The sequence below is a fragment of the Vicia villosa genome, linkage group LG7, assembly GCF_029867415.1.
Source record: "Vicia villosa cultivar HV-30 ecotype Madison, WI linkage group LG7, Vvil1.0, whole genome shotgun sequence".
Classification (NCBI taxonomy): Eukaryota; Viridiplantae; Streptophyta; class Magnoliopsida; order Fabales; family Fabaceae; genus Vicia; species Vicia villosa.
The window spans coordinates 132,976,103-133,048,191 of record NC_081186.1 but is presented as its reverse complement, the minus strand read 5'-3'; the positions used below and the strand labels follow the sequence as shown (position 1 = coordinate 133,048,191).

The window sequence follows — 72,089 nt, the reverse complement described above, 5'->3', positions numbered from 1 at the left end:
TTCGTCCATAGTTCTACTAGCATAGTAAATGACGTGAAGTTTCTTATCCTTTCGTTGACCCAGAACAGCGCCTACGGCGTAATCACTTGCGTCACACATTATTTCGAATGGTTCAGTCCAATCGGGGGTTGCATAATGGGTGCGGAGATTAATGCTTCCTTAAGGGTTTTAAAGGCTTCTAGGCACTTGTCAACAAAGATAAAATTGGCATCTTTCATTAATAATTCAATTAAAGGTTTAGTTATCTTTGAGAAATCCTTGATAAAGCATCGGTAAAAACCAGCGTGTCCTAAGAAACTTTGCATCTCTCTTACGGTCTTGGAGGTTGAAGATTTTCAATGACTTCTATTTTAGCTCTATCTACTTCAATTCCTCTGTTTGACACGATATGTCCCAGCACAATCCCTTCTTGTACCACAAAGTGACATTTTTCCCAATTTAAAACTAAGTTAACTTTCACACAACGTTCTAGAACTTTTTCTAAATTCGCAAGACATCCTTCAAAACTTTGTCCACATACGGAGAAGTCGTCCATAAAGACTTCCATAATATTATCAAGGAAATCGGCTAATATTGCCATCATACATCTTTGAAATGTCGCAAGTGCGTTACATAATCCGAATGGCATTCGTCGGTAGGCAAAGGTTCCAAATGGGCAGTTGTCTTCTCTTGGTCATCAGGGTGGATTGGGATTTGGAAGAAACCGGAATAACCGTCTAAGTAGCAGAAGTGAGAATGTCTAGCTAAGCATTCTAACATTTGATCTATAAATGGAAGGGGAAAATGGTCTTTACGAGTGGCTTTATTTAATTTTCTATAATCTATGCACATTTGCCAACCAGATTCAACTCTTTTGGTTATAGTTTCACCTTTCTAATTTTTTATCACCGTGACTCCTCCTTTTTTTAGGTACTACATGAACTGGGCTAACTCATTTACTATCAGATATGGGGTATATTATTCCAGCTTCTAAAAGTTTTAAAACTTCTCTCCTAACCACTTTGCTCATGATCGGGTTAAGTCTCCTCTGGTGTTCTCTAGAGGTTTTCGAGTCTTCCTCGATCATAATTCGATGCATACAAACAGAGGGGCTTATTCCTTTGAGATCAGATATCTTATAGCCTAAAGCTGTTGGATATTTCCTTAGGACTTCTAACAATTTTTCGGTTTCGATCGGTCCTAGGTCAGCATTGACTATTACAGGTCGTTCGAGTTCGGTGTCTAGGAATTCATACCTTAGATTTTTAGGAAGCGTCTTGAGTTCGTCAGTCAGTTTATTAGGAGAAGGTGTAGGATCAGGTGTTAATGTTAAACATTCGTTTAAGCTTAAGTTTTGGCTTTCTTCTTGCGTGTTATCGTCGGGTGTTTCGGTTATAGGGATTTCTAGGATTTCAGGGTTTTTCGAGTGGTTCAGTTTTTGCTTCTTTGACGCATTCGTCAGTGATATCCATGAAACAACAGGTGTCATCAATTGTGGGTGCTTTTAAGAAGTGAGATAGAATAAATTCAATATTTTCTACTCCTACTTCGAAGGTTAGTTTCCCACGTTTAACATCTATGATTGCACCAGCAGTTGCTAAGAATGGTCTTCCTAGTATGATTGGGATGTTAGAATCTTCTTGAATATCCATGATAATAAAATCAGTTGGGATGTAGAATTGACCTACTCGCACAGGGATATTTTCTAACATTCCTACAGGATATTTAACTGAACGGTCAACTAGTTGAAGAGACATCCTTGTTGATTTAAGCTCACCTAAAGTTAGTTTCTTACAGGTTGAAAGAGGCATCAAGCTAACACTGGCTCCTAAATCGCATAAGGCTTTATCTATAATAGTTTTTCCTATTACGCAAGGTATGGAGAAACTACCAGGATCTTTTAGTTAGGGAGGCATGTTATTTTGAATGATGGCACTACATTTTGCGGTAAGCGTTACGGTTTCGTTATCCTCGAGTTTCTTTTTGTTTGAAAGAATTTCTTTGAGAAATTTAGCATATGAAGGCATTTGAGTTATAGCTTCTGTGAAAGGTATGGTTATGTTTAACTGTTTCAGAAGTTCTACAAACTTTTTAAATTGCGCTTCAGTTTTAGATTTAGCTAACCTCTGAGGGTAAGGAATATGTGGCTTATATAGTGGTGGTGGTGGTACATAAGGTTTCTCTTTTTTAGACTCCACTTCGGTGTTGTTTTCATTTATCTTAACGGGTTGGTCATCAGTTGATGTCTTTTTAGTTTCCTTTGGCTCTTGTTATGACATGGGTGCGTTTTGAGTTCTAGGATCGATAGGTCCATCGTAGTTTGTTCCACTTCGCAGTGTAATCGCATGAGCATGTCCTTTAGGATTAGGTTGTGGTTGAGCAGGAAACGTGCCATGAGGGGAAGCAGTAGGTGCCTGTTGTTGAGCTACTTGGGAAATTTGCGTTTCTAGCATTTTGTTATGTGTAGCTAAAGCGTCTACTTTGTTTGCTAATTGTTTTAGTTGCTCACTATTGTGAATGTATTGATTCAGGAAGTCCTTGTTAGTTTATTGTTGGGAAGCTATAAAGTTTTCCATCATGATTTCTAGATTCGACTTCCTATGGGGCATTTAGAGCAGCTACGGGTGCCTTTTGATAGCCAGGTGGGACAGCAGGTGCTTGTCCAGGTGCGTACAACGCATTGTTGTTCTTATACGAAAAGTTTGGATGATTCTTCCATCCAGGGTTTACGTGTTTGAGAAAGGGTTTCCCTGAGCGTAGTTTACTTGATCAGGTGGAATTCCTGTTAGAAGTTGACATTCAGCAATGACATATCCAGCTAATCCATATATCTCACAGTTAGGAGCTACAGCAGCCGCGGTGGCTGCAGGAGTGATGGTTAAGTTCTCAATCTTTTGAGTCAAAGCGTCTACTTTGGCGTTAGCGCGGTCTATACCACTTACTTCGTACATTCCTCCTTTGGTTTGAGATTTCTCTACAGCGGTCCGTTCTCCTCCCCATTGGTAATGGTTCTGTGCCATGTTTTCTATGAGGTTATACGCTTCATCATGAGGTTTGTCCATCAGAGCTCCGCCAGCAGCGACATCTGTGGTCATTTTAGTGTTATAAAGTAGACCACCATAAAAAGTATGGATGATCAACCATGGTTCAAGTCCATGATGAGTGTCTTAGCATGTCTTTTATATTTCTCCTAAGCTTCGAAGAGTGATTCGTTATCTTTTTGGGTAAATCCGTTGATTTGACCTCTTAGCATAGCAGTTTTGCTAGGTGGGAAATATCTCGCTAAGAAAACTCTTTTCAATTCGTCCGAGGTTCTTATGGAGTTAGAGGGTAAGTATTGAAGCCATACTCTAGCTCTATCTCTCAAGGAGAAGGGAAAAAGACGTAATCGAATAACTTCGGGACTGACATTGTTAGCTTTGACAGTGTCGGCATATTGCACGAACACAGATAAATGGGGATTAGGATCGTCTGCAGGGCTTCCAGAGAATTGGTTCTGTTGGACAGCTTGCACCAGCGAAGGTTTCAGTTCGAAATTGTTTGCCTCAATCGCAGGTGGTGCGATACTTGAGTGCGGTTCACCTCGTGAAGGAGCGGCATAGTCTCTAAGAGGACGAAGAGCAGCCATCTCTAACTTCGTGGTTGGTTGATCAGCAAAGATCAATTCCTGAAAAACTGGAATTGGTTCTACTTCGGGAAGATGATGAATTCGACGTCTTACGTTAATAAAACGTTCGATTTTGTTAATTCGTTGTATTAATTCCCCTCCCTGTAAACGAGTATTTGGCATACAATCGCTTAAAGAAAAGGGACAGAGTTTCCCTAGTCTCTACGGTGTAACAGTGAGTTACGATATCGACTTAAATAGTCCCCAGCAGCGGCGCCAAAAACTTGATCGCGATTTTACGTGTCTATAAATCTGATAACTGCCAGTGCACAGTCGTGTTGTGTAGTTTTAAAAGATATCGAATCCATAGGGACTATGAATCAATCTACCGTTATCTAAGGTTACTATGTAAAGCTAAGGCTGCTAATACTTTGGTTGTTAATAACGGGAAAATTAAAATATTAATTCTAAAGATATAATAATAAACGGATATCAGTATGTATTTCGTCTAACTTAGGTGATCCGAGTGTCCATTGGCAATGGTTCTTATTTAATTAAAAATCTCTATTAACCATGTCGTTTAAAAGCCCTCCTCTCAAACTCTCGCTCTGTTGATTTAGACTACTATCCTAACTCGTAATGTACGCTCTCGTCATCCCATTAGATTTAGAAAAGATTTTTGAAAACATCATATTCAATAAAATGCTCGCTTCATGAAGACGTTACCTACTTGTCATACCTCAATTTTTGACCCTGAGATCATACATCATTTGCCTTTTCAATCATCAATCAAGATCACAATCTTGAGGTATCATTTTGTCTCTGAGGGGAATCATCAAGCACTTTTAGCTTTTTTATTTGTTTTATATTAACCAAAATCCAAAAATATGTATTTTGTCTCTTTTGTTTATATTTTACAGGTAAAAGATCAGGCAAAAATCAAAATAGTGCAAGAAAACAATTTTTGGAAATTTGAAGGTGGAAATCGATTTCCTACAGAGGTAAATCGATTTCCTGGGGCGAAAATTCAAAAAATTAAGGAGGGAAGCATGACATCATTTTTGGCACCAAACACATTTTCTTTGATCATTTTTGTCATTTTACCAATTTTCCACCTCACCAAAATTAATTCCCTTCATTAAACCCATTTAAATACCATCTTACCATTTAAATACCATTTTACCATTTAAATACCATTTAAATATCAATTTAAACACAAGTTAATTAACCAAAAGCAAAAAGACCAAATTGCCACTACTCTTGCTACCATCCTATAAATAGAGGTCTCTACTCCCTCATTTCTCAAGCTTGGAGAGCCAAAAAATTGCTTGCAAATTCATTTCTCATCATTTCCAAAACCCTCACCCAAAGTTTATTTTCATAGAATTAGTGAGATTCACATTGAATCTTACTAGTTTTGAACTAAACCTCCTACATTTCACTCTTTTCTTTGTTTGTTCATCTCCAATTTTGAAGGATCTACACACTTTGTGCTTGTTCTTGAAGCTACTTCAACATTTGATTCAAGAATTGGTAAATTTCTAAACTCTAAGATGTAGATCTTTGTGGCTTGTGTTCAATGCATCTTTGATGCTATATTGGTCCTATTTGATGGTGATTTGATGGAAAATTCGTGCTCCAATGGATATGTGATCATAAGGTGTTTGTATGTTTGCTTAAATCAAGTTTTATGCTTCCTAATGCTGATTTTTTGAAAGCTGTGTGCAGGAAATCGATTTCCCTCTGTAGGAAATCGATTTCCACCTTGTTTTTATGCCAAATTTGAACTCTGCACTCAGGAAATCGATTTCCTACAGAGGTAAATCGATTTCCAGTGAGGCAGAATGCTTTTTTTGCCTTTTTTATGCTTGTTTTGCCTTCTTTCTTCCTCTACTTCATTAATATCATTGGATCTAGGATGTTGATAGGTTTGAAATGACCAAATCCATAGTATTAGATGAATAATATTAATGATAGTGTGAGTTGATTATCTTTATGCATTTTTATCTTCTTCTTCTCTTTTTTTCTTTTGATCGATGAAAGTCTTAACACCTTGAGAATTCTTATTGATTCTTGGTAAAGACTAGATCGCTACCTATTTTCTTTTCATGCGGTATTGCTTTCGGAGAGTGATCTACATATCGCTTCTCTCGCATGCATTAGCACATAAAGTTTTGACCGGCCTCGTTGTAGGGTGATTTCTACATAAGTCACTTGGCGATCTGCTTAACATAGCGCAATATTTCGTGTCCCGAAAAAAAAAAAGATCAAACATGGAAGAGAATTGTATGCGGTTGATTTAAGACTTATGGAGGTTTATCTTGTAGTCGCTATGATTTTATCAAGTTTCTGATAAATTTCCATTGAATTTAAATCCGAGAACATCCTTCACTCACCATCGATCTTCCTTACTAACTTTGATAACATACTTGACAAGTTTCAAGATGGTTATCTTTAAAATCTAACAATTAACTTTAATTTCCGCACTTTATTATATTGCTCTTTATATTTCTCGCTTTATCGCTTTATTTTATCATTTCATCATATTTACATTCCGCTATTTTCTCTTTGTTCATTTGGACGTTTATATTCCGCTATTTTTTCTTTGTCCATTTGGACGTATTGTTTATGTTTCCGCTATTTTCTTTTTGTCCACTTGGACCATACTTTACTTTTATGCTAAAACACTAATAAACAACAAAAATCTAAAAAATGTTTAAGGCTCTTTCTTGGACTATTGGTTACTATCCCGAGCATTATGGAGATTTGGACTTATGGACTTAGTACGTCTGGACCCTTATTCCGTTATTACTCTGCTATTATTCTGTCTGTCTGGCATTGGATTGTTGTCTGTTTGTACATGCAGGTATTTCCTTGAAAGTCCTTGATGGCTAATTCCAAGGCATTGATATAAGGATTTTACCCGAAAACAGCCGTCACTCTGCCCGATTTCTGTCAGAATTTTAATGTGCTAAATGCAAAGTGGTGCTAAATATGATAAGTTCATCTGGATCCCCAAGTGATAATGTGTTGGTTTAGTGTCGATATTCCAAAGGATGGTAAATCTACCTTGACTCATAATGTCAAGTGTTGGCTTCTTCTTCGGTTAGATCGTTCTTTTCATTAGCTTTTATTTTACGCAATAGGATAGCCTCTTCATCTCCTCCCCTTCTTTAATTTTCAAAATCTTCTCTCTTTTTACAAAACCTTCTTATGTTTGCAACCTTTTCAAAACCTTTCTTTAAAACTATCTTTTGCCCTTAGTGGCTTGTCTTAAAAAGTTTAGACACTTTTAATTATCGAAACAAGTGGCGATACCCCATGATTTTGAAATTGATTGATATAATGAGATCTTTTCCGCGTGAGAGAGCTAGTGGCATACTCGTCGATTTCTATCCGAGTTGGAGTCCTTCTTTCATTTGCGATGCAAAGAACTCGTTTGTTCTCATGCTCAAGATCAATGGTTGAGTATTTCTCTCCGACGATGATAAAGTGTTTATTCGATTTTAAAACGTTTTTCCCTTTTAAGCGGAACTATATTAGCTCGGACTTCTCCATTGCACCGAGGAGGTATGTAGGCACAAGGCTTAACGTCTTGCCGAGCTTATTTTAAAATAAACAAACTCTTTTTTTTAGCACACACGATACATATTTTCAAAAAGGTTCCTGTGGAGTACCACATATATGAGGGGTGCTTAAAACCTTCCCCTTGTATAATCAACACCCATACCTAAGATCTCTTCTTTTTGTTTTTCAAACAAACTTTGGGTTTTCTTCGTTCTTTTCCCTTTTCCTTTGGAAATAATAAAGCGCTGTGGCGACTTTCACTGAAATATTGAGTCAAGTCAATCCTATGGCTTCAATCTCAGATTTTCCCCGCTACAGAAAAAATGGCGACTTCACTGGGGATCCAGTTTTAAGTGTGTTAAGCCTATTTTTGTTTATCTGTGTGTTTTATTTGTATATATTATTGTGTGTTTTATTTGTTTATTTTCTTTTTCCTTTTTGGTGCTCGATGGTTCCTCTGTGATGAGATAAAGTTCTAACCCAGACTTTGGTGAGTAACTTGAGATAGGAGGTGGTAAGACCAATAGTTGCATGTCAGGAGCAATCCTTAACATGAGCATCATATGGTGGAACCCCAATCAGTGGAGGCCTCATGGAAGGTAGTAGATGTTGTTACGAACCATCATAAGAACGCTATTACTTTCAATAGTGAGTGTCCATAGAAGCTGAATGACCTAGAACCCTTTTAACCCATCTAAGCCTTTTTAGGATGTAGCGCAGAAACATGTTCGAGTACCAATTTGAGCTTGTTGTCATGCGATGCTACGCTCAGACGAGGTCTTTTTAGGCATATTATTGGCGCCCATGAGCAATTGTGCGTGCCGGTAGTATCCGATAGAAGATTGAAAACTCTGGGAACCTTTGTAGAACCCGTTCGGCAGGTACAAAATTCCCTAGTACATACCTTTGTGGGTGGTTCTTAACTTTGACTCCATGCTCGTGACGTCGAACCTTTAAACCCTGTTTGTGCGACCATGTGTGGTCTTGATTGTGATTGATGCATAAACCATACATCCATGCATTCATTTGATTTCCAAGGAACTCATAGGTCTTTCTTTGTAAACATCATAAGTTTCATCAAACTCAATGGATCTTGGGTGTTGATGGGATGAAAACTCTAATCCACCAAAATGGATGATTGATCTTGATGATAACTTGATCAAAGCTTTGATCCAATTTAGGATTTACTTCCTTTTTGTTTTGATGTTTACAAATTAATAACTTGAATTCCTTGAAAATCAAATAAATAAAAAACAAAAAAACAGCAATTGCATCATTTGCATACATACATCCAGGTTGTCCAGAAAACTTATCCTTGTCTGTCTCCATCTTTAGAGTTTGTCTGTCTACCGTCAAGCTGATTCCTCCACACAAGTACGGAACTAGAGCCAACGTCAGATTGAGAATGGAATACCAAGAGCAACACAATGCAGAGGTCAGAATGGAAATTGATGAGTTGAAGTCAGGCATGACCAAGCTAACTGAAATGCTGCAAGTTTTGATTGCTAGAGGAGAACCGCCTCAAAAGACCGTCATTGTTGAAGTCTCAAGTGCTGATGTTGACCCTCAACCTACTCAACAACCACCTTCTACATGGCCTGAGTTTGGTTTGCCACCTGGTTACACTCCTCCCTATGAGAAGACTCCTGGTATTGGTCAGTCTTCACAACTTGTGATCGGTCAAGCTTCAAATCCAGTGTTTCATGCTCCTGTCTTCACTGAATCTCAACCTATTATGCACACTGTTGCTCAGCCTACTTATGTGAATCCTCTGTTTGAATATCAAGCTGCCCGTTCCCATAATGGAAGCCAAGGAGATGCTGGAGATATTGAAGATGTCAAAGAGCAGTATCATACTTTAGAAAAGCGCCTGAGAGCCATGGAAGGAAATGATTACTTTGGGGTTGCTGCTGAGAATATGTGTTTGGTTTCCGACTTTGTCATGCCTGCAAAATTCAAGACTCATGAGTTTGAGAAATATAAAGGGAACACGTGTCCAAGAAGCCATTTGACCATGTACTACCGCAAGATGGCCGCTTATACCAAGAACGACAAACTTCTCATTCATTGCTTTCAAGATAGTTTGAGTGGAGCTTCGCTGAAATGGTATATGGGACTTGAGAGTAATCACATTCATTGCTTCCAAGATCTGACTGATGCTTTCATGAAACAATATAAGTATAATCTGGACATGGCACCTGATCGCCGACAACTGCAAAACATGTCTCAAAAAGAGAAAGAATCTTTCAAGGAGTACGCTCAACGCTGGAGAGAGCTAGCTTCTCAAGTGGAGCCACCTTTAGCTGAAAAGGAACTGACTGGCATGTTTATGGACACTCTCTCACCTTTCTTTTGGGAGAAGATGATTGGCAGTGTATCTTCCAACTTCACAGACCTGGTAACCATTGGTCAGAGACTTGAAGAGGGAATCAAGAATGGGAAAGTTACTCATGTTGCTGAATCTTCTGGTGGATCGAAGAAACCTTATGGAAACTTCCACAAGAAGAAAGAGAATGAGACTAATGCTGTGTTAGATGACAGAAGGGGATCTCTTTGTAGACCTCAGAATGATGATCAACCTTATGTAGCTGTTGTTGCTCCTGTGCAAGTTCAAAATGCTAATCAGAATCAGAATCGCGATAGGACTCACTTTGAACCTATTCCTATGTCTTACACTGAATTGTATCCTGCATTGGTTCATAAAGGGTTGATTACAACAAGAGCTATGCCTCCTCCTCGAAATCCTCCCTCAAAAGGATTCCGACCTGATCTTTAGTGTGAATTCCATCAGGGTGGTGCTGGCCATGATTTGGAAAACTGTTATGCTTTGAAGGCTAGAGTTCAAGAGTTGATTAGATCAAAGATGCTATCTTTCAAGTGTCATACCCCAAATTTGTCCTACCCTTTAATTTCTAACTGGCTTTAGACTCGCATTTCATCTGCATACCTCCACTAGGTCATTTAACACATCATGCATCATTAATCAATAAACATGGAAAGGGATCGAGGTTGTATATGGAGCTAAGGTTTCACGTTGTTTGAAATTCATACCTTGTACAAGCTTGTTTCTATTGAGGTTTTCAATTGGTCATGGATTGAGGTTCATTTCACTATGCTTGTGTCAATTGGTGGATTTTCAGGGTTGTTCCTATGATCATCTTATTGTCAGGGTTTCATTTGGTTCATCCTCAAATTCAAAGTTTGGTTCATCGGATTATTCGGAATACAAGCTATTCATAAGAGGCTTCGTTAAAAGGGTGTGAATTCGTTCATATGAAGGTCGTATTGGGCCACTTTCAATTTTTGAAAGCATTTGATGAAACTTTAACTTTGTGACCGAAGTCCATAAGGGATTATCTTATACTTTTATCTTACGATGCTTGGTCAAGTTGCAAATTGAAGAGGGTTAGAAATTCGGAAAAAATAGCAAAAGGAGAAAAAAGTTGAAATTCACAAGTTGGAGGGAATTCTTTTTAGACACGAAATCATTGGATTACATGGATGGTGTCATTGGAATTCAAGAAAAGTCATTAGAAAAAAGAAGGAGATACATTACAAAACCTTACACCATTGAAAAACTACATGGTTGACCAAAGTCAAACTGATCATAAACCTGTTGCCTACCTATTCTCCAAAACAGCCTCATTCTTGTACACTACCACCTTTCCAAGGGATGCTTCATATTGATAGATGTAAATTTCAAATGCCAAAATTGATGAGGAAATCTTATTTCATTCAAATTTGGTCCAAGTTTATGATACAAGCCAAGGAAAATTACAAATATATGCAGATCCATATTCTGGTACAATCATACACTCATTCAAATTTCAGCTATTATTGCCATGTACATAAAAAAGGGCCATGTTGCATTCGGTACAAAATTATACAGTGCAGAATACACATTAAATTTTCTTCATATTCCTTTACCAAGTCTCCTTCGGTTTCACTTTGCTCGCCTGTCTTCGAGTCTCGCCTTCCATGGTCCAACCTCTGAGCCATGCTTCAAAACATAGGAAAACTCACCAAGCTCGGTATCTAAACTAACTGCATATACCGAACAGCCCTGCATCATTAAGAAAAAAAAACTAGTTCAGATCCTCAAGCTAATTCAAATTGTGCATGTTTCAAAGGTAAATCGAACCGGTTCAACTACACAATGTTATCATCCAGAACAGTCCCATATTGCATCAATAGATCCCTGCATATACACACTAAAATCATAACAGAATCCTACAATAATCCAGCAACATCGATATCACCATTCAAAACCTGCACAAATCCATAACCTACTAAAAGCAACCAAAAAATCAACAGCCATACATACAGAATAAAAACAATATCCACACCAATTAAGTCATAACCATTTCCCATCCATTCAAACCCACTGTCACACCAATTAACCACCACAAAAATCTATAACCTACATCCATAAACCAAAACAAATTGTCAGACTCTCTACATTTCCAGCAATTAAAACCGAGTCGACTTCGAAATGTATAAAAACCCACAGCAGCCTGCATCAAATAAACAAACCGATCATTCCAATTAAAACCGGTTCAGGCCTGCACCAAACAAAGACCACGATAACCTTACATTCACTGCAGCTAACAATTACAACAAAACCAAAACAGAATTTCACAACTTCTCTTAACCGATTCTCAACAGAAAAAATAACTAACATATAACAGAAAATAGAAAATTCCCTAACTGCCCTATAACAACCATAACAGATTTGTAACTAACTTCAACATTCATTCTCCTAACCTAACAACACTATCACAGAACCAAAAACAGAGTGTAACCACTACTTAACAGATTTCTAACAGCTCTAACTACCTCTCAATCCACCCTTCAATCCATAACAACTTCTCAAGATCCAACGACCACTCTTCAATCTCCTCAACCTATATATTCAAACCTCACTCTCCAATTCTCCTCTACACGCCATTTCCTCCACCATGTTCTGTCTCCACCTTCTTCAACCTTCACTCTCGGCATTCTTCACCATTCACAAAAATACAGAACCTTCACTCTCATTTTCTCCTTCACATTTAACTCTACTCTCTCATCTCAATTCATCTTCCTCACCCTCACTCTAAAGCTCACCACCAAGGTTGCTCAGAGCCTGCCTCGAGCTCTGAACCAGCCTGAGCTCAGCCACCAACCTCCACCGTTACTCTCTCAATTTGCTCGCACACTCACGAAGCTCACAACAACTCACGCCGCAACAATAATACAAGCACAAAAACAAAGAAAATTTCAAAAAAAAAGAAGAAGTAGGAGAAGGAGGATAAACAAAAAAATACGAGCATCAGAATCAGAAGTTGGTACCTGAACAAATCCTCCGCTATTCCTTCTGTTCTTCTACGATCGGTCTTCGATTCAGGTTCCTCTTGATCGTTTTCTTTACAATTCTTGTGTATGCTTGATTGCTGAAAACTGAAATGTGATTTATGCCTCAAATTGCTTAATACCCGTTCGGATAATCGACCGATAGGAGTTAGGGTTCGTTTTCTCCTCTCTCCGATCCGGACATATGAGACTTCCTCCTAAGAAATTGACTGCGAATTCAGGTTCAGGGTGCGATTTTAGGTTAGGTTGGTGAAGGTGAGGCATCGATCCAAGGTGTGTAAGAGGCGGCGATGGTGGTGGTGTTTCCGCCGGTAGTCGCGCCTGAGAGAGGGGAGAACGAGGGGATTGGGAACGACACAATGTTCTGACCCTAGCTTTTTTCCTTTTGTTTATTTTATTTTAAGTAAGTCATTAAGCAAAATCTCATTGATTAGTTCATATAATTGAAATATAACATAAGGTTTAGTTTCTAACAAGGTGAGTAAATTGATATTAGGAGAGGTTAATTAGAGTTAACTGCTAATAAAATCTGGCGACAGTAACTGTAACAAAAAACAACCCTTGTGCCTTGACACCGAATTGCTAGATCTGCACCCCCACCATGGCCCATGACACGCCATTTTTGGCCAAAAGCTGTAACACAAAAAACCTATTGGGCCTCTGTACTAGGCCTGCGTCCAGATTGCTTCCTACACTATTGGAGTTCAATTCACACCCTCCCTGATTCACTATTTCTCTTGTTTAAACTCTAGATTTTTACATTTTTCTTTTTTAGATGAGAAATAAAATCAATAAAACTTGTTAGATTTTTAGGCCACTTTTAGGTTTAATTTTAGACTTTGAATTCTCCTTTATAAAAATTCATTAAAAAATAGTAGTATTTTTTAGGTTAATTTTGTATTAGTACTTGAATTGCTTCTTCTATTCTTTTTGTATCATTTACATGTTTTTGGTATAATTGTTGTGTGATTTTGTTGCTAGCTTTTGGCCACATTTTGGGCCTACTTTGTTGATATCATTTTAATGCTCCTTTTAGAATTTAGTCACCATGTTAACAACAACTTAGATTAGAATAACTCTAGGCTTAGAAATTAGGCTAGTATCTCCCTTTTTCATTCTTTTTCTTTTACAACACTAAAACATCTAAAAATATGAAAATAAAATCCCTTTAAAAAATACAAAGAAAATGCTTAAAAACATTAATAAAAAAGTGAAAATCATTAAATAGGGAATGGAAGCTTGAATCTCCCTTGCTTAAGGGAATCATTCGAGTGCTTGGATCTCCCTTGCTTTAGGGAGCATTCGAGCGTAAGTTCCCAATTTCTAAAAAACACCAACCAAAGAGTAACTCGAGTTTCCCTTGCTTAAGGGATTTCCTCGAAACACTCAAAATCTCTCTCTCTCATCTCTTTTTCTTAAGGGCAATGTTATTTCTGCTTGTACGCATCGTAGGTCGATCCCTTATGCGAGAGCGTGAACGTTAACTCCGCCCAACTAAAAAACACAAAAACAAACAAAAACATGTGAGCCGAGCTACGGTAACTCTGATTCCTGAAAAGGATACGTAAGCAGCGGGGTAGGGCCCATGCGAGTACAATTCTTTCTTTTCCCTACATTCTGCATTCATTCGCATTTAGACACAGATACACCCTTTAGATAGAAACAAACATAGGTGGATACCATCGAGTACGATGGGCGTGAGGGGTGCTAATACCTTCCCCTTGCATAACCGACTCCCGTACCTAGATTCTCTGGTCGCAAGACCTTGTTCTTATCCTTTCTTAGGTTTTCCGATATTCCTTTCCCTTATGGGATAAATATATTGGTGGCGACTCTGTCCATTTTTCGTGAGCGTACGACAGTTGGCGACTCTGCTGGGGAAGTTAGACCTATTGCGGGTCCGTACTTAGAAAGTCGATCCTAGCCTTTGTTTGTTTCTTTTATTGGGTGTTTCTTTGTTCTGTTTATATGTTTACATCTTGTATATATGTTTGCATATCATGTCTACTTCCTGCTTGCATATCATGATTACTTTCCGCATGCATCTGGACTATATTATGGGTCCCCGTGGGGGCCACATATTTTTATGCTTTGTTTTGCAGGTGGGGGGTTTGTGTGAGGTAAAAGGCCCACTACCCAGGCCAGTGACACATAGGAGTAGCATGGACGCTCATGTTGACTCCCGTAGCGCTTGCTATGATCGAGCTTGACATGGGGTACCACAACTGGGCGAGGTTCTTTCATGGAACACTGTGTCTGGCACGCTTGTTACCTCAAACACTTTGTACCCCATGGGAACTGTAGACCGTAGTGACCATTAGGGACCACCTGTCCGTGTCTAGACTACATACCCGTGAGATTGGGGTGGGACAGGAAACCTTGACTCCTACATACCTTTGGTTCTTCAGAGTTGAGGTCGGACCTTTATTTAGTCTGTTCTCATGGTGCTTGATATTATGGTATTTTAAAAAGGCGTCGAACCTTTGATCCTATGACATCCGACCTACATCAGTTATTCAGAGGATTTTACAGTGGTTTCTAAGATTATTTGGACCTGGATCCCATGTTTTTGCATTGCATAACATCATTGCTTTATCCACTTCATTTGTGGGGGATCCTAAAGTCTATTTCCAAAAAAAAAAGGAAAAAAAAGAAATAGAAAAAGAGAAAAGACATTCTATACAAAAATGCTTTGATTTAAAAAAAAAAAGAACAAAACAAAAGGTGTGTGAAAGGACTTTAGGATCCCTTGGAAATGAAACATTGCATTCATACCATCATGCATTCCATAGTTCTCTCGGAAGCTTATTGGGGTCCCTTTCAACAGATTTCTGCTTCATCAACGAAACTGACTTCCCTACATCTATATCATACGAGGATTAATCAAAAGAGAGTCATGGACCATCTTGAACAAAATCAGGCTGCACTTCGTAAGGACATGGATGCTATGGGTGAGAGGATGACCCAACTCTTGGAGACTCTCCATGCTGTTATTCATGGGCAAGAAGAGCTCAGACAAAGTGTTGCTAAGTTAACCAAGGATACTCCGAATACTGTTGCTAATGGGGGATCAAAACCTGTGCACGTGGAAGTTCCTAACAAGGAGGACTCACATCATGAGAACAATTCTGAACTTGAAGCCTTCAATTTCCCGATCGAGGAAAATGAGAGAAAATTCCATCTTCTGGAAGAAAGGTTGAATGCTTTAGAAGGTCGAAGCTCCTCAGGTTTAAATGCTATTGATTTGTGCCTAGTGCCTGATATCAAGATTCCTGCTAAATTTAAAGTCCCCAGTTTTGAGAAATATAAGGGTACCACTTGTCCGATGAGTCACATCAAGGCATTTTGCAACAAGATGGCTCCGTATGCAGAAAATGATAAGCTTCTAATGCACTTCTTTCAGGATAGCCTAAGTGGGGCATCCCTTGAGTGGTATACACGACTTGAACGAATCCATGTCCGCACATGGGATGAATTAGCAGAGGCTTTTCTCAAGCATTACAAGTACAATAGTGACATGGCTCCTACTAGACTACAACTCCAAAGTTTAACTCAGAAGGTTGGTGAGTCTTTTAAAGAGTATGCACAAAGATGGAGAGAATTAGCTTCCAGAGTCCAACCTCCACTCTTGGAACGAGAGCTTGTAGACATGTTCATGAATACTCTGAAAGATCCTTATCTGAACATGATGATTGGATGTGCCTCCTCCGAATTTTCAAATTTGGTTGTCGTAGGAGAACGAATTGAAAACGCCTTAAGGATGGGTAAAATCCAGGATATTGCTAATGTTTCCGAATTCACAGAAGAAGAGAAAAGTGAAACAGATGCAATTTTGGAGAATGGAGAAGAGGAAGTCCCTGCTTATCCTCAGGTTCATGTTCTTAACTATCACCAAAATTACCAACAACAAGGTCCACAAAGGCCGAGAAGACCCCCGAGAAAGATTGACCCGATTCCTATGACCTACAGTTAACTACTCTCTCGTTTACTCAATGATTCCTTGGTCCAATTAAGGGAGTCTAAGCCCCCTCCAACACCGATTCCACAAGGATATGACTTAAATGCCAAGTGTGAGTACCATTCTGGGGCATCTGGACATTCAACTGAGGATTGTAATATTTTGAAACGCAAAGTCCAAGATCTCATTGACTCCAAAGCGATATCATTCACTCAAATGGTCTTCACATAAATTGAAGGGTTCCTGGGGCTCCCGATTGAGGGATAAGCAAGACGTACTCTTATCTTGAGCATTGCATCACTCGCATTGCTCGAATCCCTAAAGTAAGACAAAAATTTACAACTCTTGGGTGACTTCGTTGGAGTTTTCTTTTGTGGTAATCTAAAGTGTTTGGAAAGAACTGCAGAAAGTATTCAAGATCAACAATCCCGGACGGAGTCAAGCCTCCTCAACTATGGCAATCATCAATTCATTTCTGCATTTTCATTTGTAATTTTCCTTGTTTTGTTAAATGTTTCTTCCATGTAAAACTTGTTTGTTTTAATAAAAATAAAAATGCACTGCATATGCTAGTTTCGAATCAATCCATTCGTGTTCACTCATATCTTTCTGTCTATCGATATCAAACTCTTGACTAGAGCAAAAAAAAAACATCAAAAGGAGAATGATAAAAAATAATAAAAACGCAAAATCTCTAATTGTGTGCTTTTGAATAAAACCCCGCTGAGGATGTACAGGCATTGTTTCAAATCCCCAAACACCGGTGATATAAGGGAGATAGACCCTCGTTAACCCTTTGAGCCTTGAAGTAGGAGTTTCCTTTCTGTTAAAAAAAAACCTCACATTAACCCAGGGGCAGGGTAGCATTCAATTAATCTGATCGAGCATTCGAAATTCATCAGGAGCACGCGTCCAAGGATACAACAATGGTTATCTTTCAAAAGGTTGAGGAAAGTCAATACCACAATGGTAATCCCTCATGAGGCAGTCACAATCACCTCCCACAAATCGAAGATTCAGGATCACACGACTTGTTCAAAAAAAAGTGAATAAAAAGAAAGAAAGAAAGAAAAGCCCGCTAAGTCAATAACTTGAAAACAAGTGACTTAGGCAAAAATTAAGGCATCCCGCTGGACTTCAAAATAGAATTCAAAAAGAATTTGTCCAGGCAAAAGTTAGGGAAACAAAAAAGGAAAACCAAAGCAGAAGCGAAAAACAAGGATTATAAGAACAAAGTCGTGTGATCAGACACCAAAATTGAAAGGTAAAGTGACCGCCATGTCCAGAAGGCCTCATTGATTCCTCAATCATCTCAAACTCCTCTTGAAGGATGGACGCTCGTATCAGGTTAAGTTGAACTTAGGACTAGAGAACATCACGAAGAATGGGTGGGTTAGGTTAGACTTTGAGCCTTAAATCCTTTTTTTCTAAAAACCGTGAACCAGGCCACGTTACAACCCTTAAAAGACCTAATTGAAGCAGGGTTTATTTCAAAAGCGTACTACATTCAAGTTGTGTAAAACTGACTCCTAGAGGTTGCTTACCATTTATGTTGATATCGATATGACAAATAATTCAAACACTGAATGTCACAACTTTGTTTCAATAAACTTTGATTTCGAAGCTAGCATAAGCACTGCATTAGGATTATCATCTTCAAAACAAATATATTTTACTTGTGAATAAACACTTGACATCAAGGATGATCAAACAATGAACAACTGCAGAAAAAGTTGATCCACTCCATGAGCCATTCACTTTAAAGGCTGATTACTCCTAGGGGCAAGTTATGTGAAGATTCTATCAGCTGAGAAATCCATTCACTGTTGGTCAATATGGGGCAATCACGTCGAGGAATCTCTCTTGAGCTTAGGCAATCTGGGGCAGTTACGTCGAGATTCGACAAATCTCTCCAAGGGTCCATTGGGACAAATTCCTTCGTAAGTCACGAAGCTTGGGGCACAATATTCTGAGTTGTATTATCTCTTTCCGATCATAGGAGTTCATTCTCTTGGAGATTTGGTCTCTCCCCAAGCATATGAGCTTATTTCTCCTAGGAGCTATTCCACTTCCCCAACCTGGTCTCCTTATTCGAATTTCTCATCCCCAACATGGTGAATCAAGGGAATCTCCTCAAGCTCACAATCCCCAAGCAATTCAAGATGTAGGGAAAGTCAAACGAAGTCACTTCCTCCCCAACAAAGCTACATTTCAACCCTCAGCGCAGTTTCCAATGATCTTTGGTACTGTAGGGCTTCCAGCACCAACTCATATTGGTATCTCAAGACAGCGAGCAATGGACCCCAATGATCCCGCTTCTCTATCACATCGATGCCTTTATTTGGCACTTCGCATATAGTTTCCATCGCATACAACATTGCATCCTCAAAAAGCGTAGCATATCCGTCAAAGCGGATCATTACGCCATAGAAAAATTCAAACATGCATACAAAGCATAAGCCAGATAATACAAATCAGCACTCAATCAAGACGACGATACTTCCCCACATAAAATATTGTCCTTACAAACTCCAATTGATATCTGCTACTACATTACAAATCTCCTTATGCCACGGTGCCGATACCTGGTATCCTCAATCTCCAGAAGAAGTCTCGTTTTCTCTCTCCAATGTGAATCGGATACAATGTCCTTCTTCGTCAGAATCATTGTCTCCGAGGTTATTTCCCGTGTGCTGCGTGCAGATTAGAGTGTGAATGAGGGTGGGCATTCAACCCATCTCATTTTTCAATCGTTTGAATAACCATACTTGGTGTGTGGCAATTCGAATACTTGCCGCTCTTGAAGAGTTACACCCCGCCTTTGGCCTGAGGGATTAATGTAATTCTTAGGCTCCGCAAGCATCGATATCTCCGTGATTATTCAGTATGTACTCTCTTTTGGGTCGAGCCTAGTCATCACTAGTCTCCGTGGTCCCTTTCCCTCATGCGGACAAACCTTTTAGATCCAACCTCTGTGTTGATGCCTATCATTCATTATCAACCTCAGTGTTGATGTCTACTCTTTCCTTCACCAACCTCAGTGTCGATGCTAATCATCATCCCAACCTCAGTGTTGATGTCTTCCAACCTCAGTGTTGATGTTTATCCTTTCCTTTCCCAACCTCAGTGTTGATGTTAATCCTTTCGTCCCCGACCTCAGTGTAGATGCCTTTCCTTTCCCAGCCTCAGTGTTGACGTTAATCCTTTCCTTTCTCAGCCTCAGTGTTGATGTTAATCCTTTCCTTCTCCAACCTCTGTGTTGACATCCTCCAACCTCAGTGTTGATGTCTATCAAACCAATTCCCAACCCCCAGCCTCAGTGTTATTGATAATCTCCTCTTTCTCTAGCCTCAGTGTTGGTGTTTATTCTTTCTTTCAATTCTTGTGGGTCGTAGGTCCGTTGATCTCACCCTGGTTTCGAGTCATTCTCACCCCTGATTTGAGTCGTGAGTCAGTTACTCTCACCCTAGATTTGAGTCATAGATCGTACGAGATCTCATTCCTTTCAGTCCTGAAGATCGCCCATAGGTCTTCTCCTGGTGTCGAGTCGATGTTGAGTCATAGGTCGCACGAGATCTTTTCCTTTCAGTCCTGAAGACCGCCCTTAGATCTTCTCCTGGTGTCGAGTCGTTGTTGAGTCATAGATCGTACGAGATCTTTTCCTTTCAGTCATTGTTTCATACAACCGCTTCTTGTGAGAACCTTGTATCGGCACTATTACCACGTTACAAGCTACCCTCATTCCACCCCATTTACTCGCCGTAAACCTTCCAACCAGAAAAAAAATATATAAAAGATAACATTTACACCATCTTCTCTTTAGGACAAATTTCTGGAACTTTGATATTTAATCTTCTTCTACCTTGAATGTTCGAAAGGCTAGCGTCAATCTCACCTTCAGGTTTAAGACGATTAAATAGGGGCAGCTGTCATACCCCAAATTTGTCCTACCCTTTAATTTCTAACTGGCTTTAGACTCGCATTTCATCTGCATACCTCCACTAGGTCATTTAACACATCATGCATCATTAATCAATAAACATGGCAAGGGATCGAGGTTGTATATGGAGCTAAGGTTTCACGTTGTTTGAAATTCATACCTTGTACAAGCTTGTTTCTATTGAGGTTTTCAATTGGTCATGGATTGAGGTTCATTTCACTATGCTTGTGTCAATTGGTGGATTTTCAGGGTTGTTCCTATGATCATCTTATTGTCAGGGTTTCATTTGGTTCATCCTCAAATTCAAAGTTTGGTTCATCGGATTATTCGGAATACAAGCTATTCGTATGAGGCTTCGTTAAAAGGGTGTGAATTCATTCATATGAAGGTCGTATTTGGCCACTTTCAATTTTTGAAAGCATTTGATGAAACTTTGACTTTGTGACCGAAGTCCATAAGGGATTATCTTATACTTTTATCTTACGATGCTTGGTCAAGTTGCAAATTGAAGAGGGTTAGAAATTCGGAAAAAATAGCAAAAGGAGAAAAGAGTTGAAATTCACAAGTTGGAGGGAATTCTTTTTAGACACGAAATCATTGGATTACATGGATGGTGTCATTGGAATTCAATAAAAGTCATTAAAAAAAGGGAGATACATTACAAAACCTTACACCATTGAAAAACTACATGGTTGACCAAAGTCAAACTGATCATAAACCTGTTGCCTACCTATTCTCCAAAACAGCCTCATTCTTGTACACTACCACCTTTCCAAGGGATGCTTCATATTGATAGATGTAAATTTCAATTGCCAAAATTGATGAGGAAATCTTATTTCATTCAAATTTGGTCCAACTTTATGATACAAGCCAAGGAAAATTACAAATATATGCAGATCCATATTCTGGTACAATCATACACTCATTCAAATTTCAACTATTATTGCCATGTACATAAAAAAGGGCCATGTTGCATTCGGTACAAAATTATACAGTGCAGAATACACATTAAATTTTCTTCATATTCCTTTACCAAGTCTCCTTCGGTTTCACTTTGCTCGCCTGTCTTCGAGTCTCGCCTTCCATGGTCCTACCTCTGAGCCATGCTTCAAAACATAGGAAAACTCACCAAGCTCGGTATCTAAACTAACTGCATATACCGAACAGCCCTGCATCATTAAGAAAAAAAACTAGTTCAGATCCTCAAGCTAATTCAAATTGTGCATGTTTCAAAGGTAAATCGAACCGGTTCAACTACACAATGTTATCATCCAGAACAGTCCCATATTGCATCAATAGATCCCTGCATATACACACTAAAATCATAACAGAATCCTACAATAATCCAGCAACATCGATATCACCATTCAAAACCTGCACAAATCCATAACCTACTAAAAGCAACCAAAAAATCAACAGCCATACATACAGAATAAAAACAATATCCACACCAATTAAGTCATAACCATTTCCCATCCATTCAAACCCACTGTCACACCAATTAACCACCACAAAAATCTATAACCTACATCCATAAACCAAAACAAATTGTCAGACTCTCTACATTTCCAGCAATTAAAACCGAGTCGACTTCGAAATGTATAAAAACCCACTGCAGCCTGCATCAAATAAACAAACCGATCATTCCAATTAAAACCGGTTCAGGCCTGCACCAAACAAAGACCACGATAACCTTACATTCACTACAGCTAACAATTACAACAAAACCAAAACAGAATTTCACAACTTCTCTTAACCGATTCTCAACAGAAAAAATAACTAACATATAACAAAAAATAGAAAATTCCCTAACTGCCCTATAACAACCATAAAAGATTTGTAACTAACTTCAACATTCATTATCCTAACCTAACAACACTATCACAGAACCAAAAACAGAGTGTAACCACTACTTAACAGATTTCTAACAGCTCTAACTACCTCTCAATCCACCCTTCAATCCATAACAACTTCTCAAGATCCAACGGCCACTCTTCAATCTCCTCAACCTATATATTCAAACCTCACTCTCCAATTCTCCTCTACACGCCATTTCCTCCACCATGTTCAGTCTCCACCTTCTTCAACCTTCACTCTCGGCATTCTTCACCATTCACAAAAATACAGAACCTTCACTCTCATCTTCTCCTTCACATTTAACTCTACTCTCTCATCTCAATTCATCTTCCTCACCCTCACTCTAAAGCTCACCACCAAGGTTGCTCAGAGCCTGCCTCGAGCTCTGAACCAGCCTGAGCTCAGCCACCAACCTCCACCGTTACTCTCTCAATTTGCTCGCACACTCACGAAGCTCACAACAACTCACGCCGCAACAATAATACAAGCACGGAAACAAAGAAAATTTCAAAAAAAAAGAAGAAGTAGGAGAAGGAGGATAAACAAAAAAATACGAGCATCAGAATCAGAAGTTGGTACCTGAACAAATCCTCCGCTATTCCTTCTGTTCTTCTACGATCGGTCTTCGATTCAGGTTCCTCTTGATCGTTTTCTTTACAATTCTTGTGTATGCTTGATTGCTGAAAACTGAAATGTGATTTATGCCTCAAATTGCTTAATACCCGTTCGGATAATCGACCGATAGGAGTTAGGGTTCGTTTTCTCCTCTCTCCGATCCGGACATATGAGACTTCCTCCTAAGAAATTGACTGCGAATTCAGGTTCAGGGTGCGATTTTAGGTTAGGTTGGTGAAGGTGAGGCATCGATCCAAGGTGTGTAAGAGGCGGCGATGGTGGTGGTGTTTTCGCCGGTAGTCGCGCCTGAGAGAGGGGAGAACGAGGGGATTGGGAACGACACAATGTTCTGACCCTAGCTTTTTTCCTTTTGTTTATTTTATTTTAAGTAAGTCAGTAAGCAAAATCTCATTGATTAGTTCATATAATTGAAATATAACATAAGGTTTAGTTTCTAACAAGGTGAGTAAATTGATATTAGGAGAGGTTAATTAGAGTTAACTGCTAATAAAATCTGGCGACAGTAACTGTAACAAAAAACAACCCTTGTGCCTTGGCACCGAATTGCTAGATCTGCACCCCCACCATGGCCCATGACACGCCATTTTTGGCCAAAAGCTGTAACACAAAAAACTTATTGGGCCTCTGTACCAGGCCTGCGTCCAGATTGCTTCCTACACTATTGGAGTTCAATTCACACCCCCCCTGATTCACTATTTCTCTTGTTTAAACTCTAGATTTTTACATTTTTCTTTTTTAGATGAGAAATAAAATCAATAAAACTTGTTAGATTTTTAGGCCACTTTTAGGTTTAATTTTAGACTTTGAATTCTCCTTTATAAAAATTCATTAAAAAATAGTAGTATTTTTTAGGTTAATTTTGTATTAGTACTTGAATTGCTTCTTCTATTCTTTTTGTATCATTTCCATGTTTTTGGTATAATTGTTGTGTGATTTTGTTGCTAGCTTTTGGCCACATTTTGGGCCTACTTTGTTAATATAATTTTAATGCTCCTTTTAGAATTTAGTCACCATGTTAACAACAACTTAGATTAGAATAACTCTAGGCTTAGAAATTAGGCTAGTATCCCCCTTTTTCATTCTTTTTCTTTTACAACACTGAAACATCTAAAAATATCAAAATAAAATCCCTTTAAAAAATACAAAGAAAATGCTTAAAAAACATTAATAAAAAAGTGAAAATCATTAAATAGGGAATGGAAGCTTGAATCTCCCTTGCTTAAGGGAATCATTCGAGTGCTTGGATCTCCCTTGCTTTAGGGAACCATTCGAGCGTAAGTTCCCAATTTCTAAAAAACACCAACCAAAGAGTAACTCGAGTTTCCCTTGCTTAAGGGATTTCCTCGAAACACTCAAAATCTCTCTCTCATCTCTTTTTCTTAAGGGCAATGTTATTTCCGCTCGTACGCATCGTAGGTCGATCCCTTATGCGAGAGCGCGAACGTTAACTCCTCCCAACTAAAAAACACAAAAACAAACAAAAACATGTGAGCCGAGCTACGGTAACTCTGATTCCTGAAAAGGATACGTAGGCAGCGGGGTAGGGCCCGTGCGAGTACAATTCTTTCTTTTCCCTACATTCTGCATTCATTCGCATTTAGTCACAGATACACCCTTTAGATAGAAACAAACATAGGTGGATACCATCGAGTACGATGGGCGTGAGGGGTGCTAATACCTTCCCCTTGCGTAACCGACTCCCGTACCTAGATTCTCTGGTCGCAAGACCTTGTTCTTATCCTTTCTTAGGTTTTCCGATATTCCTTTCCCTTATGGGATAAATATATTGGTGGCGACTCTGTCCATTTTTCGCGAGCGTGCGACATCAAGGATATGGGTCCTAATGTTGTCACTAATCCTTTGCCAGATCAGAGTGGCTGAAGACAAGTCAAAGCCCGATTTTCCTAAAGCCAAGTGTTTCGGACGAGATAGCTCATCTTTGTTGTTGATTAGTCACTAGGCCTTGTTTCTGTACTGTTCGTATTTCCTTTATTGTGCTGTTTACTTTTAGACTTTGTTTGTTTCTGAATGGTGATTTTAATGAAATGAGCATTGCATATTTTGAATTCATTCACATCTGCTATGTCTATGCTTTCTTTTACAAAACTTTTTCTTCCATTTTCTTTCTCTATCAAATTTGTGTTTTATGCAAAGATTGGAGGGAGGATGATGACAACGAAATACCCAAGTTGTTGAACTGTATGCTTTCAAATAAAACTCTGCTGATGATGTACAGACATTGTTTCAATTCCCAAACACTGGAGAAATAAGGAAGTTAATCCCTTGTCAACCCCTCTGAGCCTTAGAAGTTGGTGTTTCTTTCTGTACGAAAAAAACCCGCATTTTTAACCTGGGGCAGGGTAGTTCTCAGTTAATTTGGCTGTGCATTCTATTTTAAGAGAATCATTCAGTACACCTTTCAACAAAGGTTTCAATTGCAAGCGTTCCTCCGCATACATCAAAGAAATGTTGGAGATGACAATCAAAAGCCAATGATGGTTCATCAATCATTAAGCAAGGCAGTCACTATCTTTCAAAAAAAAATATATAAAAATATATATATATATATATATATATATATATATATATATATATAGAATCAAAGAAAAGCTTGCTAAGTCAAAAATCCAAAAAATGACTTAGGCAAAAATCAAGGCATCCCGTTAACTGTAAGTTCAAAAATAAACAGTTCAGGCAAAAGTTAGGAATATTAAAAGAAAAAGATGAAAAAAGAGAAGTCAATAAATTCCTCAAGCAACAAAATGTTGTGACAATACAAAAGGAAGAAGTGACTGCAATCTCAAAAGTTCTCTTTGCTTGTGAACTATCATCATTATCAAAGGTGCAAATCCAGAAGTCTCTTGGAACCTAAATGCTTAAGTTGAATTAACTGAGTTTTAGGACTGGAGATCATCACGAAGATGGGGTGGGTACAGTCAAATTTTGAGCCTTATATCCTTTGTTTCTTAAACCGTGAACCTGGCCACGTTACAACCTTCAAAAGACCTAATTGAAGCAAGGTTTATTTGAAAGCATACTACAACAAGGTTGCGTAAGCTGACTCCCATGAGATTTTCCAATCATTTGCTTTGATACCATATATTTGCTTTATCTTTCACTTTGAACGTCTTAACCTTTATGTTTTGACCAGTGATTCCATTTGCTTTACATCAATAACATTCATTCCAATAACGACTTTGATTTCAAAAATATTCTTTGAGCATTGCATTAAAATTACCATTCTTGAATGAACATTTTATTTGCAAGTAAGCACTCGTCTTTCAGGAAGTTCAAACAGTCGAGAAACTTGATCAGTGATCCTATCAGAGGAACATTATTTCAAGATCCTGTTGTTCAGATGTCCAGTCAAGATTTGTTGATCAAAATATCATTTCAAGATTTATACTGGGGCAAGCCATCCCAACATGAATTTCAAGAATTGAAGCCATGACCAGTTCATCCCCTAGTATAGTTCAACTGAAGACATGATCAGTTAACTTGCAACAATTAGTCAATAAGGGGCAATCTTCTTCAGTAATCCCCAAGCAACTTTATCAGTCCTTCTTAAAGGATCACCAGTCTGATACAGTTACCAATGTGACAAGAAGTGTGTCCGAGCATCTTCTTCATAAGCAGAGTTGGCAGAGCTCCCGTGTAAAGGAATCAGAGTTCCTATCGTGCCTCACAAAAGAGTCTACCTCAGTTGTCACAAACAAATGCAGTACATTGAACATTCATCATGCATAGAAAATTCATTCATCGTGCATAGAAAATTTAACATCATGCATAGAAACAAATTCATACTCATTTACATTCTTCTGAGGTCTCGTTGTTATCAACATCTTGTTAGAACAAGATTTGTTCTTATCAATTATCTTAGTTTTGATGATAACAATAATATGAATTTTGCTTAAGATAATATGGTACTCTAATCCAATGCAATTTCCCTTTCAGGAAATATATAAAGAGTATGCATAATTCAGCGCTCAGAAGTTGTGTCTCAAATGGTTCAGCATGCAACATCAGAACATGGTCTGGCAAGACATCAGAAGATGGTCGAAGCAGAATCAGAACATGGGTCTATGGAAGCATCAGAAGAACATGAGATCAGAAGCACTGAAGATCAGAAGATGGTATCACGCTCAGAAGCACTTCAAGGTCAGAAGATCAGAAGATGCTATGCACCAAGCTGTTTGACTCTGATGATATTCAAACGTCGTATTCACAAACATCAGATCAGAAGGAAGTACACGTGGCAGACTACGCTGACTGACAAAAGGAACGTTATAGCTACTAAAGGCAACGTCAGTAGACACAGCGTGAACAAGGCTCGAGGTAGTTGACAAAAGCGTATAACATTAAATGCATTGCTGTACGGAACACGCAAAGCATTAAATGCATTCAACGGTCATCTTCTCAACGCCTATAAATATGAAGTTCTGATGAGAAGCAAGGTTAACGATCCTGAACAAAAACAATTCAAATTAACTTGCTGAAACGCTGTTCAATCAAAGCTCAGAATCTTCATCAACTTACTACATTGCTGTTGTAATATCTTAGTGAGATTAAGCTTAAACTGTAAGAGAAATATCACAGTTGTGATTATCGCTTTTAAGAAGCATTTGTAATACTCTTAGAATTACATTAAGTTGTAAGGAACTAGAGTGATCGTGTTGATCAGTATACTCTAGGAAGTCTTGGCAGTTGGCTGAGCAGTTTGTAACTAGAGTGATCAGGTTGATCAGAATACTCTAGAGGAAGTCTTAGGAGTGAACTAAGCCTAGAGTGATCGTGTTGATCAGTAGACTCTAGAAAAGTCTTAGAGGGTATCTAAGCAGTTGTTCCTGGGGTGATCAAGTTGTGATCAGAAGACTCTGGAAGACTTAGTTGCGGACTAAGTGGAAAACCATTGTAATCCGTGCGATTAGTGGATTAAATCCTCAGTTGAGGTAAATCATCTCTGCGGGGGTGGACTGGAGTAGCTTCGTTAACAGCGAACCAGGATAAAAATAATTGTGCAATTTATTTTTATCGTCCAAGATTTAAAGTCACACTTATTCAATCCCCCCCTTTCTAAGTGTTTTTCTATCCTTCAATTGGCATCAGAGCGCCGGTTCTAAGGTGCAAGCACTTAACCGTGTTTAGAAAAGATTCAGGAAGAGAAAAACGCTTCATTTAAAGGATGGTTGATGAAAGTGAAAAGACTACATCTACATCTGGCTCTGCTGAGCAATACAACGGTAACAATGGTTATACTAGACCGCCGGTATTTGATGGTGAAAACTTTGAATACTGGAAAGATAAACTGGAAAGTTACTTTCTGGGTCTAGATGGTGATCTATGGGATCTTCTGATGGATGGTTACAAACATCCTGTAAATGCCAGAGGCGTAAAGCTAACAAGGCAAGAAATGGATGATGATCAGAAAAAGCTTTTCAGGAATCATCATAAATGCAGGACTGTTTTGCTGAATGCTATCTCTCATGCTGAGTATGAGAAGATATCTAACAGGGAAACGGCCTATGATATATATGAGTCCTTGAAAATGACTCATGAAGGAAATGCTCAAGTCAAGGAGACAAAAGCTCTAGCCTTAATCCAGAAGTATGAAGCCTTCAAGATGGAGGATGATGAAGACATTGAAAAGATGTTTTCAAGATTTCAAACTCTGACTGCTGGATTGAGAGTTCTTGACAAAGGATACACCAAGGCTGATCATGTAAAGAAGATCATCAGAAGCTTACCCAGAAGATGGGGTCCTATGGTGACTGCATTCAAGATTGCAAAGAATCTGAATGAAGTTTCTCTGGAAGAGCTTATCAGCGCCTTGAGAAGTCATGAAATAGAGCTGGACGCAAATGAGCCTCAAAAGAAAGGTAAGTCTATTGCATTAAAATCTAATATCAAGAAATGCACTAACGCTTTTCAGGCTAGAGAAGAAGATCCTGAAGAATCAGAATCTGAAGAAGAAGATGAACTGTCCATGATTTCCAGAAGGCTAAATCAACTCTGGAAGACCAAGCAAAGGAAGTTCAGAGGCTTCAGAAGTTCAAGGAAATTTGAACGTGGAGAATCTTCTGATGAAAGAAGATTTGACAAGAAGAAGGTCATGTGCTATGAATGCAATGAGCCTGGACACTACAAGAATGAATGTCCAAATCTTCAGAAGGAAAGTCCCAAGAAAAAGTTTCATAAGAAGAAAGGTCTTATGGCAACCTGGGATGAGTCAGAAGATGATTCAGAAGATGAGCAGGCCAACTGTGCGCTGATGGCGACAGAAGATGACGGATCAGAATCTACATCAGAATCAGATTCTGAAGAGGTATTTTCTGAACTTACTAGAGATGAGTTAGTTTCCGGTCTAACTGAACTTCTGGAACTCAAGTCTCAGATCAGTCTCAAATACAAAAAGCTGAAAAAGCAATTTGAATTTGAAACAAAGAAGCTTGAGTTGGAGAATTCTGAATTAAAAGAAAAACTTTTAAAATTATCCAATAATGTTGGATCTCCTTCTAATTCAGAAAAATCCACTCCTAGTCTAAACCATATTCTGAAAGAATATGATTTAAGTTTCAGGAAGTTCTTATCTAGAAGTATTGGCAGAAGTCAGCTAGCTTCTATGATATATGCTGTGTCTGGAAACAAAAGAGTCGGCATTGGTTTTGAGGGTGAAATCCCATACAAACTTGAACCTGTTGATGAGATGAAAATCACATACAAGCCATTGTATGATCAGTTCAAGTATGGCCACTCACATGATATTAGGCACACTTCACATGCACAAAGTTTTCACATTACACACACTAAGAAGCATGTGACACAACCTAGGAAATATCATGAAACTCACATTAAGAATTATCATGCTGTTCCTCCTATTGCTTACAATGCTAAATCCAAGTTCAAACAGAACTTGAGAAAATCTAACAAGAAAGGACCCAAGAAAATGTGGGTACCTAAGGATAAGATTATTCCTATTGCAGATATCCTTGGCTGCAAGAAGGACAAAGCACAACATGTCATGGTACCTGGACTCTGGATGCTCGCGACACATGACAGGAAGAAGGTCTATGTTCCAAGACCTGGTGCTTAAGTCTGGAGGAGAAGTCAAGTTCGGAGGAGATCAGAAGGGCAAGATAATTGGCTCTGGAACTATAAAGTCTGGTAACTCTCCTTCCATCTCTAATGTACTTCTTGTAGAAGGATTAACTCATAACCTCTTATCTATCAGTCAATTAAGTGACAATGGTTATGATATAATCTTCAATCAAAAGTCTTGCAAGGCTGTAAATCAGAAGGATGGCTCAATCCTATTTACAGGCAAGAGGAAGAACAACATTTATAAGACAGATCTGCAAGATCTTATGAGTCAGAAGGTGACTTGTCTTATGTCTGTTTCTGAAGAGCAGTGGGTCTGGCACAGGAGATTAGGTCATGCTAGTTTGAGAAAGATTTCTCAGATTAACAAACTGAATCTGGTCAGAGGACTCCCTAATCTGAAATTCCAATCAGATGCTCTTTGTGAAGCATGTCAGAAGGGCAAGTTCTCCAAACCTGCATTCAAGTCTAAGAATGTTGTTTCTACCTCAAGGCCATTAGAACTCTTGCACATTGATCTGTTTGGACCAGTCAAAACAGCATCTGTCAGAGGAAAGAAATATGGATTAGTCATCATAGATGATTATAGCCGCTGGACATGGGTAAAATTCTTGAAACACAAGGATGAGACTCATTCAGTGTTCTTTGATTTCTGCATTCAGATTCAATCTGAAAAAGAGTGTAAAATCATAAAGGTCAGAAGTGATCATGGTGGTGAATTTGAGAACAGATCCTTTGAAGAGTTCTTCAAAGAAAATGGTATTGCCCATGATTTCTCTTGTCCTAGAACTCCACAGCAAAATGGGGTTGTAGAACGAAAGAATAGGACTCTGCAAGAAATGGCCAGAACCATGATCAATGAAACCAATATGGCTAAGCATTTCTGGGCAGAAGCAATAAACACTGCATGCTATATTCAGAATAGGATCTCTGTCAGACCTATTCTAAATAAGACTCCCTATGAATTGTGGAAGAATAGAAAGCCCAACATTTCATATTTCCATCCTTTTGGATGTGTATGCTTTATTCTGAACACTAAAGATCATCTTGGTAAGTTTGATTCCAAAGCACAAAAATGTTTTCTTCTTGGATATTCTGAACGCTCAAAAGGCTACAGAGTATACAATACTGAAACATTGGTTGTAGAAGAATCAATCAATATCAGGTTTGATGATAAGTTTGGTTCTGAAAAACCAAAGCAGTTTGATAATTTTGCAGATTGTGATATTGACATCTCAGAAGTTGTTGAGCCAAGAAGCAACGCATCAGAAGCAGAGCTTCTCAGAAGCAAAGAATCTGAAGATCAAGTATCAGCTTCTCTGGAGGATCTAAACATATCTGAAGAACCATCTGTCAGAAGATCATCCAGACTCATCTCTGGTCATTCAGAAGATGTCATTCTTGGAAAGAAGGATGATCCAATCAGAACAAGAGCATTCCTTAAGAACAATGCAGACTGTCAATTAGGTCTTGTATCTTTGATCGAGCCAACTTCTGTTGATCATGCTCTAGAAGATCCAGACTGGATAATTGCTATGCAAGAAGAACTAAATCAGTTTACAAGGAATGATGTTTGGGATCTTGTTCCTAGACCAGATGGATTTAATATAATTGGTACAAAATGGGTCTTCAGAAACAAGCTCAGAATGAGAAGATGAGAAATTCTTACGTATGAGTATCCTTTGATATGAAATTTTTTTTAAGAAGTTCTGATAGAAATCAATTAGAATTTGTGATTCAGTTATTACTAACGTTTCAGTGTCTAAGTTGATTCAGAATCTCTCTAAAAGCAAAACAGCTGTAACTGGCTATCCAGATGGTAAACACGTGTTCACCATTCCTGGACAAGCGTGCGTGCAGTTGAGGGGACGTCTACTTAGGTAACTGTGCAAATCACGTCTTTTGTCATTATTATCTCTCCTCATGTCACGTAACATTAAATGCTTTTCATCATTTACTCTCTTCAGTTTTCTTTTTATACTCTTCAAACGTTTCTTTTCCCTCTCATATTTCTCTCTCTCTGCATTCGGTTTCTTTTTCATCTCTCTCTCTTTTCATATCATAAACCCTAGCAGTTTCCAATATCTGAAAGTTCATCATGAATCCATCGTCAAGCTCTGGGAATCAAGACAATGATAGGAAACAAAAGAGAAAGGCATCTGCTGAACCAGAAACCAAACCTAAAAGAGTTAGGATCTCCTATGACCCTCTCAAAGTGTATCAACCCTTTGACGGTTCCCGTCAATCACCTCCCTCTTCAAAGACCTCCACCACCTCTTCCTCCTCATTCATCCTCTCGGAACCACCTTTTTCACCATCTGATATCTCCTCTCCTTTAACCCTTCCATCAGATATTTCTTCATCCCTCTCATACCCTTTTCCCACCAGAACACCTAATCCCTATAGTGTTGTTCTTCCCGACTCAAGGTTCACTGTCAACCCTCCAACCCCTACCACTCAAACATATCTGGAGCTTTTACATGCTGATGTAAATGGCTGGTTGGAGATTCTAGGTGCTGCTCACCTTAATCATCTGGATGAGTATGCTACAAACAACCTCTGGAATACCTTTCGTCAGGATTTTCTGGATAAGGCTACAGACACTCAGAGAAGGATTATGTCTGAAGCTCCTGGTGTTCGTGGTCTCCGATTGGAAGTTGGTGAGAGCAGCCACCACTGTCTCATCAGGAACAGAAGCATTCTTGAAGAGAAGATACCTGCAGATGAGTTGGAAGAAGAAAATCTCTGCAGAGATATCGTGGTGTGGAAACCCCGGTCTTCTGTGCTCTGGTTTCCTGTGCTGACTGGAGATTTTCAGTGGCTGTTCAACTGGTTCAGAATGAACCCTTCTGAAAAAGCACCTCACATGGTCTTTCCAGTAGTGGTTTATCGTGCTGAAGTTGCTGGTCCTACTCCTCCAACAAACCTAGCAGCTATTCTTCAAGCATTGGAAGATGGAACTTCTGAGCTGCCTGAACCAGAATATGCCAAGGCTCCTTCTGAGTCAGACTCAGATGAGGAAATGGGAGATGCACAAGCTGAAGATCTTCCAGGAGATCACCCTGCTGAGATTGTTGTCCCTCTGGGCAGAAATACTGGTGCTTCTTCTTCTGGTGAAACATCAGCTCTGATGGAGACCTTGGAAACTCTTCATCAGAATCAAGCTCTGCTGGCTTCTCGTTTGGACGCGCAAGAAGCAGCCAATGCTGAGTTTCGTTCCTTCATGACAAGGCAAGCTACAAGCACTGACGGGATTCATGATGTTCTGGCGCGGATTTTGCGTAGGCTAGGATCTTAGTCTTTTGGTCTTTGTTGTTTCCCTTCCTTGTTGCATCTGTTTTCCTGCATTCCGGTCTTGTACACCTTTTTTGATTATCAATGAAAAAAGTTTCCTTGTTTTCCATTCCAGTGTTTCTATTTGTCTTATGCATCTGAATCTTGTTAAATATTTCTTTTTGATGTTATGACAAAAAGGGGGAGAAAGATAAATGATAAATGATTTGATTAAAATCTATCAGTTGCTGGGTAAAGGCTCCCACACATTCACTAACAAGAACTGCAAGTTCTATATGGTTTAAGTGTTGTGCAGGTACAAAGAAGTGAAGTGAATCTTCAGAAGCAAACACTAGAAGCAAAACCATAAGAAGTGTTATTCTGTAAAAGGAATAAGCTCTTGGAAACTGAAGCAAGCTGAGTGCTGTCAAGCTTCAGAGATCAGAAGCACTGATAATAGAATTTGAATATATTGTCTATCCTGTTTTGACAAAATTCTATTTGCTCTGATACATATAATGTTATGGCTCTGATACATTATTTGCTCTGATACATTATATCAGCCTATATGGCTCTGATACATATAATGTGGTCAAACATACATTTTATGTTCTAACTCGTTCATGCTGACTTTTGTCGTTTAGTTTTTGTTCTGTAACATTTCAGGATGTAGAGATGCTCTGATGATGCTCTGGTACATTCAACAATGTTCTGATACAAATCTAGCATGAAGTGATGATTGGTAGACATTCAAAGTTCTGAAGCTATCCGAGGGAAGCAGAAATCAGAAGATGTGAATGTTCTAAAAGATCCAGAAAACTCAAGTTCTGAAGCTGTCCTGAATGGAAGCAGAAATCAGAAGCTGTGAATGTTCTGAAGATCAAAGAAATTCAAGTTCTGAAGCTGTCCTGAATGGAAGCAGAAGTCAGAAGCTGTGAATGTTCTGAAGATCAAAGAAATTCAAGTTCTGAAGCTGTCCACGATGGAAGCAGGAATCAGAAGCTGTGAGTGTTCTAAGGATCTAAAGAAATTCAAGTTCTGAAGCTGTCCAATGGAAGCAGAAGTCAGAAGCTATGAATTCTCTGAAGGCAGAAGCTTATATGATCGTCTCTACCGAAATAATCAGGGAAGTCTTTTATCAAAGTTCTTCGAGTATTTATTTCAGGGGGAGATTATTTATCTCAGGGGGAGATTGTTAATCTCAGGGGGAGACATATTCATATGCTTATGCTATAGCTGTGTAATTTGTCTTTTGCCGTCTACTCTTTCTGATCGCAAATTCATATCATTTATATATGTTTTTGTCATCATCAAAAAGGGGGAGATTGTTAGAACAAGATTTGTTCTTATCAATTATCTTAGTTTTGATGATAACAATAATATGAATTTTGCTTAAGATAATATGGTACTCTAATCCAATGCAATTTCCCTTTCAGGAAATATATAAAGAGTATGCATAATTCAGCGCTCAGAAGTTGTGTCTCAAATGGTTCAGCATGCAACATCAGAACATGGTCTGGCAAGACATCAGAAGATGGTCGAAGCAGAATCAGAACATGGGTCTATGGAAGCATCAGAAGAACATGAGATCAGAAGCACTGAAGATCAGAAGATGGTATCACGCTCAGAAGCACTTCAAGGTCAGAAGATCAGAAGATGCTATGCACCAAGCTGTTTGACTCTGATGATATTCAAACGTCGTATTCACAAACATCAGATCAGAAGGAAGTACACGTGGCAGACTACGCTGACTGACAAAAGGAACGTTATAGCTACTAAAGGCAACGTCAGTAGACACAGCGTGAACAAGGCTCGAGGTAGTTGACAAAAGCGTATAACATTAAATGCATTGCTGTACGGAACACGCAAAGCATTAAATGCATTCAACGGTCATCTTCTCAACGCCTATAAATATGAAGTTCTGATGAGAAGCAAGGTTAACGATCCTGAACAAAAACAATTCAAATTAACTTGCTGAAACGCTGTTCAATCAAAGCTCAGAATCTTCATCAACTCACTACATTGCTGTTGTAATATCTTAGTGAGATTAAGCTTAAACTGTAAGAGAAATATCACAGTTGTGATTATCGCTTTTAAGAAGCATTTGTAATACTCTTAGAATTACATTAAGTTGTAAGGAACTAGAGTGATCGTGTTGATCAGTATACTCTAGGAAGTCTTGGCAGTTGGCTGAGCAGTTTGTAACTAGAGTGATCAGGTTGATCAGAATACTCTAGAGGAAGTCTTAGGAGTGAACTAAGCCTAGAGTGATCGTGTTGATCAGTAGACTCTAGAAAAGTCTTAGAGGGTATCTAAGCAGTTGTTCCTGGGGTGATCAAGTTGTGATCAGAAGACTCTGGAAGACTTAGTTGCGGACTAAGTGGAAAACCATTGTAATCCGTGCGATTAGTGGATTAAATCCTCAGTTGAGGTAAATCATCTCTACGGGGGTGGACTGGAGTAGCTTCGTTAACAGCGAACCAGGATAAAAATAATTGTGCAATTTATTTTTATCGTCCAAGATTTAAAGTCACACTTATTCAATCCCCCCCCTTTCTAAGTGTTTTTCTATCCTTCACATCTTACCTTGAGATCAAAGTCCAACTCACTTGGCACCTACCAAAAATAGATACTTGTTTGTCTTCTCCGTCTAGTGCTATTCCTAGATGTCTCTTTCTTTATTCAGTGCCATTCCTGGATATTGTGATCTCTTTCTTCTTTAAGTGTCATTTCTGAAAGATGTTTCCCACTTTATTCAGTGCCGTTCCTGGATATTGTGATTTCTTGCCTCATTCAGTGCCATTCCTGAGTGTTGTGATTCTTCTTTCTTTCAGTGCCATTCCTGAAAGATGCTCTCACTTTATTCAGTGCCATTCCTAGATATTGTGATTTCTTACCTCATTCAGTGCCATTCCTGAGTGTTGTGATTCTTCTTTCTTTCAGTGCCATTCCTGAAAGACGTTTGTCACTTTATTCAGTGCCATTCCTGAAAGATGTTTCTCACCTTATTCAGTGTTGTTCCTGGATATCGTGATTTTCTCACCTCATTCAGTGTCGTTCCTAAATGTTGTTGACTCTCTTTTACTTCTTTTAGTGTCATTCCTGAAGGACCATTTGAATCACTTTATCTAGTGCCATTCCTAGATATCATTTTCTCACTTCATTCAATTCTATTCTCGGATGTCGTGATCTTCACTTTATTCACTGCTATTCTTGAATATCGTGATCCTTTTATCTAGTGCCATTCCTGGATATTGTTTTCTCACTTCATTCAATGCTATTCTCGGATGTCGTGATCTTTACTTTATTCACTGCTATCCTTGAATATCGTGATCCTTTCTATCCAGTGCCATTCTTGGATGTCCTTTCCAAAATTCAGTCATGCTTACTCTTGAACGCTTCTGTTGACTGTCTCTTTCTCCCGTGAAGTCCAAGTTTTTATTCCTGGATAACACATCCCTTTTCCCCAGTGGAATCCTCTCTTATCTCCCCAGTGATGTTATATTTCTCTCTATTCCATAATCATACTTGATGCATCCATTAGCATCGAATCATACCTTAGGTTCAAAAATTGCGTGTTTTATATTTAAGTCTCTTCAATTACGTCGAGCTGAGGATTTTAACCCTCACATCTCCGAATAGAAGAAACTTAAATAGGGGCATCTATCATACCTCAATTTTTGACCCTAAGATCATACATCATTTGCCTTTTCAATCATCAATCAAGATCACAATCTTGAGGTATCATTTTGTCTCTGAGGGGAATCATCAAGCACTTTTAGCTTTTTTATTTGTTTTATACTAACCAAAATCAAAAAATATGTATTTTGTCTCTTTTGTTTATATTTTACAGGTAAAAGATCGGGCAAAAATCAAAACAGTGCAAGAAAACAATTTTTGGAAATTTGAAGGTGGAAATCGATTTCCTACAGAGGTAAATCGATTTCCTGGGGCAAAAATTCAAAAAATTAAGGAGGGAAGCATGACATCATTTTTGGCACCAAACACATTTTCTTTGATCATTTTTGTCATTTTACCAATTTTCCACCTCACCAAAATTAATTCCCTTCATTAAACCCATTTAAATACCATTTTACCATTTAAATACCATTTAAATACCATTTAAATATCAATTTAAACACAAGTTAATTAACCAAAAGCAAAAAGACCAAATTTCCATTACTCTTGCTACCATCCTATAAATAGAGGTCTCTACTCCCTCATTTCTCAAGCTTGGAGAGCCAAAAAATTGCTTGCAAATTCATTTCTCATCATTTCCAAAACCCTCACCCAAAGTTCATTTTCATAGAATTAGTGAGATTCACATTGAATCTTACTAGTTTTGAACTAAACCTCCTACATTTCACTCTTTTCTTTGTTTGTTCATCTCCAATTTTGAAGGATCTACACACTTTGTGCTTGTTCTTGAAGCTACTTCAACATTTGATTCAAGAATTGGTAAATTTCTAAACTCTAAGATCTAGATCTTTGTGGCTTGTGTTCAATGCATCTTTGATGCTATATTGGTCCTATTTGATGGTGATTTGATGGAAAATTCGTGCTCCAATGGATATGTGATCATAAGGTGTTTGTATGTTTGCTTAAATCAAGTTTTATGCTTCCTAATGCTGATTTTTTGAAAGCTGCGTGCAGGAAATCGATTTCCCTCTGTAGGAAATCGATTTCCACCTTGTTTTTATGCCAAATTTGAACTCTGCACTCAGGAAATCGATTTCCTACATAGGTAAATTGATTTCCAGTGAGGCAGAATGCTTTTTTTGCCTTTTTTATGCTTGTTTTGCCTTCTTTCTTCCTCTACTTCATTAATATCATTGGATCTAGGATGTTGATAGGTTTGAAATGACCAAATCCATAGTATTAGATTAATGATATTAATGATAGTGTGAGTTGATTATCTTTATGCATTTTTATCTTCTTCTTCTCTTTTTTTTCTTTTGATCGATGAAAGTCTTAACACCTTGAGAATTCTTATTGATTCTTGGTAAAGACTAGATCGCTACCTATTTTCTTTTCGTGCGGTATTGCTTTCGGAGAGTGATCTACATATCGCTTCTCTCGCATCATTAGCACATAAAGTTTTGACCGGCCTCGTTGTAGGGTGATTTCTACATAAGTCACTTGGCGATCTGCTTAACATAGCGCAATATTTCGTGTCCCGAAAAAAAAAAGATCAAACATGGAAGAGAATTGTATGCGGTTGATTTAAGACTTATGGAGGTTTATCGTGTAGTCGCTATGATTTTATCAAGCTTCTGATAAATTTCCATTGAATTTAAATCCGAGAACATCCTTCACTCACCATCGATCTTCCTTACTAACTTTGATAACATACTTGACAAGTTTCAAGATGGTTATCTTTAACATCTAACAATTAACTTTAATTTCCGCACTTTATTATATTGCTCTTTATATTTCTCGCTTTATCGCTTTATTTTATCATTTCATCATATTTACATTCCGGTATTTTCTCTTTGTCCATTTGGACGTTTATATTCCGTTATTTTTTCTTTGTCCATTTGGACGTATTGTTTATGTTTCCGCTATTTTCTTTTTGTCCATTTGGACCATACTTTACTTTTATGCTAAAACACTAATAAACAACAAAAATCTAAAAAATGTTTAAGGCTCTTTCTTGGACTATTGGTTACTATCCCGAGCATTATGGAGATTTGGACTTATGGACTTAGTACGTCTGGACCCTTATTCCGTTATTACTCTGCTGTTATTCTGTCTGTCTGGCATTGGATTGTTGTCTGTTTGTACATGCAGGTATTTCCTTGAAAGTCCTTGATGGCTAATTCCAAGGCATTGATATAAGGATTTTACCCGAAAACAGCCGTCACTCTGCCCGATTTCCGTCAGAATTTTAATGTGCTAAATGCAAAGTGGTGCTAAAGATAATAAGTTCATCTGGATCCCCAAGTGATAATGTGTTGGTTTAGTGTCGATATTCCAAAGGATGGGAAATATACCTTGACTCATAATGTCAAGTGTTGGCTTCTTCTTCGGTTAGATCGTTCTTTTCATTAGCTTTTATTTTACGCAATAGGATAGCCTCTTCATCTCCTCCCCTTCTTTAATTTTCAAAATCTTCTCTCTTTTTACAAAACCTTCTTATGTTTGCAACCTTTTCAAAACCTTTCTTTAAAACTATCTTTTGCCCTTAGTGGCTTTTCTTCAAAAGTTTAGACACTTTTAATTGTCGAAACGAGTGGCGATACCCCACGATTTTGAAATTGATTGATATAATGAGATCTTTTCCGCATGAGAGAGCTAGTGGCATACTCGTCGATTTCTATCCGAGTTGGAGCCCTTCTTTCATTTGCGATGCAAAGAACTCGTTTGTTCTTATGCTCAAGATCAATGGCTGAGTATTTCTCTCCGATGACGATAAAGTGTTTATTCGTTTTTAAAACGTTTTTCCATTTTAAGCGGAACTACATTAGCTCTGACTTCTCCATTGCACCGAGGAGGTATGTAGGCACAAGGCTTAACGTCTTGCCGAGCTTATTTTAAAATAAACAAACTTTTTTTTTAGCACACACGACACAGATTTTCAAAAAGGTTCCTGTGGAGTACCACAGATATGAGGGGTGCTTAAAACCTTCCCCTTGTATAATCAACACCCGTACCTAAGATCTCTTCTGTTTGTTTTTAAAACAAACTTTGGGTTTTCTTCGTTCTTTTCCCTTTTCCTTTGGAAATAATAAAGCGCGGTGGCAACTTTCACTGAAATATTGAGTCGAGTCAATCCTATGGCTTTGATCTCAGATTTTCCCCGCTACACTACTTAAATCTCCTAGTCTCAAACTCTCGCTTTGTTGACTCGGATCATGCTAGTATTCCCTAACGTACGCTCACGCTGTCCTGCGTCGTGTTTAAAAACACTTTTTGAAAATAAATAAATTCTAATTAGTCTTAATACGCTTTCGCCATCCTTAAAACTAATGTTTATGTCTACTATCCAGTTAAATATCTCAAACTCTCGCTCTATTGATTTTAACCTTTATCAGTCCTAAAATCTCAAACTCTTGCTCTATTGATTTTAGAACTTTAGCAAATTAGATTAGACATAAAACCAAAAACAAGTGATATTTAATAAAATATATTTAAGCCAACTTATTTCGGATCCCTACGGTTAACTTACTCTACATACCGATATCTAAATAAATTAGCCAGACATATTGATACGGTTAAACATGCATAAATTGGTTCTGTTCATAATAATAGGCATATTAATTGGCATACAATATATCATGCAATAATAATTAAAGCAGTAAATAGAAACCTGAATAATAAAATCTGAATTAATTAAACTTCGAATCTTGAGTGTTGCACCCCAAAATTTACCCTCTTTATACATGCTATAAGTTATGAATGACGTTTATTTCGTCGTTCAAAAATCAAGAAAAATAATAAAGAGTTCCGTTATTTCGAGATCATTAAGTCAAGAGGTTTGTGGGATGAATTGCAAGATAGTGAGTCATGATAAAAGGGTATGAGCTTAAAAGAGAGCATTGTGTCCGAGGCGCCATTATATTTGCAATTTATTGGTGGCTCAATGTACGAGTTAGGTTTGAATGAAAGAATTGAGATTTGAATTAGGGTCCCAATGATTCGAAAATGAGTTTGATTTGATGATATAACTGATCCTATTATTCAAATTTCGTTCAAGGCATTTTGTTCCTCAAGGATTCAGGTCAAGCTAAGATCCACGAGTGTTATTCAAAGTTTATCCAAAGTTGTCATCATTTTAAAGAGTCATGGCCTATTGATTCAAGATATTGCAATCTCAAGTTCAAATCTTATTCTTCATCAAAGTGTGTTTCAAGGGCTATCGATAGAGATTCCAGATCACTTTGAGTTAGAAAACTTAATTGGATGTGTTCAAGCATCATCATCATCCTTTCATTCAAATCCATATAATTCATTACAAAGTTCAAAACCAAGTTCATTACAAAATATTCAAGTGTCCATTACAAAGTTTCCAAGGCCCAACCCATTATAAATAATTTACAAGAAACCATACAAAAAGGATGACATAAAAAAACAAATAACTTGAGCAAAGTCAAGTCCATTTGTAGTTTCATCACTTGAACAAGACCTACAGCAAAATAATTCGAATTGGTTCAGTCCTACAATACCATCCAGAAAAACCGAATCATTTCGTTCTTCCAGCAAAAGAACCGGTTCAATAAGCTTCATAGCAAAACTGCCCTGCATCTAAACTGAACACGGCAACCTGCAACCAAAGAACCAAAAACCAATTCGCAAAATTCAGCAAAGAAATTCATAATATGATATAACAGAACCGGACGGTGCCAAGTGGGGAGGAGAAGCTTCACAACAAGGAGAGAATAAAAAACGTAACAGAAAGGAATCGAAAACAAAAAGGGGGAACTCACTTCATAACCGAATCCGTAACAAACTTTGAGCTTTTCCAAGAACCTTCATCGTTCATCATCACTCCTTCCATCTTCATCAACTCAACACTCTTCAATTCTCTCTCTCTCTCTCTCTCTCTCTCGATTCAACCTCATAACAGAAAAAGATATAACCGAAAGTGTAACAAACTTTCTCTCTGAATCTACAACCTCTCTGCACTTAGCTCTTGCCTGAATCTTCATCTTCATTTTTCTTCATGAACAAAAAATGGAGAAGCTCTCTGGATCCTCTTCAATTTTCAGTGGTAACAAACTCTCAAAGGCTCATGAATCTTCTCTTTGAATCCATTCACCTCTAACAGAAACTTGCGACAAACACATCTTCACCACCAATTCTTCCTCCATTCTCGATTGATTCTTTGATCTCAGGACCAAATCATCATCACCAACAAACTCTTCGAAGATCTTCTTCTCCGCTTCCACCTGAAACACAGAAAATCATAAAGCTCTTCAATCATCATCTTTCTCTCAGAAAAAATCACGAACGCAAAGGAATTACAATCTACCAAGAACTTCTGAGAACTTTCATCGCATCTCCACAAAATCTTCAATCTCCACAATCAGAAACGAATCACGCTTTCGGTACAATCTCCTGCATCTTCGCAAACCTGCAATCAAGAAGAACAACAACATCACGGTTAAATCATCGAGAACGTGGAGAAGACAATCGCAGGAAGAGAAGAAGCAGATTTACTCGATGGATTTTAGTATTTTCCCTATTACCGACGCCACGGAAATACCGTCGGAGTGTGTCCAATCGAGACTAATTGATGTTGTTCTTCACCGCAACAGATAGTGAATCGGAGAGGCGATTGGATGTAATCGGAGAAGAGGGAGGATTTCACCGCGTTTTGAACCGGAATCGTGGAGGACAATCGAGGGAGAGTCACGAGTGAGGGACGAGACCTGAGAAGAGATGAGAGAGGTACGAGAGTGAGACAGAGAGATGAGGAGAGCGAGAGCTTTGCCGGAGAATCTCGCCGGCCGCCGTCGTTCGCGAGTGAGGAAGAAGCTGAGATTCTCACGTAAACCCTAATCCCCCTTTCATAATGTTTTAATTAGAAAATGTATTAATTGAGTGTTAATTGAGTATGAAAAACGTTTTAATGGATATAATTGCATGATTAATATTACTATAAAGTTTGATTTGATTAAATGACAAAAACATAGAGATCAAATAAAAATCTGACGACAGTTTGTAAATTGGACTAAGCAAAAGTATGAAACAAAAAACACCTTGGGCCATGTACGAAAATACTGGATCTACACCCCCCTTGGTCCATGTCCCATATTGTTTTGACTGAAAACTATGACAAAAACTCTGATGGGCCTATCTCCCTCAAGCCCTGCGCCCTATTTTCTATTTACACCATATTTCCAACATTTCACCTCCCTGTGTGCATATTTTCACCTTAGATTTAATTTTTTTAACTAGTTTTCTTCCCATTTCACTTAGGTAATAAAATGTATATAAAAATCACAATAATTTTGTTAGTTTTTTTTGCATGATAAAAAAAATATAATCAAAAACATGTCATACCTTTTTGCTTGTTAGAATTTCGTACATAGTTTTGTTCTTATTCTTAGATAAAAATGCCAAAAAAAACAATTTAATCTTGCTAGATTTTCTTTTAGAATTCATTTAGAATTTAATTGCTAGTATTTTCTATGGTCGGTGCATGCTTCCTTGTTATTACTGATTTGGTTGTTGAGATGTGCGAGGTATTTCGAGAGAGCCTTCGATTGCGATTCGACTTACTTTGTGTTCCACTTAATTTGTGGGACATGAATTCGCTTTCGGTGCGATTGATTTGAGTCGTGTTCCACTTTATTTGTGGGATACGAACTTCTTCCCGACGGGATTCATCTGATCTCTCATTCATTGAGATGTATATTCCTGCATTGTCTGGCTTGTGTTCTCTTGCAGGTTGCTTATGTGGTTATGCTCGACGTGTACCACATGTCGCTCGGGATTTATTTTCACAACGACGCTTTCTGACTTACTTTGCTTGATGATGGCTTACGCAAAGTATTCCGGACTTCTCTGCTTACGCTTGCTAGTTCATTGCGGATTTGCTATCCGTTCGGTATTGTCTCCTGGTCCATTTTACCGCTTTCCGCATCATCCTATAACATGAGAAGTAGGACTTAGACATGCATCTGGCCAAGCCCTCGAAAGAGGCTCTGTTTTTGTTGGTGTGTTTATATTTGTGCTTTGCGGCAGGGATTCACGGTGTAATAAGTCTTATATGGCACTCCGTTAAGTCCTCATGGAAGGCACGTGGAAAAGGTTAGCAATCAACCCCCGCCTAGTCTCATCGAGTTTGTTCAGTATGCGCACGCTACGCGTTGCTCGCTTCTGAACCTGCATAAGATATAGTTATCGAGTATGTCAGGAAAAGGGTTCATGCAGCCGGACCCCCGCATTTCCTATAGCTCGCGTCGCTCGACGTTGATGCTCGGTGTACGCACGCACCATTTTCCTTTCAGATCCGTGACGGCTTGGTTGCTGAGAGGGATTCGCTCCTCTTGTCTATGGCCCGATCATTTTCGCGAGGTCTGATGCTTGGTTGACTCGGGTGATTCGCTCCCCTTGGCTATAGCGTGACCGCTTTTCTACCACTCGGTCAGTACCATTGGTTTTGTTTGCTTTACGAGCGGAGCTCGTTTGTGTGATATACTTGTTTGCTTTCACCTTTTTCCCCGTAGGTTGATAGGCTAGTTTATACTTGTACCCTTTGTATGATAACATTAGGTAGAAAGCTTTCCCCTTAGCTTAGGTTTTCCTCATGCAATCTTTAAAACACAAACCACACTCTTTGATTTTCTTTTCTTAAGCGCTTGTTATTTCCGCTCCATTCCCAAGCGTAAGCCTCCAAAGGTCGAGCAGCGGAGTGCGAATGTAACTCGTTCACCTAAAAAACACAAAACAAACAGAAACTAGTTAGCTGAGCTACGGTAGCTCTGATTCTGGAAAACAGATACGTAGGCAGCGGGGTAGGTCCCGTGCGAGCACAATCCTTTCTTTTCCCTACATTCTGCATTCATTTTAGTCCAGATTAACATAGATTTGTTACACACCCATAGATTTAGATACATGCGTGGATACCATCGAGTACGATGGGCGCGAGGGGTGCTAACACCTTCCCCTTGCGTAACCGACTCCCTTACCCTTTTTCTCTGGTCGTGAGGCCGTTGTTTTGTTTTGTGGTTTGCTGGCATTCCCTTCCTTTTTAGGATAAATATGTTAGTAGCGACTCTGTTAACTTTCGCGGTAGCGACAACTGGCGACTCTGTTGGGGACGTCTCGACCTATTGCGGGTCCGGACTTAGAGAGTCGATCCTAGCGCTTGTGTGTTTATCTTTGGATGTTTTATTGCTTTGCATATTTGCCTGTTTGCATTGCATTCCATGTGCGCTTTTACTTTTCTGCATCATATTCTGGACTGGTTGGATCTCTGTCTGTTGGGTGGGTGTTTCAAGAGGTAAAAGGCCCAATACCCAGGCTATGTGTGAACCATAGGAACCCTAAGATAGAGTGGGAGCATGGTTTGTCTCGAGGTGTACGTCTCGGGATGGATTATGTGACCACGAAGTAGTGGTTTCAAACGGAGGTATTATCGTCATCCGCATCCGCGCTGTGATGATGCTTACCTTCGGGCGGACCGTATATTGCGTTTCATGACCTTACCTTGGCCTAGATTTTACCCGTGAGTGGGGCGGGAATCAATGATCATATAACAGGTACTTTGTTGGTGACCGTTGTTCTTGTTCGTGGGCTACCACTATTCTTGTTCGTGGGTCACCGCTGTTCTTGTTCGCGGGTTACCGTTGTTCTCGTTCGAGTGTACTATTGGTTCCTGTTCGTGGGGTACTATGGTTCTTGTTCGAGTGGTAATCTGTGTTCTATTCCAGTGTGTTATTGACTATGGGATTTGGTTCATGGATTGATATTCCGTGTTCCGTGTGGTTTATCATTTGGAGTCGAACCTTTGATCCTGTGCCCTGTGATTTATCGGTATCCCAGATATATCCAGTATTGTGGTTCCCACCACCTTGCATCATTGCATGTTTACTTTCCAAAAAATGATGTACAAAAAATAACTAGCATACTAGCATACGTGTTCCTTCCCTTTCCAAGGAATCGTGTCTTTAAGTCTCGTGCCGAGCCTTTCCATCTCTTGCTTTCTAAAAAAATAAAACATGGGGATTCCTTGGAAATTGAATGAACATAGCATTGCATTTATATCATGCATCTCATACATTTCATGCATAACAGGTGTTCAGGGTCGAGGATCTCTTATTCAGACTTGGTACTCTCACCATACCTAGAGACTTGACTTGTTCTTATTGTGTGTTCAAAGATTGGTCATGGAACAACTTTGTGGGGAGTTGAAAGAGAATAAGGTTCAGTTGGAGTTGTTTATGAAGACATGCAAGTTGTTACCCATGCTCAAGGACTCTTAGTAAGAAAAACTCAGGGAGCACTGCGTGGATCTTTTCCACAACCTTGCGATTTCAGAAGCTCATTTTCAGTGGTTAATCTCTTCCTCTCATGAATTCAATGGGTATGCTTTTAACAATGACAGAATAGGACCGAAATACAGTTCTATTTTATTCTCGTGTCTTATGCTCAGTGGCTTCCATGCTTGCTTTATTTGCAACTGGTTAAGCTCCGTACTGCATTGATGTTTGCAAATTCTCTGCTTGATGACGATGACACTAGGTGCGAGTTCTATTCTGGGGCACCTGGTCGTGATGTTAGTATCCACAAGTCTTTGAAGTTGCTTGGGGCTCCCGCACGAGGGATAAGCAAGACATTGTCTATCTTGAGCGTTGCACCATTTGCATTGCTCGAATCCCTAAAGCACTTACAAATTCCGTGTGACTTCGCCAGAATCTTCTGCCAGACAGTAATCAAGAGTGATCTGCAAGGGCACACCTCTCGTCCCCGAGGTTCTGCTTCATATTCGGGGTCACCTCTTCCCGAAGTTTCATGTTTAGTAGCCTTTTCTTGTCAATAGAGACAGAAAGAATATGAGAAGCAAGTTGATGTAATCACAATGCCTGGTGTTCAGTTGCTTCACTGCTTGTTGGAATTTCAGTTAGTTAAGATTCGTGCTTTGGGTGTTTCTCACCACGAATAGCTCTCCTAGTTTTGATGACAATACTCGGTGTTTTCCATTCTCGAGGCACCTGATCATAATGTCAAGCCTTATAAGGTGTTGAGGTACAAAGAGTCCAGGGCTTGCTCGATACAAAGACGTTTGAGTTTATTCATATTGGTTTCTACTGGTCAATCCCATTTCATTTGCTGCAAGTAGAGTGTGTGTTCTTCCTCGAGGAAGTAACTCATGAGAATCACTTGTAATTGGTACTGCCAGAGGCTTCCTTCCAACACTCGTTGTGTGTTTGTTTCTCCATTCGTGATGGTGTCTTCTGTTTCAGCAGCTATATTTAGGGCTCCCGGCCGAGGGATAAGCAAGACTCCATGTTCTTGAGTTCGCATCATTGGCGGCTCAAATCCCTAAAGCATTAACAAACTCCAGTCGCTGTTTTTTTTTTTGGGCTCCCGATCGAGGGATAAGCAAGACGCCTCGTATCTTGAGCTTGTGCACCACTGGCACGACTCAAATCCCTAAAAGCTGGACACTTGCAACTTCTGTATGACTTTGCCGAAATCTTCTTCCAGGAAGTGATCTAAAGTGTTCTGATGTAACACTTGATGTTTTCCGCTATGGGGCATCTAGTTATCTGATTGGAGATTGTAAGCCATTCAAAGAAAAGGTTCAAGACCTGATTGACTCAAAGGCTATCACATTCGCACCTGAAGGCCAGAATTGAAGTTCTCCTCCGACTCAACGGATCTTTTGAAGCAATAAGTCCATACGGAAAGGATCTCCTCAACATTCGCAATTCTTAAATCATCATGCATGTTCATGTTTAAGCTTTCTTGCTTTGTTCAATACTGTTGCATGCAAAACTTGTTTGTTTTTGAACTATAATCATAATGCTTTTGATATGTTTGGCTTGAAAAAATCCATTCGCTTTTGCTCTTATATGTTTTTATATGCTTTTTGTGATACTTAACTCTTGTTAACAAAGCATGATAACTCCGTAGGGAGGATGATGAACATGATACCAAAAAAACTCAAATGGTATGATTTTGAGTAAAACCCTGTTGATGATGTACAGGCATTATTTCAAATTCCCAAACACTGGAGATATAAGGGAGTGAAACCTTCGATAAACCCTCTGAGCCTTCGAAGTAGGAGTTTCTTTTCTATTCAGAAAAACCCTATTTTAACCCTGGGGCAGGGTAGTATTCAGTTAACCTGATCGAGCATTCAAAATTCATCAGGAGAACACGTCTAAGGATACAACAATGGTTATCCTTCAACAGATTGAGGAAAGTCAAATCCACAACGGTTATCCCTCACCTCAGGAGGTTAAGACATCATGATTATCCCTCACCTCAGGAGGTCGAGACCAACATCAAGGCCGCAGTGGTTATCCCTTACATCAGGAGGCCGAACGATGACGATACCACAATGGTAATTCTTCATCAATCAAAGACTCAGGCAGTCACAGTCACTTCCAACAAATCTAAGATTCAGGATCACACGACTTGTTCAAAAAAAAGAATCAAAAAGAAAAGAAAAAATAAAAGAGCCCGCTAAGTCAACAACTTGAAAATAAGTGACTTAGGCAAAAGTTAGGGCATCCCGCTGGACTTCCATATCAAAATTCAAAAGAATTTGTCCAGGAAAAAGTTAGGGAAACAAAAAAAGAAAAGTGAAAGCAAAGAAAGTATTAAAAAATAAGAATCCTCATCAAAAGAACAAAGTCGTGTGATCAGACACAAAAAACGAAAGGTAAAGTGATTGCCGTATCCAGAAGACCTCTTTGACTCCTCGATCATTTCCAAACTCCTCTTGAAAGATGAATGCTCGTGTCAAGTTAACTGAACTTAGGACTGGAGAACATCACGAAGGGGGTGGGCACCAAATAAGTTTTGAGCCTAAAAATCCTTTTTTTCTCAAACCGTGAACCTGACCACGTTACAACCCTTAAAAGTCCTAATTGAAGCATGGGTTCATTCGAAAGCGGACTATACATGAGAATACGGTAAGCTGACTCCTAGGAGATCCGCTAAACGCTTGAGTTGGTATCACACCATCTTTTCTTTCATAAAAACTCGATGTTATGGCATCCTTTCATAAATTTTCTTTAAACTTCAGGACAAACATACTCTTTGCATTAGAATTATATTTCTCATAATAAACATTCTTTGCATATGAACAAGTGCTTAACATCAAGAAAGTTTCCATCATGAACTTCAGATGAAAAGTTGTATCCTCCCGAAGGACGAGTTGTCTTCAGAACCCCGTTGAGCAGAGGCAGCAGTATTTCAAAGTTCGATCACCCTCAGGGGCACAGAAGCGTTTGATTACTCTAACAAGCAAGTTTTCACTCAACCTGAGGCAATCAGGTCAAGATTCGAAGAATCTCTCAAAGTGCTAAGCAATCAAGGGCATTCACCCAAGTGCAACCGAAGCTACCTCCAATACAGGTCAGGCAGGGGCATGGTTTCAAAGTTCATGATACTGGGGCAAGTTTTCTATGATAGCACGGATCTCAAGAAGTTCTTACATAATGAATTTCTTCAAAGTCCTCACAGGCTGGGGCACGGCACTATGCATTGGCATTTTATCCTAATCAGGAGGTGTTTAGTTTAAGTTCAGGTGTGAGCTAAACAACTTATGAACTCGAAGACCGTCGAGAAGTCAGTGTTGTCATCCTTAACATTGATCTGAGACTGAAAGTCCATTACTTGATTGGCATCCTTACAATCAACATGAATATGCAGAACACTGTGAAAGCCAATGCATGTTTGGTCCCTTTGAAGTCAACACTTGCTTGACCCATTAAGCCCACTTCCTGGTGGCACTCTCTCGGAAAATCAATGCCTGATTGATTACTCTGGCCGATACTTGTTTGGTGTTCTAATCATTGTTTGCCTATCAACTCTTCGAATCCAATACATGTTTGGAAAGCTTCAAGGCTCAGATGTCTGACAATCTGTTTGCTCTTGCATTTGCCCATTGTGGGTGAGCATCATCATCCTCTGTCATGTGAGGAAATCCCGGGAAGATGTCATGCTATATCCTGGGGCATTTTCATATGTTTATCTCTCAGGTACATCCTTTTGAGTGCTTCATGTCAGCGTAGTGGCGGATCTAGCCAAGCGAGAGATCCTCATTCCCCATCTGAGTGCATTCAGATGAGGTTTTCTTGGTTCCAAGATTCTCATCTCCCCAGCAAAGCACAGCTCAATGTTATCTCCGTGCTTCAGAAGTCTTATTCCCCTGTGGAATACCTTCTCCCTAGTTGAATCATGATTGAATGGTATCTGATTCCCTAGCAAGCTCTTGATGAGGTTCCTTGCCTGGATGCCTCTCCCCTAGTAGAGCGTTCTCTCCAACAGATTGACCTGTTTCCCCAAGAGAGTTATCTTATTCCCCAGTGGAGTGATCTTAGCAAGAGGTTCTTATGCCGAGTTCCTTATCCCCAACGGATTTCTTATCTCCTCAGCGGATCATTAGGGAGAAGTATTCATCTTCCCCACTGAGTCTTTCCTCAGCAGAGATTCACATGCATCCTCAACGGAATCTGTTTCCGTCAAGGAATTCCCTAGCGGAACGCTTTCTACACCAGCAAGTGGTCACTCCCCATCAAAGTTGTCTCCATGACTTGCCCTTATCTCCATATCCCCCGAGTGTCGAGAATTTGCTTCTCCAGTGAAGTGGCCAGGGTATTCCCCAAGCAGGATTTATTCCCCAAACAGAGCTCGCATCCAGATTTGATCGTCTCCAGCAGATTTCTGATCCATCTTTGCCAGCTCGCAGTTTGTGACTTCTGGTCACTCATCTTGTCCTCCCCGCAGAGTTCCATACTCTCTCAAGGATTTCTTCAGCAATTCAGTGCTCCTCCGCTGTTTCCCTAAGCAACGTCTGAATCATGCATCATTCGCATTGCATTCTCTAAGCATGTAGCGTCTTCCTTCTTGGAAATGTTATTCCATAAACATTTATACATGCATCATGCATAAATCATATCATATCTATTTCTTTCTGCATGAAAGTTATCAAGATACAAATGCCTCCCAGAGAGTAACTCGCCTAATCATTACAGGCGCTTATCCTGATGTCTAAATCAGAAGAAGTTTGTCTCCCTCTCCCTGACATTGTCAGACCAGATGAAAGTCATGCTTATTCCCGATGTCCCCAGATCGGTTGAAGATATTTGTTCCTATCTTGATTCCAGTTCATTTGAAGGAGCCGCCTCCGGATCTCTGTCGATCTTCCGAAGGAGCAAGCCTGCTGATGCCTCTGATCAGTTGGAAATATCTACGTCCTGACGATTTATTTTCGTTCAGAAGAAGAACTCGTCTGCCCAGTCCTGATGCTTACTATCAGTTGAAGATGTTTTCTTTTCCCAGCGCACACAGTTCGGAAGAGATATCCGTTCCTATTACTGATAAATCAGATTTTCAGTTGAGGGAACCGCCTCCGGATCTCGTCGATCTTACGAAGGAGCAAGCCACTGATGCCCATATCAGATGGAGATATCTGCCTGATTGACTTTGTCATTCAGAAGAGGATTGTTCTACTTATTTTTTGGCATCGCGTCCAGATCAATTTAAAGACTTCCTTTCCCGGTGTACACAGTTCGGAAGAGATATTGTTCCTATCCTGATAAACCAGACTTTCAGTTGACGGAACCGCCTCCGAATCTCGTCGATCTTACGAAGGAGAAAGCCGCTGATACCCAGATCAGTAGGAATATCTTCCTGATGATTTAATTTCATCAGATGGAGATGTCGCCTTGGTACCCAGACCAGAGATACTCACTACCCGTTGATGCCCTGATCAACCGGAATATCTCATTTCGATGCCCAGATCGACTTAGACATCTATCCCCGATTCCTGTTCGGAAGACATATGCTATGTCTGATACCCAGATCATTCGAAGATGTTCCTTCTCTTGATGCCCAGATCAATTGAAGCTTTTTTCCCCTGCCTGTGGGGTTACCTGTTCCTTCTTATTGCAAGTTGGAGCTGTTAAATTAATCATATCAACTGAAGTTTTTTCTCCCTGCTTGCGGGGTGGTACATTCCTTCTTTTTTACAAGATGGAATCTTCTATTGATCAAGAGCGCAAATTTTCGAGTTCATTCTGGTATTCAATCTCCTTCCACCTCGACGGTTCAAAACTTTCGTTTCTCGATCGTCAGGTTCAAGAAGTTTGAATAGGGGCAGCTGTTGCACCCCAAAATTTGCCCTCTTTATACATGCTATAAGTTATGAATGACGTTTATTTCGTCGTTCGAAAATCAAGAAAAATAATAAAGAGTTCCGTTATTTCGAGATCATTAAGTCAAGAGGTTTGTGGGATGAATTGCAAGATAGTGAGTCATGATAAAAGGGTATGAGCTTAAAAGAGAGCATTGTGTCCGAGGCGCCATTATATTTGCAACTTATTGGTGGCTCAACGTACGAGTTAGGTTTGAATGAAAGAATTCAGATTTGAATTAGGGTCCCAATGATTCGAGAATGAGTTTGATTTGATGATATAACTGATCCTATTATTCAAATTTCGTTCAAGGCATTTTGTTCCTCAAGGATTCAGGTCAAGCTAAGATCCACGAGTGTTATTCAAAGTTTATCCAAAGTTGTCATCATTTTAAAGAGTCATGGCCTATTGATTCAAGATATTGCAATCTCAGGTTCAAGTCTTATTCTTCATCAAAGTGTGTTTCAAGGACTATCGATAGAGATTCCAGATCACTTTGAGTTGGAAAACTTAATTGAATTGGAACAAGTTATGAAACTTAATTGGATTAGAAGTGTTCAAGCATCATCATCATCCTTTCATTCAAATCCATATAATTCATTACAAAGTTCAAAACCATGTTCATTACAAAATATTCAAGTGTCCATTACAAAGTTTCCAAGGCCCAACCCATTACAAATAATTTACAAGAAACCATACAAAAAGGATGACATAAAAAAACAAATAACTTGAGCAAAGTCAAGTCCATTTTGCAGTTTCATCACTTGAACAAGACTTGCAGCAAAATAAACCGAATTGGTTCAGTCCTACAATACCATCCAGAAAATCCGAATCATTTCGTTCTTCCAGCAAAAGAACCGGTTCAATAAGCTTCATAGCAAAACCGCCCTGCATCTAAACTGAACACGGCAACCTGCAACCAAAGAACCAAAAACCAATTCGCAAAATTCAGCAAAGAAATTCATAATATGATATAACAGAACCGGACGGTGCCAAGAGGGGAGGAGAAGCTTCACAAAAAGAAGAGAACAAAAAACGTAACAGAAAGGAATCGAAAACAGAATGGGGGAACTCACTTCATAACCGAATCCGTAACAAACTTTGAGCTTTTCCAAGAACCTTCATCGTTCATCATCATTCCTTCCATCTTCATCAACTCAACACTCTTCAATTTTCTCTCTCTCTCTCTCGATTCAACCTCATAACAGAAAAAGATATAACCGAAAGTGTAACAAACTTTCTCTCTGAATCTACAACCTCTCTGCACTTAGCTCTTGGCTGAATCTTCATCTTCATTTTTCTTCATGAACAAAAAATGGAGAAGCTTTCTGGATCCTCTTCAATTTTCAGTGGTAACAAACTCTCAGAGGCTCATGAATCTTCTCTTTGAATCCATTCACCTCTAACAGAAACTTGCGACAAACACATCTTCACCACCAAATCTTCCTACATTATCGATTGATTCTTCGATCTCAGGACCAAATCATCATCACCAACAAACTCTTCGAAGATCTTCTTCTCCGCTTCCACCTAAAACACAGAAAATCATAAAGCTCTTCAATCATCATCTTTCTCTCAGAAAAAATCACGAACGCAAAGGAATTACAATCTACCAAGAACTTCTGAGAACTTTCATCGCATCTCCACAAAATCTTCAATCTCCATAATCAGAAACGAATCACGCTTTCGCTACAATCTCCTGCATCTTCGCAAACCTGCAATCAAGAAGAACAACAACATCACGGTTAAATCATCGAGAACATGGAGAAGACAATCGCAGGAAGAGAAGAAGCAGATTTACTCGAAGGATTTCAGTGTTTTCCCTATTACCGACGCCATGGAAATACCGTCAGAGTGTGTCCGATCGAGACTAATTGATGTTGTTCTTCACCGCAACAGATAGTGAATCGGAGAGGCGATTGGATGTAATCGGAGAAGAGGGAGGATTTCACCGCGTTTTGAACCGGAATCGTGGAGGACAATCGAGGGAGAGTCACGAGTGAGGGACGAGACCTGAGAAGAGATGAGAGAGGTACGAGAGTGAGACAGAGAGATGAGGAGAGCGAGAGCTTTGCCGGAGAATCTCGCCGGCCGCCGTCGTTCGCGAGTGAGGAAGAAGCTGAGATTCTCACGTAAACCCTAATCCCCCTTTCATAATGTTTTAATTAGAAAATGTATTAATTGAGTGTTAATTGAGTATGAAAAACGTTTTAATGGATATAATTGCATGATAAATATTACTATAAAGTTTGATTTGATTAAATGACAAAAACATAGAGATCAAATAAAAATCTGACGACAGTTTGTAAATTGGACTAAGCAAAAGTCTGAAACAAAAAACACCTTGGACCATGTACGAAAATACTGGATCTACACCCCCCTTGGTCCATGTCCCATCTTTTTTTGACTGAAAACTATGACAAAAACTCTGATGGGCCTATCTCCCTCAAGCCCTGCGCCCTATTTTCTGTTTACACCATATTTCCAGCATTTCACCTCCCTGTGTACATATTTTCACCTTAGATTTAATTGTTTTAACTAGTTTTCTTCCTATTTCACTTAGGTAATAAAATGTATATAAAAATCACAATAATTTTGTTAGTTTTTTTTGCATGATAAAAAAAATATAATCAAAAACATGTCATACCTTTTTGCTTGTTAGAATTTTGTACATAGTTTTGTTCTTATTCTTAGATAAAAATGCCAAAAAAATAATTTAATCTTGCTAGATTTTCTTTTATAATTCATTTAGAATTTAATTGCTAGTATTTTCTATGGTCGGTGCATGCTTCCTTGTTATTACTGATTTGGTTGTTGAGATGTGCGAGGTATTTCGAGAGAGCCTTCGATTGCGATTCGACTTACTTTGTGTTCCACTTTATTTGTGGGACACGAATTCGCTTTCAGTGCGATTGATTTGAGTTGTGTTCCACTTTATTTGTGGGATACGAACTTCTTCCCGACGGGATTCATCTGATCTCTCATTCATTGAGATGTATATTCCTGCATTGTCTGGCTTGTGTTCTCTTGCAGGTTGCTTATGTGGTTATGCTCGACGTGTACCACATGTCGCTCGTGATTTATTTTCACGACGACGCTTTCTGACTTGCTTTGCTTGATGATGGCTTACGCAAAGTATTCTGGACTTCTCTGCTTACGCTTGCTAGCTCATTGCGGATTTGCTATCCGTTCGGTATTGTCTCCTGGTCCCTTTTACCGCTTTCCGCATCATCCTATAACATGAGAAGTAGAACTTAGACATGCATCTGGCCAAGCCCTCGAAAGAGGCTCTGTTTTTGTTGGTGTGTTTATATTTGTGCTTTGCGGCAGGGAGTTACGGTGTAATAAGTCCTATATGGCACTCCATTAAGTCCTCGTGGAAGGCACGCGGAAAGGGTTAGCAATCAACCCCCTCCTAGTCTCATTGAGTCTGTTCAGTATGTGCACGCTACGCGTTGCTCGCTTCTGAACCTGCACAAGATCTAGTTATCGAGTATGTCAGGAAAAGGGTTCATGCAGCCAGACTCCCGCATTTCCTATAGCTCGCGTCGCTCGACGTTGATGCTCGGTCTACGCACGCACCGTTTTCCTTTCAGATTCGTGACGGCTTGGTTGCTGAGAGGGATTTGATCCTCTTGTCTATGGCCCGATCATTTTCCCGAGGTCTGATGCTTGGTTGACTCGGGTGATTCGCTCCCCTTGGCTATGGCGGGACCGCTTTTCTACCATTCGGTCAGTACCGTTGGTTTTGTTTGCTTTACGAGCGGAGCTCGTTTGTGTGATATACTTGTTTGCTTTCACCTTTTTCCCCGTAGGTTGATAGGCTAGTTTAGACTTGTACCCTTTGTGTGATAACATTAGGTAGAAAGCTTTCCCCCTTAGCTTAGGTTTTCCTCATGCATTCTTTAAAACACAAACCACACTCTTTGATTTTCTTTTCTTAAGAGCTTGTTATTTCCGCTCCATTCCCAAGCGTAAGCCTCCAAAGGTCGAGCAGCGGAGTGCGAATGTAACTCGTTCACCTAAAAAACACAAAACAAACAGAAACTAGTTAGCCGAGCTACGGTAGCTCTGATTCTGCAAAACAGATACGTAGGCAGCAAGGTAGGGCCCGTGCGAGCACAATCCTTTCTTTTCCCTACATTCTGCATTCATTTTAGTCTAGATTAGCATAGATTTGTTACACACCCATAGATTTAGACACATGCGTGGATACCATCGAGTACGATGGGCGCAAGGGGTGCAAACACCTTCCCCTCGCGTAACCGACTCCCTTACCCTTTTTCTCTGGTCGTGAGACCGTTGTTTTGTTTTGTGGTTTGCTGGCATTCCCTTCCTTTTCAGGATAAATATGTTAGTGGCGACTCTGTTAATTTTCGCGGTAGCGAGATTGAGTACTTGAACTTCCACCACAGATCGGTTGGATCGTTCTTCAGAGAATTATTCGGCGTAAAAATATTAAAGCAAGGAATAAAAAAAACTAAATCCAACGTAAAGTTAGATTTATTGAAAGTTCACAACAATTTCTGGTGTAGAAATTCCTGTGAGAAAAGAATGTTGAGAATTAAATTGCGAAGAAAATAATGCGTTCAGAAAATAAAATTGGCAGAGTTTCGTTGCAGAAATTCGGACCCTTTTCAAGTACTTTGTATCTGGTATTTATAGGAGTAGGCTTGCAAAGTACTTTCCACTTTCCCTTTTTCACGTTCCTTCTTTTTCTCTTTAAAATGTGCATTCACGTGACCAGAAAAAGAGACGTTGCAGAAAAGTGGCTTGAGACGTGCGTCTCAAGTGCCTTCAATATAGGAGACGGGTGTCTCCTCTTCGTTACGTGGCAAGGAGAGTGGGAGACGGACGTCTCCACTCTTTTACTTGGTCTTCTCCCTCAATTGGGCCTTCTCCACGTTTCAAAGCCCAAGACAGGCGTCTTCCATGAGCATGAGACGGACGTCTCACTTCCTTGAGTGGGCCACGTGCTCACTCTTTTGAGCTGGGCCAGTTGCTCTTTGCACCTCCATCATTTACTAATGCTTCACCTCCATCTTTTACTTGTCTTTTAAATTGATTTTTCTCTATTTCTTCTTCTTTTGACAAATAGTTCTCAACACGAACATAATACCTGAAACATTGAAAATACCCGCATAATACCATAATAAAACAATATAATTAAATGAAAATGCTAATAATATTTATGGAATTTAAGCTAAATATATGATATAAATTCGTTAGAAGTCTTAAATCAATGTTTTTGAAAGGCTTGGTTCGAATCATCCAAGTTGTGATTTGAATCATGAACTTGCTTCGAATTGAAAATTTTGTCTCTGCCTGTTTGATTCGAATTAGAGAAGTATGTGATTCGAATCACGTTACTTCCTTACGCGAATCACAAGAATATTGATTAAAATCATGGTCATCAAATTCTCTGTAAAACTAAGTGTGATTCAAATGACACTTTGTTTGACTCGAATCAAAAAAATTATTTATAGCACCCATTTAATCCTTTTAGTTTGTCTCTTTTCAAAGGATAAAAAAATTATGTTCATTTTTTAGATGATGTAATTTTGATGATCACGAGAAAAAGAGAAACTCTTTGATAAGCTGTTGAATCTTTTTGTTTTGTGATCCCAAAAAATTAATCAAGAATCTAATCCTTCTTTGTCAAAAATATTGAGAGAAACCATGAAAATATTTCTTCATTCACAAACTCATTATCTCCATGAGTCAAGACCAAAATTTCAATATCATCATCATCTTATATTTTGGTGATAACAGCTGAATTTACCATGTTATAGTCAGGGGAAATTCATATTACTTAGTGAGGATGAGCCAAAAGAAGTACCATTTGGGTAAGTTAAAAGAACACAGTCTCTCGGTATAGTTTGACTAGAATAGAAATCATGTGTTTAAGTTTAACATTATCATTGATAATAGTTAATCAAATTTTGTTAAACAAGATTAATGGAGAATTTTGATGCTTAAAGCGCACTGATTTGATCAAATCCATGCCTAATTGTTTGCCACAGGAAACTATACGTACTGGTTGTAAGGTACTTTCCATAGAATTAGATCCAGGAAACAAATATGGAAGTATCCTTCAAGCTAAGGTGGCGTAGACACACTTGAATGAACTGTGTAAAAAAGTATCGTGTACAATATTTGTGATTTACTCAACACGAGTCTTTTCAGCATGCTTTAACCTCACTCACACGCTTTCCAAGAAACTTCCCAGAAGGTCACCCATCCTTAAATTGCTCCAAGTCAAGCACGCTTAACTATGGAGTTCTTACGGAATAGGTTGCCGAAAAGAAGATGCATCTTGTTAGTATAGGTAGTGCCCATCAATCCTTATAATCTTTTCATTCAACCATGCAGTTCCATACCTGCACAGCCTCATGATTCCTCTCATTCCGATGTGGCGACCACCCTTGCCTTCTTCGGCCTCAGGTGTTACATGCGGTGCAACCACCCCTCGCCTTCTTCGGCCTCGGGTGTTACATGCCCACCAGCTTCCGCATAGTTCGTCCTCGAACCACATCGTACTGGGAGAGGTCGGGCTCTGATACCATTTGGCCTCGGGTGTTACAGTACTTGCAAGGTACTCCGATGCCAAAGTGAGAAGAGAGAGCAATCAGAGTGCAAGTACAAGGTAAGAAGAGAAAGAATTATGTTACCTGACCCACTAGTGAAAGATGGTATTTATAGCCCCCAGCGCTGGGCCAAGATCTCGCTATTGGACTGGATACCCAGGCCCGATTTGGAGACTGTCAGGATCCTACGAGTGTAGTGGAGACCAGCACGTGGTCTCCATCCTGGGTCAACCACTCCAAAGTTTAGGGGGGAGACGCATTCTTTTAGGGAGCGCGTGGACTCCGCTTAATTCCGAGAATCGGGAGGAGGAACGTCCCATGGGCTGAGAGAGATTTGGGCCTTAGTCTAATTGGGCCAGGCGCCGACCCAGTCCATAACAGTTGGCATATCACATTGTTATTGGATGTGATGGTGTCAATTCTATCGTTGCAAATATGGTTGCGCTACACCCGACAAAGCTCTTGCGTTTGTCTACATGCGTAACTCGAGGCTTCACAAAGTATCAAAATAATCATCAATTTCCTAGTGAGTTTGTTATGATCAGCCAAGGTCAAGTCCAACTCGGAAGGATCTCAATTACCAACAAACTTGTTTTCTGGTTTGTAACAAGGCTCAACACTTCCCAAGATTCAATAATTTCGAAAGATCCAATTCTTATTAGACGATCATTAATGAAATCAATGGAAGGTTTTGCTTTTCCAATGCATGCGATGGACATGATACAAAGTTGCAAGTTAAACTCTTCACATATCACTGACTTGAAGTATCGTCCACCGTAGGATCTACTTCTTGACGAACTCAATAAAGGAACAATAGTAGTTGTTTGTGATGTGATGCATGCCACTGGTCCATTCATTGCACAGGGTGGCTCGGCTTCGACTGAAGATGCAATTGTTCTTGCTAGATGTCTAGCTGAGATGATGAATAATATGGACAATGTAGTTGAGAGAAATGTTGTAGAGGAAGCATTTGATAAATATGTGAAAGAAATGAGGATGTGAGTATTTTGGCTCTCTTTGAATACTTTTCTTGTTGGGAAAAGACTTGATACAAAATCATGTATAATGAGATTTGTAGTTCTTGCAAAGATATTTGCTCTATTTAGAGATCTAGATGGACGTAAATCTCTTCATTTAGATATTTGGCTTTGTTTCACCAGGCCAAAGTCTAGACCTAAATCTCTTCGTAACTTTTAATTCAAGGTTAATTTGTTTGACTAACTCTCTTGCTACCAAAAACTTTCTGTCATTCAACGGTTACACCGAACATTGGTACAAGTAACAGATATGAATGTGCAACGAGGTGTTAAAGAGTTCTGAGAGTAGACAAGTTGAAACAGAATTGCTTTTAATTTTGAAGAATTATGGCGCAAACAATCAAACGCAATCAACACTGAATGTCAAAATTGCTCAGATTTAATCAATGAACCCAATAATGCATAATATAACATATAGAATCGTAGATTCAATTTTTGAACAAACACACAGTAGTAGATCAATGCATTGCTACATCAAGATTCATAACAGATGAATCAAACCCTAACAAATCAACAACTACATAAGGCAGATACTTAGAAACAAAACTAGAATCTAAGCCCTCTCGCCTCTGATTCTGCGAGCAAGTTGAATATCTTTCGGCATAATAGTAACTCTCTTTGCGTGAATCGCACAAAGATTAGTGTCTTCGAACAAACCAACAAGATAAGCTTCAGCGGCTTCTTGAAGAGCAGAAACAGCACTGCTTTGGAATCGGAGATCTGTTTTGAAATCCTGAGCGATTTCTCTAACCAGTCTTTGGAATGGGAGCTTGCGGATGAGAAGCTCTGTGCTCTTCTGATACTTTCTGATCTCTCTTAAAGCAACAGTTCCTGGACGGAATCTGTGAGGCTTCTTAACTCCTCCGGTGGCCGGAGCAGATTTGCGAGCGGCTTTGGTTGCGAGTTGCTTCCTTGGAGCTTTGCCTCCGGTGGATTTGCGAGCTGTTTGTTTGGTACGAGCCATTGAGATTTGAGAGAGAAAAAGAAATGTTTGTTCAATTGATAATTGAGATGTGATGAGAGGAAAGGAAGAGTTTGGGGAATATATGGGAGGGGAAGAATGAGGGAAAAGCGGGAAATGAAAAAGATTAGAAAATTTAGGGAAATTGTGATCGTTGATAAGAGTAAATATCTACGGTTGTGCGTCTCTAAAGATTTGGCATTGGGATGGAGATCCGTGGCAAATGAAACTGACCAATAAAGTTATTTCATTTGATATTTTTTTTTATAAGCAAGCTTCATAAACAAAACGAGTACTAGGGGTACTCGAACCCGCTTACAAAAAACGAGGAACAATCCTCGGAATAAAATTTCCTACCAATTGAAACCTATCCTAGGCATCCCACCGAATTTTTACAAAAGTCGTAAAAATTACAATTGGCTAAAGAAATATTACTCAAACATAACCATTTCCAAACCTTCAACTTAATGTTCCACCCCAAATCCGAACTACATGGTTTAACACCGTTAAAAACTATATTGTTTCTATACCTCCATATACACCACATCACCGTTAACCAACTGCCGCTAGCTTTGTCTTTCTTAACTCCCACCTTGCCACATTCATGTTTCCAATTAACCAAACAACCTGCTATATTATTTTCAAAACTGTAAATCAGTCCTAACCAACTATATATCTCCATCCAAACTGATCTAATGAAACCGCACCCTATGAACAAATGGGACAAATCCTCAGCTTCCGCTATACACCAACCACATCTTAAATCAACGTTAACACCTCTGTGAACCAAAGAAGTTTTAGTCGGCAGCCGATCCATTATACATCTCCATCCAAAAGCCTTTGCTCTGAACGGAACTTTCGCTTGCCAAACTTCCATCAAACAATCCTTACTTGTAGCCGGAATAGTCCTAATCTCCTTTAATCCGAAAAGTTGCTTATACCCGCTCCTAGTTGTGTATCCAACATGAATGTTTGGTAACCACACAATTGCATCCGTAGCATTCTGAGACACGACAACATTCATCAAAGACTGTCGTAACCGCAGCACATCTTGCTGCAACACCAAATCAATATCGTCTATGCCAAAACCTCCCCACTCCCATCCTGTATCCTTCCAATCTCCCATGTTCGAAACCATCCCTCCCTTCTCCATGCTTGCAGCAAACAGAACCGGATAAAGATTCTTCAAAATTCCCTTCGGCAGCCATCTTGCACTCCAAAACAGAATAAGCCTACCATTACCCAGACTGAATTCGCAATTTCCTGTTAAAACAGCAACAGAAAACTTTGATTCTAAGTTCAACAAATCATTCCACCACTTGGACCTGGACTTAACCTTAGAATTATCTTGAGCAGTTAAAATTAAATGACTCAAGTTTCTGTATCTCGCGGTTAACACCTTCACCCAAAGCCCATTGGAACCTTGATATTATTATTTATTTTTACTCAATCAAATGTTTTTAACATATTGCACCCTCTTCCCCAAAGTGACTTGTTATTATTATATCCATTAAATTAAATGCAAAATGTATAAATTTTGAAAGTTATGTAGTTTATTGAATAAATTTTATAGTAAAAAAGATAATTATGATTTTTATTAAAAACTGAAATGTATCCATTATTTCAAGGCAAAATTTTAAGTAACTTTAGTGAAAAACTGTCACTAATTTATTTTATATATTTTATTGTTTATAATGGGTACATAGAGGCGAGAGCATCAAGAGATCATTCAAAGTTTAGAGGACAGGTGACTATGGCAAAATTAATAAGGGTTTAAGGAAAATTAGTATAAGTTATGATTTAAGAAATTATAAACAATAGTATTTTTTGCATGTCAAAAGTTCAATTGTGCACTTGCTCAATCGAAATTATTCAACGTATATATAGTCAACACGTATATTTTTTTATCTCCACTTTTCTTTATAATTATATTAGACTATGGTAACTCACTTGGGACGTTGAAGTGTTAACCTTGCAGATCCATCCTACATCATTATATCAGAGATTAACATCAGTGATTTCAGAGTCAAATGTTATCAATCAACACCAATTTTAGTTCCATAACAGAATAGTGTTGTCGTTAATGAGAAACGAATTTGAATTCTTGTTAAATTCCATAAATAAACTCCACGAGCAGATCATTTTTTATCCAAACCCATATTCTACAAATATTGTCGTGAGATGGAAAAAAATAACCTCCTACGTCACACCGAAGAATTTTGCCAAATTCACCAATCTCACACCACATCAATTCTCTGTCATCGGAAAGATTCGTGCCGAAAGCAATGTTTGACAAAGATCGACCACCATAGCACCTCCTCCAAGTAACAACTGATATCATAATGCAAAGTGAGGATTAGTTGGTGTTAGGATTTCTAGATCGTTAAAAGGTAAATGGAGTCTCAAACACAAAGTTATTGTCAATGATAACAATCACTATTATGGATCGCACAATGTTATGATTCCTCGTAGACTACTGAAGCTCGTGTAACATCCTCTCATTGACACACTCGAAAAGCTAAGATTCCACCAGTTAGATTTGTGTCAATGCAACGGTGGAAGCCACTTGGTTTTCAATGATTCCATAACTCATCCATGTGGAATGACAGATCCACCCATATCACTTTGAGAAAGAGAAAACAAAAAAAAGGTAACCATTTTTTTCTTGGTAGTATCTTATAACAGTGTTTTCAGCAACATCGTCGACCAGTCCTTCTTGGCAAAACTAGATGCGATAGCTTCCCTAGTGTCCCTTAAAGTAGCGTATCAGAACAACATCGGGGAACCATTCATGATTTGTGCTGACTCAAAGGTGGCAAGGCATACCCACGAAGTCATACTGAAAACCTTTTCGCTTTAGTTGTGACAGAGGGAGATCAAGTGAAAGTCAATATGTTTGATATCGACGTGCGCGAGAATGAAGTCAGACTGACTCTGGACGATGATTTCAATGTGGTTCATCTTGATGATAATCCAACCAGATCCGTGAGGATATGGCCGACCTCCCTTTCGAGGGAAAGAACACGTTGGAAGAGTATCTTTGGGATAACGCATACATCTTTTCCATTTATCCATATGAAATGTTCGATTTCAACCCCACTATAGCACACCATCATATAAACGTCAATCCCAATTCTTGGTAGGTCTCGCAGTAGTTAAGAAGGCAATATTTAAAGAAGTTTTGAGCTACTGTTAGCACGGTCAGAGGATTGTTGGATGCCAACTTCATCTTTAAAGTGACAAAAACATAATGGCTCTCCCATGTTGCGCTTGTTAGGAAAGCATATGGGAAGTGTAAGATGAGTTTATAAAATATATTTTCCCTAATATATTGCATTTGAAAAATTCTAATTTACTACCTAACACAAGCAAGTGGGTAAATAGATCCGTCGACTGCACGTCATCGCCAATCGTGAGCAGTGCCTGACATGTATGTCCATACATGATAGAGAGTAGATGTCGTTCATGATGAAGTAAGCCAACCACAAATACACTCGTCGCGCATATGTATCCCTTGAGCGGGGGTCAAAAGATGATAGCTAAGGTCGATTAAAAGGAAACGGGGATAACGCCTGCAGCCTATTAAGACTCATATTATTTCAAATGTAAATCAACCACTAAATGATATATATTTTGGAGCCGAGTATTTGAAGAATCCATATAAATGCTCCTCGATTACATAATTGATATGGGAGGAGATTTAATAGGGGTTGAACACGCCTTATTTACGGTTCTCCATGCAAGATAAGTATTCCTCGAGAGTCTTTGAAATTTGGATAAATAATTTTCTAACTATGAGAAATATTGCACGTGCAAATATTATTGTAACCCTCGGGATGGCATAGATCGCGCTTCTAATGTAGATCCCTCGTAACACCCCATTTCTACCCGGCGGATAATATTAAAAATCACCAGTGGAACATGTCATCTATTCTCAAATTCATTGATAAGTTGGCATAGCAAGAAACAAGTATCGGTTGCATTATCTACTGCTGAGGCAGAATATGTAGCTGCTGGAAGCTGTTGTGCACAAATATTATGGCTCAAGCAACAACTTCTTGACTTTGGTATTAAGCTTGATCGTATACCTATCATGTGCGACAACACAAGTGCCATAAACTTGAGTAAAAATCCTGTCTTACACTCACGCACCAAGCATATTGAAATAAGACATCACTTCCTACGAGATCATGTAGAGAAAGGAGACGTTACATTTGAACATGTAGAAAGCAAGAAGCAACTAGACGACATCTTCACAAACCTCTAGCAACGGAGCAATACTTCAACATTCGTAGGGAATTAGGGATACTCGATATCTCTAATTTGGGCTAATTACGTTTGTTCTCTCTTAATATTATTCCTTTACTTTATATCTATATTTTTCTGCTAACATTTCTCTTAGCGTAAAGGTAGTTCATTATCAAGCCATGCGTCATTCCACATTGCCTAAAGGCTGCCACTAAAGTTGACACCTACATATTGAGAAAGCGGTAACGTAATTGTTGTTCACTTCCAAAAATATTATTGATACTATAATATGCTATCCATTAACATGCTTATAGTGACTTCATACATATATCTCTCTTGCTCATATATGTGTTTCATCTTTAATATCCCTTTAAACATATTTGGCTCTCATGCTATCACTATCTACCTTTTATCTACTATACTATGAATGCTAGCGTTCTATCTATGTTTCTCTCGTTACTCTCCTCTTCTGTTTTTCTTGTATCTCTTTTGATGTTGTCAAAGGGGGGAGATAGATGCCGAGTGTACGGGGGAGCTCAGCTGAGTAAATAGATGCTGAGTGTACGGGGGAGCTTTTACCACTTATTGCCAAAGCTTCTACTACCGGTTTGTCATCATCAAAAAGGGGGAGTATGTGAATACAAGATCACACTCACAAAGATGTTTCTGATTCATGGCAAACTCAACAAGCATACAAGCAACAAGGTACAAGCAGAAGAACTCAAAGAAAAGCAAGCTTTGGTCACTCATAACAGAGCAGGTCGACCTACTATGCATACAGGTCGACTCAACACAAGCAAAATAAGAGGAACTCAGAAAATCAGCAGTTAGGTCGACCTACTCCCAACACAGGTCGACCTAAAATGAAGAAATTTACATATCATTCTGCTAGGTCGACCTACACAACAACTAGGTCGACCTAATCTGAGAAAATGTCCCCAAAATGCATCTGAAGTGGATTCTGGTCGACCTACTTCTTTGACAGGTCGACCTAACTGGGAACAAATGACATCCAAAGGATATGCAACTCTGTTAGGTCGACCCAGCCCTAAATTAGGTCGACCTATCTGATCAAAAACTGCCAAAATTTCTGGTTTTCTCTGCATCAACTGAAAAGCTCTCATATATATTATCCAAGGTTCAATTATTGAATAGAACACCAACGACTGAAAGATACACAAAGGCTTCTCATCTTCGTTCTTCGTCATCTCCAACACAATTACACATAATCATTCTTGCGTTGAGGGTTAGTGATCGAGTTCGATAACGTCCATGGAACAGAATTGAAGATTCCTAGTGGGTGAAGATTTGTGGGGTTTTTGGTGAATAAAATCCGCGGGTTTTGTCCTCCAAGATAGGTATTTCTTGGGGGTTTTTATCAAGAGGTTTCATCGAGGATCCATCTGAGTGTGAAGATTGAAGAACAAGGAGGAAGAAGATTCAAAGGATCGACAAATTCGGTTTATTGTTTATCGCTTTGTTTTCTTCTTTGTACATACTACTTTCAACATTAATGGAAGATTTCCCAATTTCAATTTGGAATTGGGGGCAGACGTAGTCGTAGCGAGGACGATCGACGAACTGCCTGAACAAATATCGTGTTCTTGTCGCTTTTATCTTTTCATTTACGTTCTGTTCATATTTGGTCATAATTGCAAAATTGATTAACGATTCAAGTGTTAAAATTGTGAATTAAGGTTCTGCATAAACATCACAATTCACCACATCCAGGCCAACTTAATAATTGGTGATCCAGGCCAAAAAGACAAACACTTGGCATAAGCCTTCGACTTAATAATTGCCAATCCAGGCCAACTTACTGAGCATCAACTCCAACTTGATATGTTATGTACGCGACAAAAATGAATGCGACAACAATAACACAAAAATATTCCTTAAACAACAATATCAACATTGGCCATAAGCCTACAACATACAATGACAACAATAACAACACAACAACGAATCAAATTTCGCATAAGCCTACAACTTGATTTCTTTGCCAATTAATAGAGGCAACACAATAACACCAGCAACTTATCAACAACCACAACATAACAACAATAACAACAATCATCAACAACAATGGCAACGCAACAACAATAACAACTACACTGGCCATAAGCCTACAACCTGCTATTTGCCAATAATCAAAGGCAATTCAACAAAATTCAACACCACCTGAAAGTTCACATTTTTCAGCAAATATACAACACACCGAATCAACCAAAATATGCTACAAACGTTCCGTAAATATTTGGATAATTCAACTATACTGGCCAATTGACTATCAGTTACGAGTTCTACTATTTCTACTTTGTACTAATGTTCTCATTAGCGTTCCGTGAAATTAGTACTACAATACTACCAAAATCTATACCCCAATTTCTACTGTTCCTGCCAATATTTCCAATTCTGCTATTTAAAATACTAGACCTGTTACATAAATCCAATCAACTAAAAATCAACAACTTATCACTTACTGCTACTAATAAATCTACTATTTTTCTGCTTCTGATGTCTATATTGTTAACATTAGTTTCTATCAATATTATTACAATACTGCTACTAAAATATTCTACCATTTTTATTACTATTTTGCGCTACTAATTTACTGTGTTACTCCTACTGATAAGTATGTATCACTATGCTATTTAAATACTCCTGCTCAGTGGGTTTCTGTTACCGTTTCCAACATACATTATTCACTTAAATTATTTTTGTTGCCTATTCATAACCAATTACTTTCATTAAGGATTATTATAGTGCCTAATGAAGTAATAAAGTAACAGGTGCTAAAAAAGAATATGGTGGCCCCCACCTAATACAGGGGTGACCGCCACCTAGCTATTTTCATCAGTGAGCAAGCACTCCCTTCCCTTGTGGTTCATAGGGGTGACTGTCCCCCACCTCTCTCTTGTGGGGGTGACAACCCCCTGTTCCTTTCACTTTTTTGCTTTCTTTTCCTTTCCTCTGTTCCAGCCACGCAGAAACTCTCTCAATTTTTCCTATACTCTCAGGATTTTAACAAGGACAATTCTTAATCCCCATTTAACTTGAATTCCAAATTCGAAAATATTTAATTAAATAATTAATTACATATCGGGTGTTACATCCCTCACCTGGTGAGACTCGCTTAAAGCGTAGCTGGCACACCCTCCTCTTATGAACTAGTCACTCCAAGAGCATAGGTGGTGAAGCCATGGAGACATTCACCTTGAATAAGGAAGTTTTTTGGAGGTGGATACATGAACCCTTCCGTAGGCCGAAACAGTTCCTAATGACGGTGAAGAATAACATTGACTCTTCTCGACCAGAACTAGCAATAACCAAACTAAGTTGTTGTTCCAATTTGCATCGGTCAATACTACATAGTTGTGTGTAATACGATAGGAGAACTGACTTTTTTTAAAAATGTGCGGATAGCAAGAGTCGCCACCGACTTTTATTTTATCCAACTGGAAAGGCAAAAAGAACAGGAAAGAACTTTGAAAGATTTTGAGTTCGGGGGGTAGGTTATACAAAGGGAAGGTGTAAGCACCCTTTGTATCCATGGTTATCCATGGGCTCTTAATTGCTAAGCTCACTTTGAAATATTTGTTTTGTTTGAAAAGGAGGTGCCAAAAGGCAAAGTTTTTTATTCTTGTGTCAGTCCTCAAGAATATTTTTGAAAGTTTGATTTGAAAAGAGTTTTTTGACGAGCAAGCAGTTAAGAGATACCTACTCTAGAGTTAAGTCTTTCTTGTTCTTTAAGTCTTAAGGGAAAGAGACTATTTATACCATTTGGGGTATGAAGTCCTTTCATTGTATGTAAGGGACATCGAAGGGTCATCGAGAATTATCGTTTGCCATAAGGCTATCCATACCATAAGGAGGGTAGGAAGTCTTAGGAAAGGATGAAATAATCATTTAGGCAACCAGTGAGGATACCTTAGCATTCGAAAGGGACAACCATCATCTTACCATAGGCAACATTGAGGGACAAGATCATATTCATTTGTAGGCAACATCGAAGGAACTTATGATCTTTGATGATGATAATGAACTAAGGGCAGCTAATGTATCCTCGTATCCGAGGGACTTGACTATTTTTAATCGAAGGCAACATAAAAGAGGTTACCATTAAAGGTGTGTGGGTGCAACAATCATGTGATTCAATTCAGTTATATTTATCTTATAATTAGTGATCTAGGTCCAATTAGCAGGCTTATCACTCCCTAGGTTACTAACCACACAGTATAATAAAGGCAGAAATATAAATGTTCCTACGCTATTACAAGGCTTTGGGAGGGGGATTACATAGCCAAAAACCCGGAAGAAAATAAGGCAGAAAATAAAGACAGAAATATAAACCTAAACTATTACAAGGCTTTGGGGGCTGGGGCAGATACAAGAATAAAATTAATTAGGCAAACAATGAAAAACTAGCACGGTAAAAGGGAAACCCCCAAATGGGGGAAAAGTTAACCACAGTTAATAGAATCAAATTAATAAATCAGCAAGGCAAGGCAAAAGGCAAACCCAAACGGGGCAAAGTTAACCACTGTTAATAAAAATCCGATAAAAAAACCTAGACTAGGGTTGGTGCTAACCCTAAATTATGAGTCTAAAATTAATCGATTTTAATTAACCTACTTAAGGTTGATCGAAGCCCTTAATTAATTAATTATTGGTTGGGAACCTAATTAATTCAAGATGACTGACCCTGATTAAATTCCTAATTAAGTTAACCTAAAATTAATTACTAAATTAAAATCAAAATCTAATTAATTTTTTTTTTGTATTTTTATGATTAAAACTAAATGCTAAGACCTAATTAAACTAATTTAATTGAATAAAATAATTATGTGGAAAAAAAATTGGTTTAAAAACCTATTCCTAATTACCTAAGTTAGTTATCCTAATTAATTAAATCTAATTACTAATTAGTTTAACATAAAATACTTAATTAAATTTATAACTATTAAATTGAAAAAAACTAAATTTAAGTAAAACAATTGAATTAAAAAAACTATTAAAAAAGAAAAAGAATTCTGGCCGCTGGGTTCCAGTATGGCGCCCTGCTGAATGTTCATGGTGAAGTTGCAGCTTTAGGCTCTTGGATCTGGCACGGAAAGATCTCTAAAGGCTCACGTTGAAGGCCTTTGATAGGCTCCTGTGCGTGAGGCGCACTGGATTTGTGAGTAATGCCCTTGATAGAAAAATAATAAGGGAGAACGTGAAGGTTGGGGATCGAACCCCCTCCCTTTGAGTCCTTTTCCTTCCCTTTTGCCAATGATGCTGCGCATTCAACTTGTAGACAATACCAAGCAAGATTAATAAAATAGATTCAAATTAACTAATTAATTAATTCAAAAGCAAAGTCATAGTGGGGCCCATATCCTATGACGAGCCAATCAGGAACGGTGAAAGGACTCTGGTTGTTGACTGCCCAATCAAATCAACACACGCATGAGGAGAGGGGTCGTGAGAGTTGACCCACGAGTAAGGATCAGCCACGCATCAGTCCACCCTTCAACGAAGACTATTCATCATCTTCAACCTCCTGACCTGCCGTTTTACCTGCGGAAAGTGCTGGGGTTTTACCTGCAGATTTTTCTGCAGGTCTTTCATCTTCTTGATTGCGATTTAAAATCAGCCATGATCAACGTCAAACAAACTTGAAGTTTGCCTAGATCCACTAATTGGAGTTTGGAGAATTCAATGGTGGTGTCTGTTTCCCATGAAAGTACCTGCAACCAGGAATACGAAACACGAGAGAGCTTGTGCCCTAACAATGGTCAAACGCCATCCCTACACCAAACCTTAAAAGCGAAAGTTCTTCTTTACCACGATGATGCACTCTTGGTAGGGATGATATGGCATTCTGGGCTTTGAGAAACGGTTGGGAATCGATCCTGGAACCTCCAGGAGTATAATGTAACGCTCGGAATCAATTGGGAGAGGATGCACTCGAAGATCACACTTGCCCTAGCTTCCTTGAAAATTTTCTCTCCAAGAACCCCATTCCTCGAGTTCTCCAACCTATTTTTTTGTCCCCTAATATTTTGAGTGAGTTGAGAATATATAGAGGAAGGAATTAGGGTTATAAAACTTGATTGAATCTTCACCAAATCAAAGATTGATATTTGATTGAAATTAAATTGTAAATGTTTCTAAAAATGGCCAAATTTCAATCTTTCTCCACCAATCCACATGAGCATGAATTTGAATCATATTTTTGGATTTTTGGATTGATTGTAACAGATTGGAAATCAAATCTTTGAATTAAAACAAATTATTCCAATTTTATATGATTTATCAATATTTAAATGAATTAAAATTCAAATAAATACAAATAAATATTATAAAAATAAAATAATTATTTTAAGAGTCGTTATAAGGCCCATGGTCAATTTTGAAATCCATATCTTAGGCCCATTGGTTCAAAAACCCTAAATTCTTCATTTTGCTTTATGTGCATTTTCTCAAAATTGCTCAACTTTAACTAGTCATAAATCCTTCAATGTTTATCATATGAATATGTTCTAAGACTTTTTGGAAAGCCCAATATGTCCTCTACAATCCACTTTGGAACATATTTTGCCTTTGAGAATTTTATCTTGAAAATATAGCTCCTGACAAAAAACAGCTTTTTGCAAGCTTCTAGACGGACCTGTAATGTTTTGGCTCATATCTCTCAAATGAAGCTTTTTTGGCCTTGTCTTTAGAGAGACAGAGTTGTAGAGAATGAAATTTCCTTCAAAATAGGCTTTGGTTGGGAAATTTCTAATGAACCATGTGAAAGTTATGGCTGGTCAAAGTTGGGTTGACTTTCTCCTATAAACCCTAATTTAGAAGCTTGATCTTTTGTTGATTTCTGAGCTTTCCTTGATGAATCATGATCAATTCTTGATCAAATGATGAATGTGACTTCAAAATATTGATGTTGACCAAAAATCAGGAGTTTTGATTGTGATTTTACCATAGTTGACTTTTAGGTCAAATTAGTCGACTGTTGACCATTTGAGCAGTTGATTGGGCAATCTTGTGATTCAGGGCTTGAAAATTGGCATGAGGATGCTTTGAAGCATATGGGAGTCCATGAAGTCCACTTGAGGTTTCAGAACCTGATTTTACTTGGAGAGAGACAAAACCCTAGTTGGAGGCTTGTTGCTTAGGAGACAGGTAA

At 38.8% G+C, this 72,089-nt stretch overlaps 1 protein-coding gene and 1 pseudogene across 1 annotated transcript; one reads left to right on the top strand and one right to left on the bottom strand.

The window, feature by feature from the left end:
* Positions 1-15,401: 15,401 nt before the first annotated feature.
* Positions 15,402-59,869, top strand: LOC131620214 (monooxygenase 1-like; annotated as a pseudogene).
* Positions 59,870-60,087: 218 nt separating this feature from the next.
* Positions 60,088-60,744, bottom strand: LOC131616824 (histone H3.2). The gene has a single exon (XM_058888269.1). The coding sequence runs from the start codon at positions 60,671-60,673 to the stop codon at positions 60,263-60,265; it is 411 nt and encodes a 136-aa protein (XP_058744252.1). The 5' UTR covers positions 60,674-60,744; the 3' UTR covers positions 60,088-60,262.
* Positions 60,745-72,089: the final 11,345 nt, after the last annotated feature.

Excerpts from the sequence above, each read along its gene's own strand:
- LOC131616824 (XM_058888269.1), bottom strand. The coding sequence starts at position 60,673 with ATGGCTCGTACCAAACAAACAGCTCGCAAATCCACCGGAGGCAAAGCT.